Genomic DNA, 72,089 nt, shown 5'->3' on the forward strand with positions numbered 1-72,089 from the left:
AACTCAGTTAGTCTTTGGCCTTTGGCCAATTCTGTTACAAGGTACTATTGAGTAAACTTGTGTATGTCTAAGATAGTGACCTTGCCATGGTGGACAGGCTTGTGTGCCTCAATGATCCTTACAGCGAGGTTGTCTGGAAATACCTGACAGGATTGCCAATGATAAATTTGTCTAAGAGGAGATGTCAGGCAAATAAATAAATGGAAAAAGTTCTCATGAAAGGTAAAAACAGATCTGCATAAACAAGGATTTGGGACCCTCTCTACGACTTGGCCTGAGGGTGGTGTTTGTGAGCTTCTGATACCTGGGTAACCCATATAGCCCACTTGGGCTGAGGATGAAAATGCTACAGGTGCTGAGCAAATTTGTTGGCCTCATGCAAGGTGAAGGGTAAAGGATGGATGTAATGACACGCAAGAAAGAAACAAATCCACACATTCTAGACCTTGGCAATAGAAACAGCTTCTTGGGACATAGAACATACTTCAGTGTCTAGATATAATTGATCAAATCTCTGTGCAGAGCATTGGAACAGATTTCACAGTCATGGATTGTCTCTTTCCTAATCAGGGGAATGGGGGATGCTCAGAAGTCTCCAACTTGCTGCTGTACATTTGAACTTTATACCTGTGGAAAAGAAGATTGCCTCAATATCATTTCCATTTCCAGAGAAGAATACTTTGGAATGCAGTTGGATTCAGTGTTCAAAAAGTGCCATCTATTGACTCAATAATCTTAGTTCTGCTAGTGACTTGAATGCTCACATGGAGAATGATGACAGCATCAGGAGTGGCATGAATGGGAGGAATGGTTTGTATGATCTGAATACTCAATGAACAGAGAACTGTTATTGGATTTCTGTGCTAGCCATGGATAGCCCTTCACAAACAAAATGTTCCAATACAATATTCAGCATCGATTCTTTAAAAATGGAGAAACCTTCTTTTTTCAATTGAGTTAACCTTGTCCTACCAAACAGGGGCCGCTCAAATTCTGGGGCAACAAGTCTTCTGACCAAGTAAGATGATATGTTCTATAAATGATGGGGAAGAATACAGGTCACCAGAATTTGTGGCAAATTCAATTCTGATTGTTGATCACTTCTTTCTAACTGTGGATATTTTATGGCCTCTGAAACCAGTGATTTTAAATGTATGTTATTTCAAATAAACCTAAGTATTCATTACTTTCTAAAATGTCACTAAAATCCAATTGTTTTTAAAAATAAATTTTGTTCCTGATATTTTCCTTTGTCATCCATACTGTACATTTAATTCACAAAAAATGCTGGATTTATTGTCTTTCCGCTTGAAAAATGTACAAGCATTCTTAAACATTTTATATAAATGTTTTCTTTTTTTATTCTCTTAAACTTAGTAGCTGAAATGTTCTGGAAACTTCACAGCACTCCTGACTGCACAGAAGCTCATTCGTGGGTGTTTTGCAAAAGGCTTGTTTACCTATTCTCCAGACAAAAAGCCCACTGACCTCCTCGCACTCTTGGCATGCAAGCTTCTGGTCTGAGTCAACTCCCAGGCTGGTTTCCACCCTGCAGGCTCCCAGCCTTGGGTCGCAGGCCACTGTGCTGTGGCAGCTTTGTAGCATAGATAAGAAGCCAAATATATGAAAGCAGCTCTATCTGTAAGATTGTTGGAGACCTTCCAGGTTTTGCTTTTTTATTCACTGTGTGTGTTTGCGTGTGTGCGTATGTGTGTGTGTGTGCGTGCAATATTTTATCTTTGTCTGTATGTATGGTATTATTTTTCAGTTATTTTTTCTTTTATAAACCTGCCAGCTTCAGCAATAAATATTTTTCAGGAGACAAAGAATATGCTGAAGCAATGGAGTTTAATTATCTTAAAATATTACAGCCATCTATTGTGAACTCCAACTAAAGGTATCTGTATGCATATATAAATGTTACAGAATTTCATACTATTTTAGTGAAAATTATAACCAATGCATTCATGTCAAAATTTACAGAGCTTATGGGCTAAAAATGTTTCCAGTTATATGAAGGAGACAAACAATTGTTATGCTCTATAACAGCAAACTGAAAGATGAATAATTTACATAAAATACTTTTAAATACTTTATAACTTTTTCAAATGCAATGTACTTAAATTTCCCAAAGGTTATGAAGCAGGTGTTTGCCCTGCAACGGAATGATGTTGAATGCTCTTGAGATAAAGAGCACAAAATGAATTAATGTGTGGACATATAATGGCGTGTGCTTCATTGCTCTGATTTCACAATAAGCTGCAAACAATTTTGTATCTCACAGTTTACAGGATTTTGACATTCATCTGTTGCCTTACAAAAGATAGAAAAAGCTGCTTACTGGAAGACACTTCGATTATTTTTAATAACCTGCATCTTGATACGAAGGTTTTAGAGAGTTGTTATTGATATCAAAACCTATGTGTGCTCCTGTTACTATACAGAGGTAAAGACTAAAATCTAATTTCATTATAATGAATCACATGATGAACTCAAAAGAGCTAAGAGATGTGGCAAAGGCGCTGCATAGGCGTTGACCCGACATAGACTGACAGCAGAGGCACACATAAAAATAAACAAAAACGTTTTTATTTTTTCTTCAGCCATGGGGCACGTCTTCCCTGTGTCCCACAGGCCCTACACAGTCCCAAAAACACCCCAAAAGAAAGTCACCACAGCACACTCTTCTTCCTCCTCTACTCCCAGGCAGCTTCGTCCTCCTCCTCCTCCAGACTCTGCCGTGCCGAGTAGTGGCTGCAGGCTCCTTTTGTAGCCCTCCCAGAAGTGCTCCAGGTGGTAATTGGCTTAATTAGGCTGCACTTCCGGGTGTGACTGCATCCCAGCCCACACAGGCTCGTTAAGCCGTGCAGCTCCTCCGGGTGGTGGCCATGGAGTCCAACAGGTCTGAACACTGAAGTCCCACACCTGTGGCTCTGATGTAACCCAGGAGGGCTGCCACCACATGTCCTGGGGGATGTAGTGTGCATCCCATGGCTGCTCCCCCAGTCCCAGTGTCAATGGGGCATCCCAGCCAGGCATAGGTCCTGGCATCCACCACAGAGAGTTAAATCTAATAAAACAAATCTAAGAATCAAAAGGTTCCAAATTAGTATTGAGCTTAATTTATATCCTAAATCCTAATCTTTTAAATTTAATTTGTTCACTGGATTACACTTGACAGAATTCATGCCTAAAGGAGAACATATTGGACAATAAACCAACCACACATATCTCTATATATATAAAATCCAACGTCTATTCACGCTAATCCGAGACAGAGCCTGTGGGCCGATGGGAGGGGAAAGCGTGACTTCAGGAGTAGGGAGTCGGGCAGGGCACTCCTCACTGTCCTGTTTCACTCTTACACAGGCAGAGCCGCGTGGGAAGGCTAGTGTATATATATATATATAATGCCAAAAACAGGAAATCGGCAGCAGAGACACAAAAAACGCAGTTTATATCATTCCATCCAGCAGTATACATAGGACAAATGTTAAAAAGAATCGCAACACGTATACAGGAGCATCAAAACGCTGTCAGGAGGAAGGACTCACGATCATTGATTTATACACACACAAATTCAACCGGGCACACATTTATCTGGGACAATGTACAAGTAAGATTTAAGGCCAGTACTAAAAGTGCCAGAGAGCTGGCTGAATCTTGGCTATCAAACGAAAACGCCATTAACAGACATTTGGACATGAATCCAGTATATGCAAACTTAAGAAGAAGAACATCCTCATAATAAATAAAACTTTATGACCAACACCTTCCTAACCCCACCTCATTGCCCCCATCCCCCCACACACACTCACCTACCCCCCCTACCTAATTTTGCTATATATTGCCTTTGATTCTTGTAAGTCTAAGCATTATCCTCTGATGACGGCTCCTGGCAGGAGCTGAAAGCTCAGGAATAAAAACTACTTTATGATACGTGATTCATTCTCTCCCTTTGTGGATCTCCAACTACAAATATATATATATATATACAGTATATATATATATATATATATATATATATATATATATATATATATATATATATATATATATATATATATATATATATATACAGTATATATATATATATATATATATATATATATGGGGAAAAAGGTCAATTATATTGTTGCACTGAAAAGAAAAGAAGGTAAGAGACATTTACCTTATTTTCTTTTCAGCATGGGGATAACCATTCTCCTTCTCTCCTTTGCTGATGCACATCAATGCAGCTCTTCACTAACTACATATATATAAAATACAAAGTTAACTCACTCACTCGCTCATTTCAGTTAAAAAACTGAAATTTGGCACAATGGTATTTCAGGGTAGATACCCCATAACACCATAGAAAAGCTAAATACAACAAAATCTCAACATTTTTGAATGATGAATGGTGTATCAGGCTGTTTTTAGAAGGAAATTTAATTTTGGAGAAAAGCAGGTATGTTTGTATTATACTTTACTTTTATTATATAAATATTTGTATATCAGGGACTTATTGTATTTACTTTATTAAAAACAGTGGCACAAATTTTATAAGTGTGCTGTAGCTTTATTGTAACAAATAAAAAAGAAAGATTAAACACTACATTTTTTATTTTTCATCAAATCCAGCATTTAACAATGTCATGTTAATTTTTTAGGTGGTTCCCTGCAAAATAATGGTTATATTGTGCTTTGTGTAAAGAGAATACATGATATGCACCTGTACTGTAAATCAAAATTAATAATCACAATTATAACATCAAAGGTGATATTATTACTTTTGTCATCAAATGTAACACATAAATGTGCAGCCTGTAAACGTCAATGCTGTATGCAATAAGTTGAATTAAACCACGGTTCAGTGTATATTGCTTTTGATCCAAATCCGCCAAAACTTTGTAATCATGCAAGATTACAGATCAAAGAGTTACATTCAAATCTAACTAAAGCTACCATTTTTACAGGATGTACTAAAGGGTGAATTCATACAGTATTTATGCCCCAAATTTCCAGTATTCCTACTAATTGCTTGTTTCAATTGAAACGATCAGAGTTTCCTGTAAAAATGATGATCAACAAAAGCCAAAGTCAGTAGCTAGGAAAAACAAGAAATGATTTGCAGCAGAAATGTCATCTAGCATATTTCGGACTAAGGAGCTCCAGTAAATTAATAATATTAGCTCCTGGTAATAAATAAATAACAAACATTTTATACAAAGAAGTACACAATTAGTTACATAGTACATCTGATACATCAGATTAATTGACAGCACTATGAGTCCCAATGTCCTGAAATTTCCCATAACACAGCTAGTAAAATAGCAACAACAACAGCAACATTTATTTATATAGTGCATTTTCAAACAAACAATGTAGCTCAAAGTGCTTTACAAGATGGCAAAATAAGGGTATTGTACCATGTTAGCCATAATGAATATAGTGAGAAGTCAAGCAAAATGACACTTTTATTGGCTAACTAAAAAGATTACAATATGCAAGCTTTCAAGGCAACTCAGGCCCCTTCTTCACTTCTTACTAAATAGATCAGATAAGAATTGAGTTGACAAACACAAAACCATCAGTATGCTAAGTTAAAAGTATATAGTATTTTCCAAATATAAGAATAAAAACTGAAAACTTCCATATCTTAAACACAATCATTTGAATATAATAGTGCAAATTTTCTAGAATGTACAAAGTTCAATCACTGAAGTAGATCCACCATGTACAAGTCATGTACATTATAATATAGGGGCAAAACTAATTATCATCGATTAGTTAAGCTGTGGGGGCGGCACGGTGGCGCAGTGGGTAGCGCTGCTGCCTTGCAGTTGGGAGATCTGGGGACCTGGGTTCGATTCCCGGGTCCTCCCTGCATGGAGTTTGCATGTTCTCCCCGTATCTGCGTGGGTTTCCTCCGGGCGCTCCGGTTTCCTCCCACATTCCAAAGACAGGCAGGTTAGGTGGATTGGCGATTCTAAATTGGCCCTAGTGTGTGCTTGGTGTGTGGGTGTGTTTGTGTGTGTGTCCTGCGGTGGGTTGGCACCCTGCCCAGGATTGTTTCCTGCCTTGTGCCCTGTGTTGGCTGGGATTGGCTCCAGCAGACCCCCGTGACCCTGTGTTCGGATTCAGCGGGTTGGAAATTACAATTACAATTTGTAATAGTTAAGCTGTGTGTGAAGTATACTATTTCTAGCTTACTAATGTAGTGGTTCAGAGGTTAAGTATTTTCAGGTTATTACATAAAGTCACATGCTACTGTCTTTATCATGAAAATCACCATAAAATAAACATTGATTCCATCTTGGCTAAATAAAACCAGTCCCTATACTATTCATCACTTCTGTCTCCTCTAGTGCTAATTATGTAAATATTAGCAGGCAGCTACTAGTTTGTGTTATTCGATCTTAAAGTGGCTGTATAATAGTTACAATACTGGATGCATCTATAAGGGCCGGATGTGTTTATGTAATAAAGAGCTTGCTTTAGTCACCAATGCACTAAAATATTTTCTCCTTTGTAAGGTGTTCTTCTATAAATGTATAATTACACAAAATTGATATGTTTGTTTATTTATTTGTGCACAGACACACATGCTAATAAACTTGTAATTGGCTTTGGGATTGACCAGAGAGGTGCCTGTCTTTTATCTGATACTGCCGGGATAGGCTACAGCCCACTACCCTGAATTGGGTTCATTGCATGCAAGAATATTATGTTATAGTTGTAAATGTACATTGTACCAACATAATAGAAATAGTAAAATAAGTTCAATAGGACAGTTGAAGGAAAAAAAACAAAGATTTAATGTAATAATGATAATATTAGTCTTATCTCCTCAAATTTGGGAATGGAGTGTCAGATTCATAATTCCAGACAGCTGACGCCTTGTTTGCATCAATTCCAGCTTTCAAAACATCAGAATTAGCTGTAAGGGTGTGAGATTTGAAGTAGCACCTTCTTTCTGAGTAATTAGTAGAAGGCCATTGACAAATAATATGTAATAATAAAGCATGCAATTTAACCAGTACAAAACCTCTTAATATTTTCATTGCTTTCATTATGCAATTACTTTTAATACATGACACAAACAGAATTGAGACACTACAAAATGTTTTAGCCAATTATGCTATATAAACATTATTTTAAAAGAATGTTCAAATGGAAACAGTATATCCTAAGCAGGTGAGCTTCACCTTATATTTAATAATAAAAAAACAAGATACAAAATCAATGTACTTGACAACAGTTTTTAAATCTTATTTCTGTTAAGTTGCTTTACACAACATGACAATCTGGTAATAATATATGCAAAAATTAGTTACATATTAAGAACTGACTATCTAGCTTCAATTGCAGAGTCAGATTCTTTAAGACCTCACTATCTCTGTCTTTCCCATGTACTTTATCCCTGCAATTCACTTTGTAATTGCATTATTGCCATGTGGAGGTCCTTGTTGGACAGCCATCAATAAAGATAGAGAACCCGAGAAGAAGGCTGGGCCTGAGCAGAATGGCAGTAGATTAATTTCATAGCTGCAATTAAAACAGCAGCTGCAGGCATTGCATTCCAGTGAACTAAAGAAATGCGGACCTCCACACTGATTACCTAACCACAATATAGGATAGTCCAGATCTAACTATGCAACTTTTAATGCAATGCAATGCAATAATTGCATAATTAGATCTGGACCACCCTGTATTGGATGTAGCCCTTGCAGTTATCATCAAAGATTTAGTGTCTTCATTTTTGAAGAAAGTGACACTAAGAAGCCACTCTTTCTGGCTGCCATTCTGTAATCTAAACACCATTATTATAAGTCACATAGAACAAAAAGTCATCAAGCATGCTGGAGCTTTCAGGCACAGTACTTATCTCATATAAAAATTGTAAATTAAATTTCATATCAAAACAACTTTAGATCATGAATTAAGATAACACAATATACAGCACACAGTGTTTCACATTGTTGTCCAATAAGGTAAGATGGACTACTCAAATATTTTCATAAAGTGTAGGCATCAACCAAGTGATTATTAATTGTTTTAAAGAATCATCCTTACAAGTCCCTCCTGTACATTATAACATGAAATGTTATAGCAAAAGCAAAAGATGGTGACAGATCATTTCTTGGAATTTATTGGATGTTTGAAGTATAATTTTTAACAGTCATGAAAATCAATAATGACAACTTCAGAAGAATTCAAACTAAAATAATAAAAAGGAAAAGTGGGGATGCAGTGAGAGTAACAAAGGAAAAGAGAAAAAATAAAGATTGCGTCTAATAAGGGAACAGTGTTGAAGAGAATCCCACAAAAAAAATGATGTAAAAGATAAATTGGAATGGTGGATCTGATAATGAATAAGGAGGACAGACAAACAAAGTCAAAGAAAGGGGCAAAAATGAAAGTAACAGAAAATCGATTATGAACAGGAAAAAAGAGGTAGCCTAAACAATGCAGACACTAGAAGAAGACATAAAGCATCTGACCATTTCACGCTCATTAGTTTGCACCCTGGATATCTCAGATTGGGGCTTTTTTAAATCAATCGCCTTAGTTTGCATTTGAGATTTGAAGAAGCTTTGCATGTTGATACAGCTGAAAAAGATACCTAAATGAAATGCATGCCACATTAAATGTGTTTCTCAAATCAGACATGGAAAGTGCAGTTTAATCAAAAGAAAACTTGAAAATGAGAATAATAAATCATGATTCTTACTACATACAGAAGATGGCAATGCCATGTTTTGCAAGGGTCAAAGTCTGGAGTACAATGAGTAAAGCATTAAAAGTAAATGATTTTCATACATTATTACGGAAACAAGTTTTGATATTCAAATTAATTCAGACAAAATTTATTTAGAAGCTTTTGGTGGCAACATACTTCAATATGATCACCTAAAAATAGAAATAATACACCTCAGGCTGTAGTTTGGTAAAAATAAATAGAACAGCTCTATATTTTCTCAAAATTGACAACTGTTTGTAAAATAATACGATTCATTAGAGATGGACCTGATGTCACTTTTCAGTTAGCAATCAAGAACGGCTAGCTTTTTGTTTTGTTTTCATTAACTTTTTTTTCAGGGTTTTTGGAACCTAATGTGAAATTTCTTGTGCCTCTTGATTCCTATGTGAGACATGAGGTGATATGGTAGTCATTGAATTATCATTGAATATGTTGCACCATGTGGTAACAAGCCTGTTTGTGAAAATTTATTTCCCCATGCACTACTTTTAAACACTCACTTTAATTGTTTGAATTCGTTTTCTTTTGTGCAAAATAGAGGGATACTGTACTGAATCACAGCTTTTCACTTATGACTGTGTCCCTGTTCACAAATAAATTTGATCATTAAATGTGACACCACTGTGGTAAGGAAAATTTCAAACAACAATAAAATCTGTTACAGAGAAAAGGTTCATCAGCTAGTGGTATGGAACACAAACAACAATCTAGTTCTAAACATCTCAAAGACTAAGATACTGATCATGGACTTTAGGAAGTCCAAAATATGTACACACTTTTAGATCACAAATGATCTAACCTGGATAACTAACACTTCCTGCTTGGTAAGGAAGGCTCAGCAACATCTTCATTTCTTTAAGGGGTTAAAAAGGCCCATATGTCATGTAAATTGCTTGTCAATTTTTACCGATGCACAGTACACAGCATCTATGTGTAAATGCAAGTTAAGTATATTTACACAAATAAATATATATCAAAAATAGAATATATCAGCACAAATTAAAGTCAGTAATTTATAACTGATATTACAATAGCATGACACAAGGTGACACTTTTTCACTGTTCCATTTCACTGTAGTGACTGAAAAATTGAACTTTTGCAACCATTCTGAAATGTTTGAAAGCCCACAAATCTACACTAATATCCTAATCAATCACATCTACCATGCATTTTCAAATTGCTAATTGAAGCATGGCTATCACTTTCACAACTTATGTCACTGCAGTAGCACTGGGTGAAAATTTTGTAGTCTATACGAACTAACAAACACATAAGGAAGGGATACGAATAAAACTTCACAGAAAAAAAAAACTGTGACAAGCCACTGCAGAGAAATTGGAGAGGCAGCCTTGGTATGAAAAAAGGGCAGGAACTGAAAAAGCCTCAACCAAGGCTAAAAGAGTGGGTGTGCAAGTCTCAGTAAAGATAATAAAAATAAGCTTTAATGACAAATCTAAGTAGAAGTCTTAGAAATGATTAAGGAAGAGAGAGTTAGTGATTCAGTGGCTAGTCAAACTAATCAGTTGTAAGATGCAGGTTAGTATAATGTCATTCTTAAATTATTTGCTCATATAAACTTTATTTAAATGATATCTTCCCTTGGTAATCACTACCATAAACTGCTCAATGAAACGATCTAGTTCAATTAAGTAATTTAACAAAACTAGTTCTCCATAATTATACTCAAAAGGAAATTATTAGCTAATGTCCATACAGATACTGTATATTAAAAAATCAAGGATATGCTGCAGAGGAAATTTAGTTCCATAGACTGAATATACAGTTGGCACTAAGTGACAATTTTCAAATGCAGCATAGAAGGTGCAGTCATCAGCATGGAATTGAATGAGAGGACCAAAATAATTATACATATTTTTAGCAACTGGATGCCATAAAGCCAAATGAAACTGTTTACGATTTTCACATAAATAATATTCTTTGAGAGATTAAATTAGGCTGACAAAAACGGTGCAAACGCTCAAAATACACTAAAGGTGATATGCAGTGACAGACGGCTGTAATAATTAATTAATAATAAAAAAGAAACAAGAAAATTAAGTATTGTGCACCAGTTAAATGATTTTCATTCATACCTCATTCTCCATTTTCTTGTCAAAGAAGGGCTACATTGGAAAAAGGCTTAAGCAGAAAAGAACAGATTTTCCTATCCCCAACAACTGTCTCCAGCTCTTTGTGGGGAATTTCCAAGTGATTCTAGCTCATTATTTAGCTTGTTCTAGGTCTGCACATGGTCTTCTTCCACTGGGCTGTGACTAATGCAACTTTTCTAGCGGGCATCTGAATAACCCCTCTCAGTCCTGAGCAGCAACAAATATACTCCAAGGTTCTCTTAAATTGTCACACTCTGTACCCTGTTATGCACAGTGATCACTGAAATCCTGCAGAGGAAGTTCATTTTCATTCCATAATCCCATTTTATCTGTTGCTGCTTACACCTTATGCCTTACTACTAGGATAGAAAAGTAAATACTGAGTTTTGTGCAAGGATTTAGTTTTCATTTTAAAACCAAAATCCACCTTAAAGCTTCACAACTCTACCAATCCTTTGATCAGTTTCTTCAACAACACCATTCTCATTCATAAACAGGGATAGGTAAACTCCACCACTTCATTCATCTGACTACATCACCATCATTTGAAAATAGTGACTTCAGATTCCTAGGTGCTGATTCTCAGGTCAATGCTTCATACAGTAGTAAATCACTCCAGGTGAGGCTGAAGAGCACACTTAGTAGCACCCCAGAGGCAAGAATTATTTACACACTACAAAGACTACACCTACAGGTTTTCAAAACTACATGTCAAGCTTCAACTGTACCTTGATACCCAGAACATGAAAATCCTGAACAGGAGAAAAGATGAGATGTATTCCTTATGGAGACCTATTCCCAAGTGAAATACATTCAAATTAATACTAAGTGTGCTAACACAAACATGGCCTCTCAAGCAGAGGAATACATACTATCACAGTGCTTCCAACAAGATACCTTAAAGCAGGGGTCTCCAACTCCAGTCCTGGAGAGCTACTGTGGCTGCAGGTTTTCATTCTAACCCTTTGGTTAATTAGTGATCAGATTTTGCTGCTAATTAACTATTTGCCTTAATTTTAATTGATGCACAACTTAAGACTCAGGCCCCTTAATTATTTCTTTATTCCTTAATTAGCAACCAAACAATATTAAGACACAACATATACCAACACATAAACAACAACCTGCGTCCGTCACACAATAACTGAAAATAAAGAAAGTTGAAGGCCTCAGTAATGTTGATCAGCTCAGGTCCACAAAACATTTTGACAGCACTCTTAAAAATGAAGATCAACAATTATGGAAATGTCTGCCATGGCAGAATAAGTGCCATAGAATTAAATAATGGGCTTAATTAGCAACAAGAATTGGCTTCAAATTAAGAAACTGAATGAAGTGAAGTTGGTTGAATTTTGAGGCCCCAACTTCGTTGGTCATCTGTTGGATCATTTCATATCAAATTTATGTTTAGGAATCATTTAAGGGAAAAAGAAACAATTCAGCAGTCAGAGTCTAAAGAAAAGTCAATTAAAATAAAGGGAAATAGTTAATTAGCAGCAAAAATTGGTCACTAATTAAGAAAAGAGTTATAAAACTTGCAGCCACAGTAGCTCTCCAGGACTGGAGTTGGAGACCCCTGCCTTAAGGTGTCTAAAGTACATGCAGAGAGAATTAGCAAACTCACATGAGCACTCAAATATCTGTGCAAAAACATTGTTGGTTCACTGTTCCCTAGCATTAATAGAGTTGAAATGAATTGAAACTCAACAAAGACCTCACCACTATTAAAATTTTTCAAGGTACATACCATGATATAGAAATATTTATAGTATAATAAATCAGAAATTAAAATAAAAAATACATTTCAATATGGGGTACATAATGAAAAAACAAAATTAACCTGACTTCATGACATATTCTTAGATACAGCCTCTGTATAAATGCTTATATAGATATAAATGGGAAAATAAATTATGGATCAATGAAGCTTTATCATTAGCAAATCATTAGTACAAATACATTTCTTACTTAATATGGAAAAATAGCTAATCAGACAGTTGTCTAAAGAAAGGGAACACCTTAAACAAAAAGATGGTATATAACTAGTTATACTCTTTAGAAATCAATTTTCACTCTTTATTAAGCAAAAAGCACTGCGAATGATAAATGTTACTTTTTTTTGGATTATACATTCATTGAAAAAATATGAAATTATTATAAAATCTGATTGTAGCTTATTCATTGTTTTTTATACTTTATTATAAAATCTGATTGTAGCTCATTAATTTTTTTTTGTAATATTACACAAACTTATAGTTGCTTGTAGTCAATAAGCTGCTGTACACATTCCACAACAAACACAAACAAACGTTAAAGACGCATACAGCGCCACCCCGCTGCTTGCGCTTGGGAAAGCAGATCATAACCTGGTTCTGCTTCAGCCTCACTACAGACCAAGAGTGAGGGAGCTACCTGCAACCACACACTCATTCAGGAAGTGGTCCCTGCAGGGTGGACTGCTTTGGAACTACGGACTGGGATATCCTGCAGGGATCACATAATGAGAACATTGAGGAGGTTGTTGACTGCACTACTGACTACATCAACTTCTGTATGGACATTGTAGTTTCAGTAAGAACAGTACGCTGCTATGCTAACAACAAGCCATGGATTACAAGATGACATCAAGGGCCTTTTGAACCAGAAGAAAAGGGCTTTTAAAGGCGGTGATCAGCATCAGCTCAGGCGTGTGCAGAAGGAACTCAGAGTCCAGCTCAGGGCGGCGAAGGAGCAGTACAGGAGAAAGCTGGAGCAGAAGTTGCAGAATAACAGCATGAAGGAAGTGTGGGATGGGATGAAGATCATCACTGGCTGCAGCTCGAAGCAGGGTACCACCATCGAGAGAGATTTGAAAAGAGCAAACCAAATGAACAACTTCTTTAACAGGTTTGACCACCCTAACCCACTCTCACCTCAGAGTACCACACCCTCCTCCCATCCTTCTGCTGATACCAGCATAGGAGAGACATCCCCACCCACAATTACAGCAGCGCAGGTGAGCAAAGAGCTGAGGAGACTTCGTGCCAGCAAAGCAGCGGGTCCAGATGGAGTATATCCACAACTGCTGAAGGTCTGTGCGCTGGAGCTGGGGAGTCCTCTACAGCGCATCTTCAACCTGAGCCTGGAACAGGGGAGAGTCCCGAGGCTTTGGAAACATCTTGTATCACCCCAGTCCCAAAGGTATCACGTCCTAGTGAGCTGAACGACTTCCGGCCTGTCGCTCTGACGTCACATGTGATGAAGACCATGGAGCGGATGCTGCTTCACCACCTGAGGCCACAGGTACACCACGCCCTCGACCCTCTGCAGTTCGCATACCAGGAGAAGGTGGGAGCGGAGGATGCCATCATCTATATGCTACACCGATCACTCTTCCCCTTGGACAGAGGCAGTGGTGCTGTAAGAATTATGTTTCTAGACTTCTCTAGTGCCTTCAACACCATCCAACCTCTGCTCCTTAGGGACAAGCTGACAGACATGGGAGTAGATTCATACCTAGTGGCATGGATCGTGGACTATCTTACAGACAGACCTCAGTATGTGTGTCTCGGGAACTGCAGGTCTGACATTGTGGTCAGCAACACAGGAGCGCCGCAGGGGACTGTACTTTCTCCGGTCCTGTTCAGCCTATATACATCGGACTTCCAATATAACTCGGAGTCCTGCCACGTGCAAAAGTTCGCTGACGACACTGCTATCGTGGGCTGCATCAGGAGTGGGCAGGAGGAGGAGTATAGGAACCTCATCAAGGACTTTGTTAAATGGTGTGACTCAAACCACCTACACCTGAACACCAGTAAAACCAAGGGGCTGGTGGTGGATTTTAGGAGGCCCAGGCACTTCCTGGACCCCGTGATCATCAGCGGTGACTGTGTGCAGAGGGTACAGACCTATAAATACCTGGGAGTGCAGCTGGATGATAAATTGAACTGGACTGTCAATACTGATTCTCTGTGCAAGAGAGGACAGAGCCAGTTATACTTCCTTAGAAGGCTGGTGTCCTTCAACATCTGCAATAAGATGCTGCAGATGCTCTATCAGACGGCTGTGGCGAGTGCCCTCTTCTACGCGATGGTGTGCTGGGGAGGTAGCATTAAGAAGAAAGACGCCTCACGCCTGGACAAACTGGTGAGGAAGGCAGGCTCTATTGTTGGCATGGAGCTGGACAGTTTGACATCTGTGGCAGCGCGACGGGCGCTCAGCAGGCTCCTATCAATTATGGAGAATCCACTGCATCCACTAAACAGTGTCATCTCCAGAGAGAAGAGCAGCTTCAGGAACAGACTGCTGTCCCTGTCCTGCTCCACTGACAGACTGAGAAGATCGTTCCTCCCCCAAACTATGCGACTCTTCAATTCCACCCACGAGGGTAAACGTTAACATTATATAAAGTTATTGTCTGTTTTTACCTACATTTTTATTACTCTTTTAATTTAATATTGTTTTTTGTATCAGTAAGGTGCTGCTGGAGTATGTGAATTTCCCCTTGGGATTAATAAAGTATCTATCTATCTATCTATCTATCTATCTATCTATCTATCTATCTATCTATCTATCTATCTATCTATCTATCTATCTATCTATCTATCTATCTGTCTGTCTGTCTGTCTGTCTGTCTGTCTGTCTGTCTGTCTGTCTGTCTGTCTGTCTGTCTGTCTATCTATCTATCTATCTATCTATCTATCTATCTATCTTCATTTTTCCCAGCTTACATATGAAATCTCATTAATACATTTTTAACTAAGAGCAGAAAACAAAAAGAGAGTTTTTCCTGGATGCCAAGTTGGTCAACTGAAGAGGTTCTTTGCTGACAGAAAACAGACTGTTGACAATATTTATGCTTTCTTGTGCATGTGATTAGCTGATTAATTTTTCCATGTACTTTAGTTTTCTCCTATACATGTGCCGTATAAGATGATGAGTGACCTTGAATTGACTCAGTATGAGTGAAAGCACAAAAAAAAGAAAGAATATGGGAATTAATGAGTGAACAAACAAAAACAAAAAACAGATCTGTTAAATAAATATTGGTCTCTGGATGTTACTGATTGGAAATGAGTACACAATAGTTATGCTTGCTTTCACTACTCCAGCATTTGAACAAGCTAGCAAAATTGTCAATTTTCTGCAGGTAATGAGATGTTGTATGTTCTATACACATTCTCTGAGACTGTTTTAGAGGTTTAGTGGAGAGGACATTCATAACATTCTCACTCAGATTCACTGTAGGTAGGAAGGGTAAAGAGTATTTCTTCAAAGGGAAAAAAAACATTTGCACACCTACCATGCTATTTGGGAAGTCTTTTAGCTGGCAAGCACAGACCCTGTCTGTTGGCAGCCTATGTGCGCATGACTGTGAGAAAGTTACTCAGATGGAAAAAGAAGTCTTTGATATCTCAGACTAAGGATTCTTTGTATTTATTTATTTTACACTTTAAACCTGCTGCTTGCTGTCTGAAAACAGAAAAGGGTTGCAGTTGTTTTAAATTTGTAAGGGGGATGTCACCCCAAAAGGTATACAAATGAATGTCATCTTCTCATTAACCACTCTCCTGTTCTTACTTTATAAAAGAAATATTATTTCAATTTTATTCAAACTCATTTAATTTTACATAATATTCTTTACAATAGGTTAGCTCAGAAAACTGGACAGATTAGCAATATGCAAAATAATAAATAATTTAGCAAAATACAAACAAATGTTCTTGAAGTCAGACATCAGTGAAATTGAGGACAACAAGACCACTAGACTGACATATATTCTAATAATATGGGTCAAGATCAATGAGAATGTAAACATTTAGATGTTCAATGCCACCTGCAATTCAAACTCTTTTTTTTCAGAATATAATATGGCCAAGGAAGTGTCAAAATCCTGCTGATATATACATGTATGAAGGTAATTGTGTGTCAGTCTTACCTTAGCGTCAAATACATTTCTACCTACAAATGACTAAACTCATACAACTGGCTCATTGCATTGCCAGCATAAAAATAAAAAAGAGAAGTGACATTGAATGTATGTATTACTACTAGTATTGCTTAAAAGCATTTTGTTTGAATATGTAAGGTTCACAGAATAATCTGAAATTATTGTGTTATTTAGATGAATTTCTGAAAACTGCTATTTTAAAGGGATCCTACATGACATCAGTGTTCAGGCAAGACTTCTTCTGCTCTGAAAATAACAATGGAAATTACTGTTACAAAAGGTACAACCCTCTTGTACGTCTCTCTTGTGTTCCACTAAATCTGTTCCTGTAAGGCATTTGCCAATCCCATATGCAGGCCCCTCATTTCAAGGGGAGTGAGCATTGCTTGACCACAAAGTCATGGCTACAAGAACGAGCATTTATGTTATAAGTCTCTTTATAAGTGGATACACCCAGTGTAGTAGTGTATGATTAATAAAATCTGAAAACTCCTTCCTCATTAGATGGTACTTGAAATGAGACACAGACACTTTATGGATAGGGTTTGTCTCACCAATGAGGCATATCTCCTTTCCCAATCCAAAAGTTTCTGAGATACTTGATGCCATTGACAATCTGACTTAGCATGGCACCAAGGCTGATTTCAGATAAATCACTCTAAAGGATAAAAGGTAAAACAATTTGGGATGGATCAACAAACACTCAGTGATAACCTTCTTTAGGTTATGATATAAACAGTCAGAGTTTGAGTTCCATACCGCCAGGTTGGGGGCCAACTTTGTTATGAGGTCTGTTAAAAGCACAGCTCTCTCTGAGAAACTGAGTACAAATCTATAATAATACCCTACTAGTCCCAGGAAAGCTTGCATTTGCCTTTTAGTTTTCTCATTGTTGGCAGCCTTGGATGATGACAAATTTGGATATCTGTTACTTTACTTTACCAGCCCTACAACATAACCAACATATTTGGCTTTGGCAAGGCCAAAAAAAGCACTTCTTTGGATAAAAATGTAGACCAGCTTCTTTCAAGGCTTGGAATACTTCCAGCAGATGGTGTAGGTGTTTCCCAGGTAACACAGAACTGTATATCACCAAGTTAACTGGCACTATAGTTATTATGGGACTTTTGTTGTCTACCCATCAGTGCCAGTGTTACCCGCCAGTGTTGCCCAAAGGGAAGAACACAGTACTACCAATGTCCACTAGGGATGCTAAACACAATTTTTTTCCTGTACCTCTGGGGTCAAAGTAATCTGCTAGTAGCCCTTAGTCATATCTAAAGTGTTTTATTTGAGTTGGCAGGAATTTTTTTAGAACTGGCATGAATCATCAATCTAGGTACCAGCACAAGAGGACTAGACAAGATGACTCCAAGGTCGAACATTGTTTACATTTGCAACTTGACTTTAGGCCATTTCTCGTCAGGGAAATAATAAGGATGTTCATGTAATATAACCCCAGGGTTGGTGACAATATCATGAAAGATTAGGTTTGGTATCCACGATATCAGCCAGTGTTTTATTGCTTTTTGCACTTGAACTTTTTACTTTGGGAAGACAGCATTCCAGAAATTAAGACCATGAATTTCAATATCCCCTCCTCCCCACACCTTGTAGACTCACCTTAGTCCTTACAGGGCTTTAGTAGAAACATAATTTCTGGTGGATGCCATCTAATTATTTCACAAAGTAATCTACTAGACCTTTCCTCTCTTTTACTTGATAAGGACTTTGTAAATTTTGTAGGAGTTTAAAGAGAGATCTGGGAACAAAAACCATATCCTGCTCCCCCAGGTGGAACTCACAGAAGGTTGTAGTGCAGTCATAGACAGGCCTGCATATGATGGGATTTCTCAAAGTGCTCTTATTCCAGCCAATGCAATTTCTCCAAGCAGTATGTAAATTTTGACACAAATTACAAACTTTGGTCTGAAATACTAATTACAAATTCCTGATTAGGTCAAGATACCCTCTAGGTTGACTCCCATACAGTAACTCAAAGGGAGAGAATCCTATGGATGCTTGTAGCACCTCTCAGTATGCAAATAAAGTGAAAGGGAGATCCTGAACTTAAACATGGCTATCTGCTTGCAAACAACATTTTAGCATCTGCTTTAAACTTTGGTTGAACCTTTCCATCAAAGTTTCAATTTGTGAATGATATACAGATGTTTAAGGTTTTTATGTACAACAGCTTACCAAGTTGTTTAAATGTATCTGATGTAAACAATATACCTTGGTTGGTAAGGACATCCTTTAAATTCTGACCCTTGCAAAAACTGCCACTAGTTCATAAACTATTATTTTAGAATTAGCTGCCTGCATTGGAATGGCTTTGGGATACTTAGTAGCAAGTACCAATACTAGAATCTACTTATGCTCTCTAGCAGACGTTTCCAGTGGACCAACTATATCCACTACAATCTGCTCAAATGGGACATCAATAATAGGCAAGGGCATTTGCACTACCTTCTTTTATTGAGGGATTTAATGCAACTGGCACTCTGGACATGGGGCACAGTAGTGCCTGAATTCTTCATCTATCCCTGGCCAACAGAACCACAACTAAATACATGAAATGGTTTTATCCACACTGAGGTGTGTTCCTAATAGGTGGGCAAAAGCCAAGCTACATGCTGTATCTCAAAAAGTACAGGTGGGGAAAAGAAGCAGCTGGTATAACTTGGCCTAGTGAAATAAGACTCAGTACAAATGATCGTTTTGCAACACAAAGTAATGCCCTTATAAAAATTACATTAAGACAGTGCACACTAAAAGTTTATTGGCAGTACAGAAAAAAGAACAAATTCCACCAAGACATGAGTTCTTGGGAAAATAAATTTATGTTGTTCTGCAGTTTTTGCATGACTATGATATTCAGCATATACAAGATAGCTTGCTGCCCAGCTCTCCTTAAACCATACACTATTACAATGAAACTGTAGCATATAATATGACACAACATGCCATACTATCAAGACATATTACAATGGTGCAGTTTTACCTATTAGGAAAAGATATATGAGCAATAGTTTAAAACTGAAAGTGACTTTTACTTATCCACTTCACAGAGCATTTTGCAGTTGCAACAGCCTCTCTAAGTTGGATTACTTTCTTTGTAAAGACAGCTAAACCAAAATATGTTTTGGGAAACACTTTGTTGTACTTCTTGCTATTAGGTGTTTCTATATGTGGAATATTTACATTTTTCTTATAGTCATTTAGCTTTATTCTTTTTTTCTAATAAGTTGTTTCTGTACTTTCTGTAGCATTTGGTCAAAAGGGAATTATATTTTTCACGTTTGGATCTATGTGTGTGTGTTTTCATTATCTATAGAAATTCTAGATACCATGGGGTTTCTATACCATATGTTTGTCCTAAAAGATACACTGTCATATTTTTTCCAGTTACATCTATCTATCTATCTATCTATCTATCTATCTATCTATCTATCTATCTATCTATCTATCTATCTATCTATCTATCTATCTATCTATCTATCTATCTATCTATCTATCTATCTATCTATCACTATAAATTGTCAAAAAGTAAAATTAAAATGAAAAAACGTAAAAACAGCATAATTAAATGTACACAATTTTGAGACACTAAGAACATTATGCTTAAACAGCAGCCATATTTGTGTCTGGATAAAACTGTTCTAATAAAGACCACCTAGTTCTGGGAATATTTTTCAAATGCTTATTATGTAGAACTGTTCACACTCAATCTGATGATGAAGGGACTGCTGATAGACTGAGTTCCTCCAATCATTTCATTGATATTCTACAATATTTAGGTCAGGCCACAACAAAGTCAGGCAAGGATCTTTAGCCACTTGTTTTTATTTCACTTTGAGTTTGGTATTGTTGTAAGCTCCTTCCAAACTTCTTCTTCTTTGCACATGGCAACAGATTCTTAAGGAGTCGGTCTGTAGTTTGCATCACCCAATTTTCCTTTAAATGCCCCTGTTCCTGTTGCAGCAAACATTCCCCATATCAGAATGCAGCAGTCATTTTACTTTACAATAAAATGGCAGTTTTGGTCAATATTCTGCTGAATTATCACCAAATGTTAACATTCAAAGTTTGTCAGAAAATGTCCTTCTTATTTGCAAAACCATTTACCTTTTACGGCTACAAAGTCTCCATATTGTTTTTGCATGCTTCAGATGTGACTCATATAATCCAGAATGACAGAGAACATGGGATGGTGTGATGTGATAAGAGTTATTCTCCAGTCTTACAAATAAAATCTTACTCTCAGCCTATTTTCCCTCAATGCTGTCAACATAGTTTTGACAGACTCCTGTATTACTCTTCTTCTACCCATTCATCACTTTGAAGGGACACCCTGGTCTATGAAAGCTATTACTAAAGACAAAGGTCATTCATTTCTTAATGAAGGACTGTATGGAGATAACCTACAAAACAGGTGAAAAAAAATCTGAAATAATTAGTCAATGCAAAAGAAGACAAGCAGAGGCTAATTAGTCTGCTGTGTATATTGGAATGCAACTGGCAAAAGAAAAGTACAGTGGAACCTCGGTTCACGACCATGAATCGTTCCAAAACTCTGGTCGTAACCTGATTTGGTCGTGAACCGAAGCAATTTCCCCCATAGGATTGTATGTAAATACAATTAATCCGTTCCAGACGGTACGAACTGTATGTAAATATATATTTTTTTAAGTTTTTAAGCACAAATATAGTTAATTATACCATAGAACGCACAGTGTAATAGTAAACTAAATGCAAAAACACTGAATAACACTGAGAAAACCTTGAACAACAGAGAAAACTAACACTGCAAGAGTTCGCGCTATAGCGCTACGAACCGCTCGCTAAAAACACTTTCTTAATTAGTTTTAAGCACAGGGAAAAAAATGAACATTTGAAAAATCCGTAATTTAATAAACCACCAAGAAAAGTAACATTGCAACAATGCATGCTACAAACCGATCGCTATAAACAGAAGTGAAAACAAAAACAAGCCCCGTGCATTCTTTAACTGCCTTCTCTGCCTTTTGCGTCCAGCCCCCTCTCTCGCTCGCTCGCTCTCTCTCTCACGTGCCTGTGTGTGTGTGTGTCTCTCTTGCGCGCCTGTGTGTGTCTCTCTCGCGCGTCTGTGTATGTATGTGTCTCTCGCATGCCTGTGTATGTGTGTGTGTCTCTCTCGCGTGCCTGTGTGTGTGTGTCTCTCTCAAGTCTGTGTGTGTGTGTGTCTCTCTCACGCGCCTGTGTGTATGTGTGTGTGTGTCTCTCTCGCACGCCTGTGTGTGTGTGTGTCACGCTCTCTCTCGCTCGCTCTCTCTCTCTCTAGCTGCACAGGGAATACACAGGGAGAGACTGAAGATGTGTGGAAATCATCGGCGTGCACAAACCGAAAAAGGAAACTGGCTTGTTCGAATACCGAGTGTGTGGTCGTGAACAGATGCAAAAGTTTGGCGAACTTTTTGGTCGTAAACCGATTTGTACATGTTCAGAGACGTTCGTGAACTGAGGTTCCACTGTACTTTATAATTGCATTTATTAAGAGATATACAAATGTATCCAACCCATCTTTCTAGTTTTTCTCTTTGATTTTCAGCATTAATTTTTCATTTTGTGGCTATGTGTTAATACATATTGGTAATAAGGTCACTTGTGACATTTTTTTTTTTTGGCACACTGTTATTGAATTCTCTTTTGCCTTGCTGTTTTTGGTTTCCTGATGGTTGCTGGAATCAAAAGTGAAATTACAAAATTTCATCCATTCCTGTTTACTATGGAAAACTTGTCCCTACTTGGGCACACATCCAACAATGGTCTACTCATATCACAGCCACTGTCGGGTTTAGTCTGCATTACCAACTGTGATTAATAATGAGAAATTATATGAATATCAAAGAAGTCTGAAGAAATGCAAATTGCCTATAGTATAACGATATCCTGAAGAAAATACAATTTGCACCATTCCTAGACATATTAAATGCAGGTAACTAAGCAAAAATGCACTGCATACAGTATATATTATGTAATCAATGTAGAATTAATTATTCACTTTGTATTTGGGCTTGTAAAGGAAATATACTAGCACCAGGTTTTCAGTCTAGCTGTGCATCCTGGTGTTTGCAGAAAGGTGCCATTGGTTTTACTGTGCATTGTTTTAAAAATGATGCATAGATTTTCTCTGAAATTAAAAACTAAATTGATTTCTAGATGATACAGTGGTAGCATTGTCTCCTCACAGCAAAAAGACCACAGTTTGATTATTGTCTGGGCCACAGTTGCCTTGTACCCTTATAAATTTCTTCCCAACAACATGCTGTTATGTGAAATTGTGACACTAAAATGACCAGTTCAAGTATATGTCTAAAGATAATTTGTAATGGACTGCTTTTCCATCAAGGTCATGGGGTCCAGCAGGTTGTGGGACATCTGTTGGCGAAGAAAGATTCACTGATTTTGACGTTGCCGACGATGCTGTGATCTTTGCAGGGTCAATGGAGGCTCTGATCGGGACACTCGAGAGACTCAGCGAGGAGTCTGAGTGTCTGGGTTTGCGAGTGTCCTGGATAAAAAACAAGATCCAGGCCTTTAATGACCTCTTAGGCACAGCCATCAGCAGTGTGTCTGTCTGCAGAGTGTTGACCTTTTCAAGAGGTTTACTTACTTTGGCATTGATTTTCATGTCTCTGGTCACTCTTCCTATGAAGTCCATAGATGGATTGGGAGAGCATTTCATGAGGTCGCTGGAAAGGGGTGTGTGGCGCTCCCAATATCTCTGCCTCTAGAGTCCTGGTGCTTCCTGTCTTGCTATATGGTTGCAAGACATGGACACTATCCAGTGACCTGAGACGAAGACTGGACTGCTTTGGTACTGTGTCTCTTCGGAGAATCCTTGAGTGCTGCTGGTTTGACTTTGTGTCAAATGAGCAGTTTCTCATTGAGTCCCGAATGAGGCACATTACCTGCTGTGAGGAAGCGTCAGTTATGGCACTACGGCCATGTGGTGTGTTTCCCCAAGGGTGACCAGGCCAAGGGGACACCCACATAACACCTGGCTGCAGAAGATACTGTAGAGGGTCATTTCGGAGGGTGGGACTGCATCGTGTGTCTGCTTTTTGCCAATCAGGACCCTGTGCTGTTTCGTTGTGTGGTGGGTGTGTCAACAAGCTGTACCAGTGCATGCTCTCCAACCTGACCTGACATGTCCTGCTTTTCCATCTAGCACAGCCTCTGCCTCCCTACAACCATGCACTAATTCAGATTTAAAAATGACGTATGGGTGGATGGATGGACGGATGGAGTTTAAAGATAAAAGCTTTATTTTGTTACTCATGGTGTTCCCTTATATCATCTTTTTATTAATTGATGCTTGAAAATGGTTAAAATCGTTTCTACTTGCCTGAGGTAAAATGTTTTGTATAACATTGTTTAAGATTAAAAATTAAGAAGGAAAATTATTGATGCAAAAAATTATGACGGTAATTGTCATTTTTACCTCGCGCGAGCATTAAATTGCTCTAAAGTTTCGAACATTAGAGCGTATAAAACTGTTCTATCCCCCCTGACTAATGAACGCCTCATCCTCGCGGCGCTTTCGGTGCAGACTGCCTGCCCGGCGTGGCGTTACGCTGGGCGCGTGGCGTCGTGCAGCTCTACCCACCTCAGACCTGGAGTGCACATCCTTAGCATGGCTCTCGGGCGCCACCCCGCAGCGCCTGCCAGCGGCTCCGACCTACCTCCGTCTCGCTTGCCGGTGGGAGTGGTTTTCCCAGGCTCTAACACAGCAGCTGCTCTCTCTCACTACCTTCCTCTGCTAATGTAAACCACCACCGCCCCGCGGCAACGCGGCCAAACCTCAACCGCAGCGCTAATAAAACATCCTGGCACGTGCTCTGCCACACTCGCAGCGGCGCGCGCCCGCGCGCGAGACGCCTCCCCCGCCCCGCGGCTGACTGGCGCGGCGACTGCGTGTGAGCGCTTGTGGCGATTTAAAGCGACCGCCGGTATAGTGCCTTTGCACGAGACTGGGCGGACACATTAGATGTCTTTTCGGCGTGAAGTTCTCTTGTTGCTTTGACTTTTTCTGAGCATCACGATCTTTTTATTCTGAGAAGAATTTTCTTATTTGTACATTGCACATTTTGGGTCATGGCAGTGTATATGCCGGCTGACGTGTATCTAAACCAAGGACACTGCGCTGAACGTGTCAAGTCACTTGTTTTATAACTTTAGGCAAAGGACCCCCTTGGTATGATACACTAGGAACAAAGAGATCGTAAGAAATTAGTATTCGGTTACCATAAAACTGTAGCCAATTGGTCATCCCGCTTTACATTTAACCCATTTATTTAAATTGTGAACAATATAAAAATAGTAATGAAAGTAGAATTTGGTCATACTGTGCATACAGTACGACATGATCACAAACGTTACCTGGAAATCTGCTATATATGTAGACCACTGAAAACACCCATATTATTAGTCTGTAAATGATTAACTAAATCGGGGGAATTAATAAAACGAAAGAAAGAAAGAAAGAAAGAAAGAAAGAAAGAAAGAAAGAAAGAAAGAAAGAAATTGCAATTCCAAATGTATTTTCTCGGCCCTGGCTAATAAAGAAGAAAATAAAAAGATAAATTTAATTCGTGTATATATACAGTAAGTAATGGTGACTTTGTGGCATTTCAGTCTGAGGTTTATTCCGATTTATTTTACTACACCAGACAAGAATAAGACCTGTTGCATTCAGTTTTTAAACCGTGTGAAAGATCAACCTCATAGAGTAAATCTTTTACCCTCGCCGACTGTAAATAGATAGATAGATAGATAGATAGATAGATAGATAGATAGATAGATAGATAGATAGATAGATAGATAGATAGATAGATAGATCACTAAATCTCTGGAATTTACTATGTAATAGATGGCCCGTTTATATTAAAACGTGTGCAAATTAGCTTCCTGTTAATACGTTGTTTTTAAGAAACGAGTTATAGCCTTTCATTAATGAACCGAATACATTTAAAATACATCTTTTTCAAAACTGTTTAATCAAAGTACAGTATTGATAATTCAAGAATTAATTATGGTTACATCGATTTTAAAAAATTGTAATAATAATACCTGACCTGACCTGAATACGGGCATAGATAGATAGATAGATAGATAGATAGATAGATAGATAGATAGATAGATAGATAGATCTAACGTCTCCGTCCCACGCTTAGCAGCTAAAGCGTTAACTGGCAAAGTGTTTGATTGACAGAGGAGCCCTGTCTGTGCCCTCAGCCCGGCCTCACGTCATTGGACGCTTAGTCTGGCGCCTGGCAGCCAATGGAAGGCCGTCGTCCACGAGCCGTCCTCCCCTCGAGCCGCGTGTCTGTGGCGCTGATTGGTGGGAAGTTACTGTGGGAAAGAAAGTTTGGGAAGTTTCACACGAGCCGTTCGCGTGCAGTGTCAGATATAAATAGAGCTGCGCGCGGTCGGGCAGCTCACTACCAAACTGAGGCGGCTGCTAGGAGGGCTTCGCGCATGATAAGGAAGCCCCAAGTGACAGCACGCATCCCGGCACTTTTACCAGGATACTCTTGCGATAAAGTGGAATTGATTTGCATACGTCTCAGAGAAAAGCACGAATCCTTTTTATGTGAAGAAAGTGTTCTGTATCTTAACTACAAGTGACAAGACAAGAAGTTCGTAGGATCAATAACAGCCCTTGTTTAACCTTAAATATTCAATAACGTACTGTGGGATACTTTTCAGAGGATCATGCCGGCAGATATGATGGAGAAAACGTCCTCATCACCGGTGGCGGCAACTCCAGCCAGTATGAATTCCACGCCAGATAAGCCGAAGACTGCTTCCGAGCACAGAAAGGTAATTAGGTCTCCCATCGCGCGTAGTCGTTGCCAGTCTTACGTTGATTTCGCGGCGGCATTTGCACTCTGTCACTTTAAGTAATTTGTTGTTCTATATTTTTTTCAGTCGTCGAAACCTATTATGGAGAAAAGACGACGAGCAAGAATCAACGAGAGCCTAGGTCAGTTGAAAACGCTAATCTTGGACGCACTGAAAAAAGATGTAAGTGACTTTAGAGTGGTGTTGCGCCCCCTGTACAGCTGTGCCAGGGGCATTTATTACTGTCAGTGCGGATGGGCCAGACAGTGACGAACCATACTGCTGATTCACGGTCTCATCGCTGTTTCCCTTTCCTTGATTGCCTTGTAGAGTTCTAGACATTCCAAGCTCGAAAAAGCGGACATTCTTGAAATGACAGTGAAGCACCTCCGAAATCTTCAGCGAGCTCAGATGACAGGTGAGTTTGATTTATTAAGCTCCTGATTAACCGCCCGCCTGTCTAGCATCGCCGGATTTTCCTTCCAGACTTCCGTCTATGGTGTAGCTGCTGCTGTTCGGCAGCCGCTCCGCTGATTTGGCGCACACCGCCTTTCCCACGGTCTGTATTATTTATAGACGCAATTTGCGGTTTTTCCGGGAGAGGGAGAAAAGACTCAGAGGGCGTCATGCCTCGGTTTCTCAGTTATCTGGCACTGGGAATTTCACCTACTCTCACTAAAGACTCTCTATACCCAATCTCTATTTTTACACTGTTATGTATTGCCCTTTTTTAAGAAAAATATTGCAAATTTTAAGAGTTGAAGCATTATTTTATAAAGGACATAGGTATCATGTCTTTATTTCTGGGGCAATTGGTTGTAATTGATGTCTATTTGATATCCTTTACTTTCAGAAATTCAATTTCAGCTCTCCATCCCTTCAAATTCATGATTGTTTTTTTTTTTTCTTTTACAGCTGCTTTAAACTCCGATCCTACCGTCCTTGGGAAATACCGAGCTGGCTTCAGCGAATGCATGAACGAGGTGACCCGGTTCTTGTCAACTTGTGAAGGTGTCAATACAGAGGTCCGGACACGACTCCTTGGACACTTGGCAAACTGTATGTCGCAGATCAACGCTATGAACTACCCAACGCAAGCTCAACTGCCTCCTGGCCCCACACATGCTGCTTTTGGACAGCCTTTGGTACAAATCCCTGGGGCCCCACCTCTGGGAGGAGTACCCTGCAAAGCGAGTCCAGCGGCCCTCTCCCCTGCCGAAGCCACAAAGGTATACAGCGGCTTCCAGATCGTCCCAGCATCAGACGGCCAGTTCGCTTTCATCATCCCTAATGCAGCATTTGCACCTAACGGACCCGTTATCCCAGTATATGCCAATAACTCTAGTACACCCGTTCCTGCTTCAGTGTCCCCGGGGGCACCGTCAGTGACTGCAGACTCTGTCTGGAGACCCTGGTGAAAAAAAAACTGATTCTGAAATGTTGGACTTGAAACCAGGGCACAGACACTTGTGTTTTGGTTAAATTTTAATACGTTTTTTTTCTATAGAACTGTATTAAAACATGAGAATATGCACTATATTTGTATATATTTGAAAGAAATCTTATCGTATACATTTTGTATTGTAAATTCAGTTTTATTGAACTGCATTTTTATATCCGGGGTATCTTTTTTTTATTATGTGATGCCAAAGATAAGCGGAATGCTCTTAAACAGATCCTTCCTTTTCGGAAGGCTTAAATAAAACAAAATTGCCAATGATGCGTTGTATAGTTTTATTTATTATGGGGTGTAGAAGTAGAAATATTTCCGGTGCAGTTATTCGAACAAGCATGTGGCAATATCCTCATATCTTCGATTATCCCTTGCTCCACCTTTATCTGTCTGGAATAGCAAACCGAAGTCCACGCAATCAGACAAAGGCCACTGCCGATCTATTGCATATGTAACGTGTATGAACTATGGTGAAAGTCCAGGTTATCGAGGAGTATAGAGACTTCGTTTATGCGATTTGTAATAGTTTGAAGAGATTTGCCTTGCAACAGACAAGCTCACAGACCTAAGCGTGGATTTGCTGTTTGTGTATGAGTTCATTGGTACACACTTCGTGGTTTTCATGTCATCTGAGGACTCGCGCCTTTTGCAATTAATTTAGTTTCTACTTTGCCCTATTTGACTAGACTGCATGTTTTTACAAGTGCGGAGCTCTGTTTTTCGGGCGCGTCGAAATCACCAGGCATATATAAATGTATTCGGAATTAATTCTGAACGTTGGCGTCCCTTAAGATGGTCAATTTCGTATATAGCAATAGACCTTTTTGTTTTTAAGATTGAATAAGTAATTTTTCGAAACAGTGGAGCAGTCGACTGGTTTCTCAAATGTTTACAATAAACGAGAAAATTGTGATACAGTTGCCTATCAAAATTTCAAGATATTGATAATGAGATTTCCCATCACTTTACTAATTTAGGGCTCTTATAGCCACGTCGAGTATTTTATTGTTCGGTATTCCTTTATTTAAGAAAGAGAAAAGGGTGTAATATTTATGCAATTCTTACACTCGCCTATATAGCCGAATAACTGGCTCGATTAAATGGGCACATTTTTTTTTTAAACTGGCGCCCCTAAGCCCTCCACAGAGCTAGATGGGTGATCTGATAAAAGTGCTGTGTGTGTGTGTGTGCGTGTGTGTATGTGTGTGCACGTGCGTGCTACTATCGGATTTCAGCCATGCACTACATGTCACAACGCAAAGTGGGACGGATTTAAACAGCTCCATATCTCGGCTGGAAAATTTCCACCAAATCCCTGCACTAAAACTTGTTTAATGTTGTCCTGGATTGTCCAGGTGTTTGACCAAATCCAGGTGCATCACAGACACAAAACCACAAAAGGGGGGTGTGGGTGGGGTTGGTTCGAGTATTGGAAATATCCAGACAGGCTTAAAGTGGAAAGATATCTAGAGAACAGTAATGTTGAGTTGATGCGACGTTTTAGTTTTAATGCATATACACCAGGATTAAGACCACTGGTTGCCAAGATATAATTACACTTAACTAGCTTTTAATTGATACACGTCAAAAAGTAATCATGGATTCAAATTTCCTTGTGTATAACGGGCACCGTTATTTTCACCCATATTCTTTTTTTTAACGTGTTCGTCGACATGAAAGTCTCAGTTGGTTTACCTGCCAGTTATACATTTATGAACTGTACGACATCCGCCACTTTTTCATAAGAGCCGTTTAAAAATCATATTGAACATGACAATTTATAAAGCCTTGCTTTAGAGACTATAGTCCCGTGACAATACATACATTCAGTACGACATATAGAGCCATTCTGTTATCTTTAACCGTTTTTTAACTGATACGTAGATACATAGAAACCAACAGGAAAATAAACCGTTGTAGCTGAGGCTGTGCTTGGCTTTGTAGCCGCTTCACTGTCACCATGCCAACGAAAATGCAGTGACTCTGCATTGAAGTGTGTGTGTGTGTGTGTGGTGTGTTGTAGTCAGGAAGGATGAAGCTGACGTTGCAGTTTATGCAACGTATCATCTTATAAGTACTAGCTAGTTTGCCATTAATGATTATGATGGGGAACAGTGCATCGTAATTTCAGATGAGTGTCTGTATGAAGTTGACGGGTTTTCTACATGGCTGAATGGGTACTCTGGTTTTCCTCCCACAATCTAAAGGCGTTCATATTGGGATAACTTAAAGCTCGAACTTGCCCCGTATGTTTGACCGTGTCCTCCAGTTAACCGGTACCACGTCCAATTCCCAAATTGTACACACGATGCTACCAGAATGGCCCCTGTGACCCTGAACAGGATTAGGATAATCTGATCAAGGATGGGTGGGGAGAAAAATGATGGTTGTTGATGTAACTGGGTTATGTCTTTGGTATTGAGGTACAACCTGTTCTTTGTCAGTCCTGTACAAACACGCTTTTTATATAGTAAGCATTACCATAGGTGATTTTTCAGAAACAATATTGATGGTAGTATTTATTTATTTATTTACTGTCTAGGCTTAGACAGCTTTACACAGAGAGATAAAAACGAGGAATGAAATGTCGAGTTGGACAACAGTGGGGTTTAAAGTGCAGTGCTTCAGTCAACGCGTCACATTGACGGGGTTTAGAAAATATAGGCAACAGCACTAATTGGTTGCTTTACTGATAGCAGCATTTGGAAGCTCCGAACATTTAGCTTGGTCTCTGGCGCCCTCCCTGGGAAGAGACTCTTGCGCTATAGTAAATACGTGAGAATTATATGAGAAGTCCAAATAGATGGCGCAGGATAGCCGCTTTAATGAGCGTTAATTGATTTAGCCGATAAGAGGAAGTGTTCTGTGTGCGGTGTGTGTTTGTGAGTATGTTCGCAGAGGAATGAAGAAGGTTTGGGAACAGAGGCGAACTCCTTCTGCCTTAGGCATGAAAGGAACGCCCACCTTCAGAAGCAAGACCCAGTGCCTCCCATCTGCAGGTTGAAAGGTGATGCACTGATGACAGTAATTGCTTTAGCCTGTCTCGTTTGCCGTACCTTGTGTATCAGTTTTCGGTGCACACTGTAATTAATATTTGTGAGGTGGGTAGACATGAATTAATATGTATTATTATTTAGAACAATGGACTTGTCTAATAAAATCACTTTGATTTAACCTTATTTAATTTCTTGAAAAAAATCGACAGTGTTCAATTAATTCTTGCAGTGCCAAGGTAGCACTTAAAAAGCGAAAATGTTAATTTAGCACTGGCGAGTTGCGGTGTATAAATGACATACACACCAACATCGTGCAGCACGCGCCTCAAGTCACATTCTTCCGCGAACATTTACTGAACATTTAGTATCTATTAAGGATGTTCCACTGATTAAAGACCAAATTGATACTATTAATATTATTTTTGGATTCTTTAGTGGTGGGGCGTAACCTCAGTGAGATATATTCCGAATCCATATTCTTAAAATATGGCTCGAGTCTCTCACAATTTATAAGATAATAGTGAAACACATGGAGGGCGTCATCTTTGCATATCTTCGAGTTTCCTGTCACGCCCGCCCGATAAGAAGGCAAAGCAAATAAAACACAGCCAGGAGCGGGTCTTTAGTGTCGAAAGGTCACGCTCCGGTTGACTTTGAAATCCCTAGAATCATCAAGGGGTTGCTGTAGGGTGGTGGTGTTAGAATTGTACGTGTTTTCGTTTATTTTCTGACCTGTTGATCCATTTTCTAACCTGCATATTCATTTCAGGGTAGCGGGTTTTTTGTGGAGGGGTTGGGTTGACAGGTGTCTGTCTATTCAGGCACTGAAAGCACAAACCCTGGACGGCGCACCAAACCCTAGCAGCGCACACTTATGCAGACGCTTATACTTAACTTCAGTCCACATCAGGTTTGAGGAATTGCGGATCCTGACCTGGCGGCATCGAACCCAGGTCAGAACCAGCTCTGGTCGCTAATCCTCTGCACACATATCCACTTTTAAACTGCACTAACCTAGTACTTAACATGGGTGGAAAACTGGAGTACTGAAAAAAAATAATACTAAAGTGCAGACACTGATTATGCACCCTCTGGATTACTGAAGAAGTTCCAATCCAGAATTCCTGGACTATCTGAATAGCTATTTGGAGCCACCAGACAAACGCGATGTGTAAAAAAAAAAAAAACTACATTCCGTTGTTCTCTTGTGTCTTTTTACATGGCCTGTCGCATTTTCGTGTTTATTATGTGAAAATACTCTGCCTCGTTCCCATTACGCACACTTTTTTTTCCACAATAATGCCTTAAAATGAGACATTTTTTATCCATATTGCTAACCTGCGTATTTCTTTATAGATCATGGTCTGTTTTAATTACCTCCATAAAACAGCTTAATGCCAAAGCGGATTTACCAGCTTAAGCGTTGTAAAATAAAGTTTGTCTAAATGTATTCCTCATTACTCTTCAGTGTTCTAAGTAAGTTTAACTGAACATGTATGAACGTTTCCGCCTTTCCTGAATGTATCAGTTCACTTCTGAAATCAGACTGGGCGCACCAAAGTACTGCTGTGTATCCATCAATGGAAGCCGTGGTTTCCTGCAGGATCGAGGATCGCAATCCAGCCAGGTCTAATGAGGATGTGAGGGAGTTTGACAGTTTTAATATATCGGTAATGTTGCTGCTCATCTCTTATATACTGGGCTGGGAGCAATCATACACTCTTAAAAATAAAGGTGCCAAAGTGGCTCTTCATAGGGGGATAATTTTTGGAACCAACCACAGAAAAGTTCCAGAAAGAACCTTTTATTTGGATCCATAAATCCATAATTGTGAATTTCCCATCGGGATTAATAAAGTATCTATCTATCTATCTATCTATCTATCTATCTATCTATCTATCTATCTATCTATCTATAACAGGTAAAATAAATAGCCGTGAATTGATGATAACAGATTTGTGAAGTACCAAAGAATACTTTTTTTAATGACTCTCACTGCATAAAAAAACACACGCTGATTTCAGGATGATGCGTTGTATCCTGCTTTGTAGTGTACTATGCATCAAATATTCATGTTTTTTACACATATTACAACCAGTTTTATATGCATAGATCCCTTTCCAGATTTAAATGGTTCTTTGTGAAACAATGGTTCTGTGAGGAACCACACAGTCCAGTAAAATGCTATTGAAGAACCATAATTTTTAGAGTGTATGTTGGAGCTTTGTGTAATTGTTCAGGTGTCTTGTCATATTTAAGCAAAAGTTGCAGACTTAGAGTTTGTTTGGAGAGTGTGCACAATATTGTGCAACCACAACATTGCAAAGGTTATTGTTTTCATTTGGATATTGTGCTAGTAAAGATGAAAAAAGTTTTGACATTATTTGTCCTGATTTTGGCTTTTACTTCAATAGGTGTTAACATCTCAAAGAACTGTGTAAATCTATGATATAGACAGTGTCTATTTATGTATCTCTGTGTATGGCCATGGATGAGTGCAATGTCAAATGTCTTTCAGGGATCTGGAGGTGTGAAAATAGAGAGATTGTTCTGGATAGAGATAGGTAAGATATGTTATTTTATGTAATTTGGCCATGAGCACTGTGGCCATTAGTTTGTATATAGTATATACTGTAGATTAGCAGCAAATTGTAAAAATGCATCATATATTGTCCTTATGGAGTATACATGTTCTTCCCTTGTATGCATGTACAGTACGTTCCACTAAGTCCTCCAGTTTTCCAGCAACATCCCCAAAGACGTGCATGTCAGCTTAAATTTTCCAGGGCAGATGTGCACATGAGTGGGCCCTGAGATTGACTTGCACCCAGGGCAGCTGAGATAGGCCATGACCTGAACTGGATTAAGCAAGTCTAATAATCTTCTGTTTATGCTAGGCTAGAAGAAAATTGATTAGACGTATTATGCATCTGCAGGGTTTTAAAGATCAATCTAGAAGTATCTGATGAAGATGGTATAGCACACTTGTTGGCAGAGAAACACTGATAGTGTTCAACCCCTTATTCATGGAGCATAAATGTGGAACGGCTTTTCAGAGTAAGTGATATACTGTCAACCTTCACAATGTTTTCAGAAGAAAAATGACACTACTTAACAATAATATTAGCCCTAACTCTACTAATTAAAAACATTTCAGTCCAAATCTCTTTCATTTTATTTATTTGTTTTCAGCACTGATATTAGACATGGAACGCATATTGTTCTGGGTTCTCATATGTTCCACCACTCTTTCTACAGTATATTATACCACAATTTTGCAGCATCCTTTTCAATTCAAACATGTTTTATTCACAACAGTTTGCAAAACATTTCCATGTTTTTTCTGTCTTTTGAAACTTATTCTAGTTTTATTCAAGGTGGTTGTTTCAACCTAGCCCACAGTCCTACCTTTTTATCTGAATGAAGCTATCAGTTTCTCTCTCTCTTTCTATTTCTCACACACCTTTTTCCATGTATGTAGTACTGACACACCAGTGCTGGTGATGTTTCCTTCTTAGACTTGTATGGTTTCTGCATCTCATATAACAATATTTGTTTCTCTTATATTTTCTTGAAAAAATCTTCACCTTTCCTTTGCAATGTCTCACATTTTACACCTCCTCTGTTGACCTACACTCCTATAGCACACAAGTGGCAGACTATGGTTTGTCCCATATTTTCCTTGTTTCAAATGGTGAATTAAACTTTGCTTACATGACAGATACTGTATTTCTTCATCTACAAAACCCTGAAATGTTTTATACTTTTTCCATACATGTTTATTTTGATTATCCAACATGTATATTTTAAAATTTCCACTTGTAACAGTTTAGTGTCTTGAAGGACACTAGGTAGTTCATATTTTTTGCTACTCTTAAAGTTTACTCTTTACTGCCATCAAGGCAAGCATTAGTGGATGTTGAAAGAAATTTTCAAAACTTGAGACAAAGTTTTTGGAGCTGAGTTCGGAAATCCCAGACGATGTTTACATTCAGCTGTAGGAATTTAGTTGACTCCTCATGATGTCACCAAGAGCTTATCTATTCCTGATACAGATTCAGGAGTGATCTTCCTATATGAGTGGAAGAGTATCTGGTACTGATGATTGAGATAAACAAATGACTGTAAGGGACCAAGCACGAAATATTGAGCAAAATCACTAGAGCGTGGTTACAGAGAGTTTGATAGATTAGCAACACAAGGGGCTGAATTTTTCTACAAATATAGACACACATTTTGAAGTTGCATGTTTTGGTATATTTAGTATTGTTACTCAGATACCTTAGGAGAGTGTTATGGTCTACACAGGGCCGGAGCAACCATTAAGGCAAATTAGGCATTTGCCTAGGGTACAGATCATAAGGTGGGGGGGGGGGGGGGGGGGGGGGTGAGACCGAGCCGCATGGGTTAGCTACTAAACAGTCGGGTGGCACACTAATAAGCTTGGCCTAGGGCGCAAAATAACCTAGCATCAGCAATGGGTCTACAGTATCAGAGACAGTGGAGAGGTCAAGTAGTGGTAGAGATGCAGGAGGCCTAGCATCTGCAGTACAGAGATAGCTACACAGAATGTAACAGCCACAAGAAATCCAGCTGGTATTGAACACTTATTACTTTCAGAATTCATTGGTATAATATTTATTGTTGTTCCCTCATTACGATATTGTTCTATTTGGTTATATTTGTGATTTCTTCCTGAATGTTGGGAGAAGCATATATGACTAGGTTTTTTTTCTAGTAGCTGTTCATTGCTTGTTTGTTAATAGTCTGCTAACAGACTAGAACATCTAGTATAATAATCTAGAATGTATGTTGTGCAGTGGCACCCAAGGTACTGAAGATATCAAACTCAGTACAGAGGGTTTGCCAGGAGTCAAACTATAATTTTAAACAAGTACACTAATCCTACTACATAATAAAACTGCTTCCAGCCACAGCCATTAATAACAATAAAAATACATTACACAGTGTGAGCAGTGGGGGTACTCTCGAGTCAACCCTTCACTTAAAAGTGCCCCGTCACAAGGGTTTGTATTTGTAGAATGAAGGGTACCATGTAGGTACAGGACACAGGTTACATAATGATAAAACATTAAACACTTGTCACTTCAGAGCCTATCTGTACAATTCAAGATATTTTGTCACTGGCCTACTTTCTCCTCTACTCCTGTCCCCCAAATATATTAGCATTTTTTTCTCTCTTTTCTCCGCTTTTCTTGACAGGCAGGCTGTTGCATCCATTTCACTCCTGACTCTGAACTTACCAGGCTGAGGAAAGGAGGCTTCTCTTAAAATGGTCTCAACCAATTGGCTGATTATGGACCATGTCTGTCTGTTTAAAGGGCCAGGGGTACCTATATTTTCTGGCAGCTTAGGATTAGCTTGCTACTGCTCGTTCGTGGCTGCAAGGAATAATAGGTGGTCTGTGGTCCTCCTTTGGCCACCTTCACTTCTCCATCCAGGATGAGCTCTCCAATCCCCAGATCTCCCCTTTGTGTTACATCCAGCCAATAGTCCTGATCAGCTCCTGGATGACATCTTGGCTTCCTGTCTGGGTAGTGGTCCCAACCAGCTCCCGGGTGGCATCTTGGTTTCCCTTTCAGGCAGTGGTCCCAACCAGCTCCCAGAAGGCACATGAAAACCACTGCAGTGCACCTCTGCACCCTGCTGACCTTCACAACTTTCACATAATATCTTCAATAGAACATCCCACCAGTCCTGTGCCCAATTTGGTCATGACAGTGAGGAAGAAGGCAAGAAGTTAGAATCCCTAAGATGCTCCACCTGATATTCAGCTCAACAGTAACAGCTTCCCCTTCTTATCCTGCATTTATGTAGTTTAACGAAGAGTCTATTTAAAAATCTGATTGTTTTTACCATTAGTCACTGCTGCTAATCCCATGCCCAATTACAGCTGCCTGCTTTGAATTTGCATGTTCTCCCTATGTCTCTGTGTGGGTTTGTCTGTGGATACTTGGATTTTATTCTCACATCCTAAAGAAGTAGATGTCAAGTTGCCACTATATTGGTTTGTGCATGAATGGGCCCTGTAATGAACTGGTGATCCATCCAGGAACCTTTCTAAACTCTAGCCCCAGCATCTGTGAATTACTGTAACAACACTATAAGGTATCCAATAGATAATTTAAGGTAAGACACCAGGAATAAAACTAGAGGTCAAGGAAGGGTGTCTTACAAAGAGAGAGACATACAGCAATTAAAAGCTGAGGTCCATGTGAAGTGGACATGACACAAAGAAGCATACAATTAGGGAATAAAAGAAAAGGACGAGTCTCACAAGAAGTAATCAGAACTAAATTTCAGGCAACACAACACCAGCCCTGCCCTGCCCACAGAGTCGGTACCTTGTTATAAACAGGGCACCATTAGAGCTCTGAATATGCAGCTATAATGCAATAGAATTAGACAATCAAAAAAATAAATAGAAAGTTGCCAGGTAATGCACTGATATTCCTCGGAAGAAGTAGAGAATGGATTGCTATTCTTTCTTTCTTTCTTTCTTTCTTTCTTTCTTTCTTTCTTTCTTTCTTTCTTTCTTTCTTTCTTTCTTTCTTTCTTTCTTTCTTTCTTTTTCTTTTCAGAGAAGTAGCTACATAGCAGGAAGTGCTTCATAACCCGCTGCTGTTCTGGCATTCTCTGAAAATGATTGGCATTCCCTCCAGAGGCAGCCAGGTCGGGAATGCCTGCAGCTCCACGCTGTTTCTTGGCTACACTGTAACAAGCGGAACTGATCTGCTAATCAGACTAATTCCAGGGAATGCCAGTGCCTTCAGCTACTTCCACCAGCAACAGCTGGAGCATTGGATTGAAGAGTAGACGATGGGAAATGCCCGGGTGTCTACTTAATGTTCTGAATGGTCGATCAGCTGGTCCTGTCATCTCAGACAAGGTTTCTAACTAGATGCACAGAAGCAAATCTGATTAGAAGTGTGACATGAGTAGGCTGACTCATGGGCATTGCCAGCAGGCATTTAACCAGGTCGTTAATAGGAATGGTTGATATACAGTATGCATGTTCAGAATGTAAGAGCTTTTTAAATTAGCTGATGCAAGAAAATGTTCACTTTTCTGTACAATGCTTACTACAGAAAATTAATTACTGTCTATGTTGAACTAGGGTTAACAGCTGAACAATAACAATATGATGCAATTATGTAAGCTATTTAGATATTGCATACTATTGTCCAGTAAAAAAGGTTTAGAAAATGTTGACCTGACTGAATGGTGTGTAATGAATGTTAAAACGTGGCTAACAGAGCATTAGTTGTAATTTAGCTGATAAAACCGATAATTAAATGTTGTGACCTGAAGCGGGTACCTCAAACTTCTAGACCTCAGACACAATTACACTGACACAAATCCTGGATTCAAAAGACTGGTTTTGTTTTCCTTTTATAATTCACAATTATTTTGCTTTTCATCCTCCACTCATCTGAGGTGAGATTTATCGTTCCTCCACACATGACATTGACTCATCTGGCTGAGGTGGAGTGCTCCTTTTAACCAGGATCCAGGAGCACTTCCAGTGTGTTAGTACTGTAGTGAGGAAGCACTTCCAGGTCAGACAGAACCATCCAACAGGGGATCCTCTTTCAAAACAGCACCTCCTAGTGGCCCCTACTAGAGCTGCCCTCCAGAACTCCATCTCTCATGCAGCCCAGCAGGTGCGCACACAGGAGGTTCACCAGAGGAATGCTGCCACCCTGTGCACTGGGAGAACACATAGCTCCAGGAGGCAGTCATCTTGTGTCCTCCCATTATATCGTCCCGATTGGTAAAGGGAACGCCACAATCCTGTCTGGGACAAGCATCCATAGATGTTCTCTGTCCATTATGAGAGCCTCTTGGCCAGGTAAGTAATCTTCCACCTCAGCCAGGGTGCATGCCATTCCCAGCATTCAGTCACAATATTAATTGTTAAAACAATTATGTGATTTTAACTCATCATTTACTGAGGCAACTGACATCATTTTTCTTGCAAGTGTGAGATGACAGTTCAAACTACAAGTTCTATTACCACACATTCCAACTCAGGTTCATTCAGATATATGAAATATTCATTTTTTTATGTCAGTAAACAATGACTGTTGTTAACAGTCATCTAAAAATGTATTATTAGCTATTCTATGCAAAGGTCTCAAGAATGTGTTATGGTAACAAAAAGGGAAGGAGGCAATGAACTAAGTGATACAATAGATATACGGGAGTCTGAGCAGAGGAAGTACATTCATCATTTTGCTTTGTTTATTTCAGACAATGGAAGGAACCAAGATGAGATTAAATTCAGAACTGCAGCAGCTACAGATACATTTAATAAGAAAAGAGCATTGGTAACTTAGGTGGATGAAGAGAGTTTAAGAGGAGAACTATTAAAATAGCTGTGACAAGAATATCACTGTAGGTCCAGAGACACAGATTCTAAGAGAAGATGGGAGAATTAAATTAGTGCAATTTCAAAAGCTCATGTGGTTGAACGCAAATTGAATCACCACACAAATTTTGTGTTGCAGATGATAGACATAAGTGGTATGAGGAAGAGTGCAGCTGGAAAGAGGATGCAATGAGTGATGAGGCACAGGAAAAGGGGATTCCCCCTTTTGAGCCCTGCATTGACAAAATGAAAGATTCTTACATAGCAGTATTGGAGGACAGAAGTCACTGAGGGCGCTAGAGCCTATCATGTGTGGTACCCCTAAAGCATAATAGGCATGGAAACCAATGCAGGAAGGAGAGAGTGAGAGAGCTGTGACCACAGAAAGTAGCATAAAACTTGGTCTTGGCACACTATGGTTGACAAGTAGGCATATGCTTAATCCTGAACTTAAAGGGCAAGGGGAGCCAAAGAGGCCTGGAATTGAATATCAGACTTCCTAGCTACTAGTTAGCTTTGAGATATTCCTCCTTGGAATAGAGAAGAATCAGGTTACTTTTTTTAGAGAAGAGACAAGGTCAATGGGATCTAGCAAAAGAACAAAAAAGTTTGAGGCCAATAGAAGGCATGCTGTCAAAGTGGAAGTAGGCAAGACCATGCTTACTAATTATAAGAATAACCTGCATGATGACTGCCTCAACTGACTCATGGTTTTAGTAACAACAGTTGCTGTTACAGGGAGCTGTCTTTGAATCCAATGTGGATTCAGTCTTAACACTGAAACTGATTCCAGGACATAGCTTGAAGTGACTACAGCATGGTGCTTAATGCCTTCAAATGGAGATAGTGGATTTCAATCTGAAGTCTCGAGGTGAACTTAGGCAAAGTCTCATCTGGTGGGTGGAGGAAGCCAGGGTTTAGAGACAGTGGGGAGAGACACAAGGTGATAAGGTATTGCTTTGGTGGCTCCTTAAAGTGGGCTAATTAGTGAACAACCTGAAATTAGTATACAGTGGTTTAAAGTGTGGCAGTAGGGCTTTTAATTTTCAATCATTTCACTTGGTACTACCTTTCCCTTATTTGTTTTTTCAATAAACACCATTTATGGAGTTGTTTGTTCTTTTTGATGTTATTCCTAGTGTCAAGAACAGTCACAAGTTTCCCATCTTATCACTATATATATCTACTTATACATTTTTCTGTCTGCTTGATATTTTGCATAGCAACGTTTGCATTTTTTCAATAAACAAGAGTGTCTTCATTTTTATTTTATACAGCATATTCTTATTGCACCTTGGCTGCATATTATTCTAAACCAGACACCAATAACATAATTCCAATAGAAGCATTACAAGACTCAAATATATTAATATTTACATGGTTGTGTCTGAGTCTGTATATATGTTGTAAACATATGTACTGTATGTGTGTATGTATGTATGTATGTATGTACTTTGTGAAAGTAGCGCTGTATATACAGACTGACACAGAGGCACGTGTAAAAACACAAGAAGACTTTATTTTTCTTCAGCTGGAGGGAACGTCTTCCCCGTGAACCCCCCAGCCACAACACAGTCCCAAAGCACTTTCAGCAAACCACAATAACACTCCCGTTTCCAACCACCACTCATCCCTGGCAACCTCGTCCTCTTCCTCCCGATTCTGGCCACTGAGTGGTGGTGGCTGGCCCTTTTAATAGCTCACCCGGAAGTGTTCCAGGTGCTTGACCACCTGGTTCCAATTGCACTTCTGGGTGGGGCTGAAGATTTGTCCAGCTGGGCTGTGGAATCCATACAGCACCCCCTGGCGGCCACGCCAGCTCCCGTCTGGACTGTGGAGGACTCCATCTCCCATGGAGCCCTGCGGGAAACTGAGGCACCATCGTCAGCCAGGGAGGCTGCCGCCAAGCATCCCAGGAGAGGTACTGAGACACCCATGGTTGCTCCCCCAGAACATGTTTAGAAGAGGCGTCCTGGCTGGGCATGGGACCCGTCCGCCTGCCACAACGTATATACAGTGCATCCGGAAAGTATTCACAGCGCATCACTTTTTTCACATTTTGTTATGTTACAGCCTTATTCCAAAATGGATTAAATTAATTTTTTTCCTCAGAATTCTACACACAACACCCCATAATGACAACATGAAAAAAGTTTACTTGAGATTTTTGCAAATTTATTAAAAATAAAAAAAATTGAGAAAGCACATGTACATAAGTATTCACAGCCTTTGCCGTGAAGCTCGAAATTGAGCTCAGGTGCATCCTGTTTCCCCTGATCATCCTTGAGATGTTTCTGCAGCTTAATTGGAGTCCACCTGTAGTAAATTCAGTTGATTGGACATGATTTGGAAAGGCACACACCTGTCTATATAAGGTCCCACAGTTGACAGTTCATGTCAGAGCACAAACCAAGCATGAAGTCAAAGGAATTGTCTGTAGACCTCCGAGACAGGATTGTCTCGAGGCACATATCTGGGGAAGGTTACAGAAAAATTTCTGTTGCTGCTTTGAAGGTCCCAATGAGCACAGTGGCCTCCATCATCCATAAGTGAAAGAAGTTCGAAACCACCAGGACTCTTCCTAGAGCTGGCCGGCCATCTAAACTGAGCGATCAGGGGAGAAGGGCCTTAGTCAGGGAGGTGAACAAGAACCCAATGGTCACTCTGTCAGAGCTCCAGAGGTCCTCTGTGGAGAGAGGAGAACCTTCCAGAAGGACAACCATCTCTGCAGCAATCCACCAATCAGGCCTGTATGGTAGAGTGGCCAGACGGAAGCCACTCCTTAGTAAAAGGCACATGGCAGCCCACCTGGAGTTTGCCAAAAGGCACCTGAAGGACTCTCAGACCATGAGAAAGAAAATTCTCTGGTCTGATGAGACAAAGATTGAACTCTTTGGTGTGAATGCCAGGCGTCATGTTTGGAGGAAACCTGGCACCAGGCCAATACCATCCCTACAGTGAAGCGTGGTGGTGGCAGCATCATGCTGTGGGGATGTTTTTCATCAGCAGGAACTGGGAGACTAGTCAGGATAAAGGGAAAGATGACTGCAGCAATGTACAGAAACATCCTGGATGAAAACCTGCTCTAGAGCGCTCTTGACCTCAGACTGGGGCAACGGTTCATCTTTCAGCAGGACAACGACCCTAAGCGCACAGCCAAGATATCAAAGGAGTGGCTTCAGGACAACTCTGTGAATGTCCTTGAGTGGCCCAGCCAGAGCCCAGACTTGAATCCGATTGAACATCTCTGGAGAGATCTTAAAATGGCTGAACACCGACGCTTCCCATCCAACCTGATGGAGCTTGAGAGGTGCTGCAAAGAGGAATGGGCGAAACTGGCCAAGGATAGGTGTGCCAAGCTTGTGGCATCATATTCAACAAGACTTGAGGCTGTAATTGCTGCCAAAGGTGCATCGACAAAGTATTGAGCAAAGGCTGTGAATACTTATGTACATGTGATTTCTCAGTTTTTTTTATTTTTAATAAATTTGCAAAAACCTCAAGTAAACTTTTTTCACGTTGTCATTATGGGGTGTTGTGTGCAGAATTCTGAGGAAAAAAATGAATTTAATCCATTTTGGAATAAGGCTGTAACATAACAAAAGGTGGAAAAAGTGATGCGCTGTGAATTCTTTCTGGATGCACTGTATGTATGTATACAGTGCCAAGACAAAGTATCTGCTGCAATTTCTGATTTCCTGCATCAATGTATATTTTCCACAGTCAAAGATAGCTTCAGCCGAAGCTAATCTAACCATAACCATAATCATAACCACTACCCCACACTGCCTACCAATTATATTAGCCCTAAATAGAACAAAAAAATAGAAATACTGTATACAGAAAAATACTTCGTTAGTTACATAGAACTTCTGATGACCTTTGTCTTATGAAACTTCCTGGGCAAAGCTGGGTAATATTGCTAGTGTTATAGAACAGGGAGTCCAACTGAACAAATAACAGCTATTAATACCGGATTTCATTTATTAATTTTACAAATGATGAAATTTCATTTATTAAAGAAAATTATTAAATTCAATATCAGCTATGAAAATGTAACTGGTTATGCAACTATTATTGACAATTACTATTGTCACACGCATGTGCATGAGAGACAGTTTAAGGGCTCAAATAATTGGGTTTCTCTGCCGGACCATGGGTTGGCACTGTATTCTAACACTCTCTCTTCTATTCCTCTGCAGACCAACTGAAGAACCTACCTCCTAGAACACATCATTTTTGCTTATGGTCTCCATGAATCCACCTACGAAAGACATCATTTCTGCCTCCAGTCCCATTGAACCATTCTCTTCCTGCCTACCACCTATATAACGGCCATCTTAACTTCAGTTTCTTAGTTCTGTTTTGGACTCCAGTCTGTAAATACATTTTGTTATTTATTCTGCATCAATTTACCAGATATCTTCAAGTTGATACCCCAAACCTTTTTCTGTCAGTCAGTCATTGTCCAACCCGCTATATCCACACACAGGGTCATGGGGGTCTGCTGGAGCCAATCCCAGGCAACACAGGGCGCAAGGCAGGAAGAAATCCCGGGCAGGGCGCCAGCCCATCACAGACCTTTTTCTGTGTTTCTCTGTTTTGTTTTACACTATAATCAGATGTTTCCCATTTTTATTGATTGATATGTCATTGCACTGTAGGAATGTAGGTACATTTATCCATATAGAACTGCATTGTTTCATTTTATTTGAGTTTTAACCTTGGACTTTGACTGGACCATCCACAAACTTTATTTTGGTCTAGACTTGCTTGTGTGTTCTAGAGTACTGTTGTGCTGTATGACCCATCTGTGCTTCAAGTTTCATCTTATGGATGAACAGTTTAAAAGTCTATTGGAGAATCCTCTGATGAAGAGAAAAATAATGGTTCCTTTAATGGTAACGAGTCACTAAACTCCTGATACAGCAAAGTACTGCATCTCCAAAATGACATCACCAGCACCATGACTGATGATGATGTTTGATAACAGTTTGTCCATCCTGCAATTTCTTTAATGTGCTTTTTCAAAACAGAGTTGCATACAAGGCAGTAACCAAACATGCGTGGGACACTAGCCACATCCAAATTGTACTCACATATTTACATGCATTTATTTCATACCTGGATGATTTAGGGATGCCAAGTAATCTAACATGCACTATCTTTTTAAATTGCAGCTTATAAAGCTTCTTAAAGTAGTTAGTGTAGGGTTTGCAGTGATTAAAATATATTACAAAGAAAATGAAAATAATGTTTTTATGATATTTCAAGTAGTTTCATCATAACCTCTTAAGTTCATTCACAGCTGTTTACCAGTCTCTTGAAGCTGCTTTAGTTAACTTCACAGAGTTACCTTTGACTAGACATACCATCTCTAAAAATGGAATAAATTCCACCAAATTCACATTCCTTTTTTTAAACCAAGTGCAATAGGAGCTTAGTCATGTCAGACAAGTCAACTATAGCAAAACCTTTAAGATACTAGGGGGCCCATGGAGAATAGGGGGTCATAGGATGAACGTGTTAGCTACCGAGTTCACTTTGAACAGACCTTCCGGCCTGGGTGGTAAAGCAGAGAGTGTGAGGATACCTGCTGCTGTGGGACTCACTGCCTGCATAAGTAACAGCAGCCTCCAGCTGCTTGGTTTTTTAACCGCTGGCCTAAGAAGCTCTTTACGGTGGCCTCGCATTACTCCAGGAATTGTATGGACGTGGTTAACGAGTGCATTTTTAATAACCCTTCCAGGGGTTAGCTGTCATTCATGTCAATTAAGTTTTCCCACACTCCTTGCAACAAGCCTTCGCTCGCTTCCTCCTTGGCTCTTAAGTGCTACCATATGGTGCAATTTCTGCCTCTTTTTTTTTCCTTGGATTCCCTTTGATTGTAACTCAGACAAGCAAAAGCTTTATGATTTAAGCCGAGAGCTGGCTGTACCAAGCCCTGGGCTTGCTCTGTGGCCAAGGTGGATTTTTTTTCTACAGTTGCAAGGGAAGGCTGTTTTCTGGCAGGAAATGAATAGCTCCCAGATGAGATCAGGAACCTGAGAGGTCGTGAGAAAGAAGCGAACCCCTCCGCAGCCGGCATGCTGCCAGCCACCCGGGGAATGTGGGAGAGCGGCTTTCTGACACACGAATCAACTCCTGCTGCCTGCCTGGAAATGCTGACAGATCAGACGGCCCAAGGCAGGGCAGCTCAGGGTCCTAGAGCGAGGCCTAAGTTATCTGTGATCAACTTTAGTAATACCACTGAGTATCAACAGTTGCTGGATGCTAAATCCAGACTTAAGTCAACCATATCAAGATTAAAATACAGCACCTAAGGACCAGGTGTTAAAGCAGGACCTCCCTCCCTCACATTGTTTTTCTCTCATGTCTTAGGATTTCAATATATGATAAGAGATATAGCTTGAGTTAACCTATCTAACGTTTAAGCAGTCACTGTTAAAGCCAAGTTTAATCTCACCACTCCAAATATGAACAGAACTACAGCCACAAGAAGACATTCATCCCATCACATACTTTTAATGAGCATCTAAAAATCAATAGACACAAAATTATAATCTTAAGTCGAATGTATCAATAATAAGCTTTCAACAATTCACTTGAAGCTCAGGAGAAACAAGGTGTTGAAACCAATTTTAATGTGTCCTTGTTGAGCCTTAAAAGGCTTTCTGGAACTCATGAGTTCAAAGGGGACAAAATTCAGACATAATCCATCCTTACTGATGTATTACTGCTACTGACTGATTTGTTAGTGTCTTGGGTGGAAATACGTCCTTCTTAATACATCTGCTCTGAGTTTTAAATGGAAACCAGAAGTGCATATGTTAAACCAGATTTAAACTTACCCTAGATCATAAGTAATCCAGTGAGTCTATTCAACTGTTAAACCCAAGTCAAAACGGTTCAATCTGTGATTTAAATGGCCCACTGAGGAGCAAGAGTCAACATGTTCTAGTGCCTGACATAACCCATCTGCTCTTAATTTTAAGTGGAACCATGAGGAGAAGGAACTAAATGGGAAAACCAGTTTAAAGATATTCACAACAGTTTTAGATAGTCTAAAACCAGACTTAACCAATTTAAACTAAGATTTAAGTGGACATCTCAGAGTCATGCAACATTTCAAGTTTAAACTCAATTTGTTGTCATGTATGCATTGAAATTCTTATAACATGCCACATATTGTCACCAGTGCCATGGTGAACAGGTCTTACTAGTAAATGTGGTTTTTGCCTGGAAACCTCCTGATGGCAAAAAAAAAAAACTGTCAAAGGTTAACACAGTTCAATTGCAAAAAGTCAATATATATGCACTATATAACGGCAATAAATTGTTTTATATTTTACAGTGGGGTAGCCAGAATGACAAAGAAACAGGATATCTAGTATTAACTTGGATATATGCTGAGTCGAGACTTGGTCTTAATCTCAACTTTACCTCATGTATGCTGAACTTTTACATCTCTATTGTGGTGGACGGCCAGGGCCCTTGCCCAGCCGGGATGCCTCCACGCTGGGAAAACCAGGGGAGCAAGTGTGGCCAGAACGTTACCTCCCCTGGAACGCAAGGTGGCAGCCCCCCTGGGTTGCAGCAGTGCCTCAGACTCCTGCAGGGTTTCATGGGAGTTGGAATTCAGTGCAGCCCTGTTGAGATCTATGGGTGCCACCAAGGAGTGCTACAACTGCTGCTGAGCCCTGGAGAGCAGCTCTTCCGCCACACCAGGAAGTGCTGCCAGAATTACATCATCAGACACCTGGAGCACTTCCAGGTGCCTTATATAAGGGGTCAGCAAACACCACTCTGAAGCCAGAGTCGGAAGGAGGGGGACAAAGCTTCCTGAGGAGGAGTGGAGGAGAAAGAGAGAAAAGGACTAAGAGATAAAGGAAGAGAGAGAGAAAAGAAATGGAAATTAAAGAAAGTGTGTTTGTGCTTGTTGGGACATTGTAAATTTGTAAATAAACCACGTATGCTTTGGGATTTCAGTGTTTCTTGGTGTCTGCCTGTTATCCAGGCTGGAACCTTCACACTATATTCCTCCACCTCTGACTTAATTAACACCTTGTTACACACGTGCGCATGGGAGGCAGCTAAAGGGCTTGAAAGTGAGTAATTCCATGCCAGACCAGGGGGTGACAGAATGCACTGACCATTTCTCTCTTTCTTCTGCAGACCAACTATGGGAAATTCAGCCTGGGCCCGAGGACGACACTTCCAGTTCTGATCCCAATGACATTACTTCCAGTTCTGGACTCGATGATATAACTTCCGGTAACAGTCCTGATGCCGTCACTTCCGTTTCCAGTCCAATTGACATTATTTCCTTTAACCAGCTTTAAAAATGTCATTTTGTGTTTTCAAATCAGTTCAGTTGTGGACCCAACTCTGTAAAAAGATATTGTTGTTTTTTTCTCTTTCATCTACCAAATCTGCAAGTATACGAGGTGGTTACCTTGTTGTGGTGTCCTTTGCATCATTTGACAGTGGCGTAGTCGGCAGGATGATTGGCTCCAAGATGACGCAGGAAAAGGACCTGAGAGACACTTTAAAGTCCTTCCCATCTGAGCTGCAGCTCTTAAGGATCCAGGTGGGAGATTACCGTACTCAAGTGGCCGAATATGAGACATGTTGCGTTTCGGGAGGACCAGACATGAGCTCTGTCCCAGGTATCGGTACGAAATTCAACCCATTGTAAGTGTGCGGAATTGGCTAACAGAATAGGGCCGTACTCGAAAGGGGAAACACAAGGGGCTTATTATGGTCTCTTGCAGGAGAAGGCCACCTACCAGAACCCCACAAAGGCAAAGACCTTTGCAAAAGGTGGGGGAGCCCCAGGTCAGCAGGCAAGGTGATTACGAAAGCAGAAATTTGACCCAGAGCGGCCAACCCACTCACAGACATTCAACCTATGGGGTAAAGCCAGGTGCTGGCTAAGGCCAAATATAAATAATGCCCAACAAGTGTTTGAACAAATTGCCTGTTTTTTTCTATTAAATGCACTGCCCGAATATCTCACCCAGCCAGTTGGTGACAACCTTTTAAAAATATGATCAGTCTCATAGAGTCCATAGAGAGTCGTCGGGCGGCTTCACACTCCGGGAGAACAGAACAGTCCCTATGTCGAACCTGGACAGTATATGTCCCTACTCCCAGGCCTAGCCGTTACCACCTGGAGCAACCATCGAAGGCCATGGATATGCAATGGCATCCTCTGCTCGACGACAAGGGAGGCTGCAGGGGGACAGGAAAGGAGAGGTGTTGTGCACTGGCTAATTCCTTATCATTCCTTTATACAGGAGTGGTTATTATAAATGGGCATATGGTATCTGCTCTAATGTATTTCATTAGCATCATCCCCATCGTTGCTCACCAAGTCTTGTTGCCATAACAGTGGCTAAAAGTTAAGATCAGTCTGACCTGTGTTCACGGAGACACATGCTGGTACAGGTCTGCCTTATGCTTCATCAGTTAAGGGATCGCTAAGAAAATTAACAGTAGCAGTCCTCCAGAACTCTCCATTTCCAGTGATACTGGGACGAGATTGGTCTGATAGTGAAGATGGTTTAACACCACCCACTCCTAAACAACTTTTGGCCTAGTGATGGACGGAGAAAGTACGTCCCAAGCTGCTTCCACACTGCGTATTCAGTCGGCTGAGAGAGGAGACATGTTCACATAGTGTGACGTGGCGATTCCTGGGATGTCACAAGATGAAACGTCATCCGCAGGCACTGCGGCAGCCCAGGATGAAGCCAAGCCCATTGAGGTCCGTGCAGACCATCTCTCACAACTGCATTTCCAATTTAAGCAGACACTGGCTTCTTTTAAAAGAGAACAATGGAATGACGATTTCCTTAAATTTGCAAAAAATGCAGTAGTTCTGGTTGATGGCCATCGTATTCAACATCCTATGCCACAGGGCCCTCACTTTGTCTTAAATAATGACCTTCTTTATTGGATAGCAGAGCACAAGGTGGAGGTATGGTTGCTGTTGTTAGTCCCAAGGTCCTTTCAGCAGCAGATCTGTGAAATAGTACACACCCACCTCCCAGGAGCACATTGAGGCACTGAAAACACCCTTGAGCATATTGAGCTGTGATTTTATTGGCCGCGAATTAATGAGGAGGTTTGTTGCTTTTGCATGTCCTACCCGGAATGTCAATTGCGTCAAATTTCTAGGAGGGACTGTGCTCCTCTAGTTCTCATTCCCCTTATTGATGGTCCTTTGGAACATATAGGGGTCAACCTAGTGGGACCCCTACAACCCCCGGCTAGAGAAAACAAATATATATTGGTCCCAGTTGATTATGCTACCCGATATCCTGAAGCTGTTCCTCTGCACACAGCTACTTTTAAAGCCATCACACAGGAATTAATAGAGGTCTTTACGCAAGTCGGAATCCCTAAGGAAATCCTAACGGACCAAGATATGCCCTTTACTTTGGAGACATTCAGGAAAACGGCCAAGTTACTTAAGATGAAACATTTAAAGACCTCAGTATATTATTCTCAACCGATGGTCTAGTGGAGCGGTTTAACCAGACCCTCAAACAGATGCTACTCAAGGTGATCAGCGAGGATGAGAGGAATTGGGATCAGCTCCATCCTCTCATTCTTTTTTGCTTATTGGGAAGTCCCACAAGCCTCTATGGGCTCTCACCATTTGAATTGTTATATGGGCGGCAGCCCCGGGGCATATTAGATATTCTAAAGGAAGGGTGGGAGGAATAGGCCCTCCTCTACACAAATATACTAGAATATATAGCTCAGTCACGTGGTAGATTAGAAAAAAATGGTCCCACTCTAAAAGACACACGGAAAAGGCTCAAGCAGCACAGTTCCAGTATTATGACCAAGGCACGTCTCTGCAGGAGTTCCTCCTGGGAGACTGTGTCATCATCCTTGTTCCTCCCTCCCACTCCAAAATACTGGCTCATTAGCCTTATGAAGTTAAAGAGAGGAAAATGTTATTTGGTTAAACAACCCAATCATCGATGAAGTGAATGGGTGTATCATGTCAACCTGCTGAAATCATGGAAGGATAGGGAATCTGACCCCTCCTCCGTCCAGCTCCATTCACTCTTTGCTCACAAAACAGAACTTTACTACGGTCCCAATTTGACCACCAAACACCAAAGGGAGCTAGAAGCTGTTATCTTGTCTGTCACAGAGGTAATGAGTGAAAAGCCCGGATGGACCCCTCTAATTGATCCTGATATCAGACAGAAGCTGGGGTGATCGTTCGAGAATGCCCACAATGACTTCCTGAGGCAAAAATAGCTGAAGTGGAATTAGAGATCAATCTTATGCTGGAACTAGATGTTATAGAGGACAGTCATAATCCTTGGTCCAGCCTTATTGTCTTGGTTCATAAGCGTGATGGGAATTGGAGGGTTTGCAATGACTTCCATCTGCTTAATTAAGTCTACCAGTTCAACGCCTATCCGATGCCATGAGTGGAAAACCTCCTCAAGCGGTTAGGACAGGCCGAATTCTTGACCACACTCGACATGACAAAAGGGTACTGGCAGATTCCTTTAACAGAATCTGTGAAGGTTAAGACTGTGTTTAGCACCCCTAGTGATCACTGGCAGTATCGTGTTCTTCAATTTGGATTACATGGAGCACCCGTAACCTTCCAGCATGTGGTGGATAAAATGCTCTGAGCTCATAACTCCTATAGTGTTGCCTACCTGGATGATGTGGTCATCTATTCCAGCACATGGAAGGAACACCTACAGCATGTCCATGCATTATTACGGGCATTAGGTGGAGCTGGTCTTCAGATTTATCCAAAGAAATGCTTCTTTGGGTTAAACAAAGCCAAATATTTAGACTACCTGGTGGGCCGGGGTACCGTGAGGCTACAGTGTTCCAAAGTAGATGCCATATTGAAGTGGCCCCGTCCGAAGACCAACAGGCAAATCCAGCCTTTCTCAGCTTAGCGGGCTACTACCACCAGTTTGTACCCCGATTTTCAGAGAGAGCAGTACCCTTGACTGACCTAACAAAGAAGAGGGCCCAAACAATGTGGTGTGGAATGTTAACTAAGAAATTGCATTTAGTGACTTGAAGCAGGCCCTTACGTTAGCACCGGCCTTGGAAGCTCCTAACTTCACTTCGGGCAGACATTTCGGACACAGGTCTTGGTGCCATGTTGAACAAAAGCGTTGACAGTGTTGAACACCCCGTTGTGTTCCTGAGCCAGAGACAGTTGAACGGGGAAACTAGGTATGCGGCAGTGGAATGTGAAGCTTTGGCGATCAAACAGGCGATTACACAGCTGGGGTACTATCTCTTGGGCCTTGAGTTCACCTTGGCTATGGATCATGCACCTTTACAGTGGATAGCCTTGCTCAAGGAGTCGAACCCATGTGTCACAAAATGGTTTCTTGACCTGCAGCCATACAAGTTTTCGCTTGTTCATCGACATGGCTCTCTCCATACCAAACCCGATGCTCTTTCTCCTGTTCACATCTGGTTCCAGTCCCAACAACGTAACTTCTGGTTCCATTTCTCCAATGATGTCACTTCTGGTTCCAGTCTCGTTGATGTCACTTCCTCTAACTGGCTTTAAAAATGGCATTTTGTGTTTTCAAATCAGTTCAGTTATGGACTCAACTCTGTAAAGATATATTGTTGGGTTTTTTCTCTTTTATCTACCAAATCTGCAAGTATATGGGGTGGTTACCCTAAACCTTTTTGTGGTGTCCTTTGTATCATTTGACAACCTTTAAAAGTAAACTGAATTTTTTTAAAGTGAGTTTTTTGTTAACAGATGTACAGTAAATCATTCTCACTATATATAATGTAAAGGATCTTGCAAAGGATACTGTGAAGAAGTACTGTAGCTCCCTAAAACTGCAAGACATTTTGACAGAGCATTGGAGTGCCATGCAGTACTACAGACATTACCTGCAGGAGGGAGAAGAAAAAAGACACGGCGGCAAACAATTCAAACAGGTCTACAAAAAACAACATCACATGAGGTGAAGTATCAACTAGTGCAGCTGACAAAAACCATTGAAGAACCATCCATTTATTGATATATCCTGTCAATTTGTCTTTACTTAATAAAAAGCTGATCACAAAACAAAAAGAAAATGTGCCCACTGTCAGATCTAAGTAACTAAGTTAAGAGAATGAGATGAAATTTATATTTTAAAGCCAGGCTTAACACAGACCATACTTGCCTTTATATCTAAGTACTCTAAGCCATGTAAGAGAACAGACAGACTGTAAAAAAGACTTGGGGCACCACCCTGGTGACCCTGTATAACTGGAGCTAGAAAAACAAAGAAAAACACACAATAATTGCATAGTCATCTTTCTAGACATAAGTTCTTAATTTAACCGAGTCAAGATGGCGGATCTTCGGGTCTTAGGTCCTTCCAGTGGGAGTTCCAGGTGGGCAGACAGCGAAAGTGATGTCAGTGGTGTTATAGCCATTAATCATCCAGTCTGCAGAAGAAGGAAGACAATCATCAGAGCTCTTAACTGTCCCCTATGCACACGCATTTAACAGCCAATAAGCACAAAACATAGTTTTAATCAATCTGCATGAGTGATGTTGCTAAATAAAGTCAGACTTCACCTACCTTTATGAAGCTTTATTTGGAGGCCTGTACTGGACTGTATGCACACAAAGTGTGGTTTAAAGGGACTTCTAAAGACACTGTGAGCAAAAAGGTTATGCCTCCCAGATTATTAAAGTAAATATTATTGACCATCTAGTCTCCTACTCACTACCATTATCTATAGTTCTCTCTCTTTCTGTCTCTTTCTTTTAATCACTCTTACCTCTTGGAGCAAATTTCCTGAAAGACGGCCTACCAGAATACAGTCTGAATAAGTAATAGAAAACAAAGCTAACCCAAATGATGTTATACATTAATATTAATAGTATGAGACCAAACCAGTTGACTTCACAGCAGACGTGGAATCATTAATGAATGGGCCTCCAAGGGCATGCTCTTCATGTGTAAGCATATGAATAGGAACTTGGACTAATTACTGATGATGGCTGCCCTGCTAGAGGTTTATCCCAGTATGGCGTACGGGCCTGCTGGGTGCTGAACTCAGTAGATCTGTGACTAATTGTTGCTCCTGGTCTGTAATTAGCACTGTGAGTCACTGTCTGTGCTCCAGAGAGCACTTGCCACGCTAATGGGCATACGCTGCATCCTGCAGACTGAGAGTTTTTGGCACCCCAGACAGTTGTGTCTCAGGATGGGTTGCTCTTCCGCAAACACTTAGCTTGTCTATTTAAGACAGCGGTGCTTGGCTCTGAATTGGTGCTCTTCAGGCACACACATTCTGCATCATAGCTAGCAGATGCCCATCCACCAACCTCAATTTATTATGAGCACGTTGTTAGAAACATTTCTCTTATTAGCAAACAAGTCCCTGAGGAAACAGGAGCCATGGGGTTTTCCATAGTCATTTGAGCATATATATTTGCTCGGCCCTTTTTAAGTTGACTTTCACAGACAGAACGTGTGGCGTGCTCGCATGGCTGGTGGCTGGCATCCTAACAGCCCTTTAACTAACGGACCCTTGTGGACTCTTCTTTTTTTTTTTTTTAGATATTTCTTTGCTGTTGATTGGTTCTGTCTTTTGTCATACTTGAAGCCAGAGTACAACATGTTGATTTTTATTTTTATTTTTTAAGAACAGATAAAAAAGCTACACTGTCTAAAAAGAGTAAGAGACAAGTCATTTGAAGTGAGCATTGGGGGGCTGGCTGTACCAGATATCATATGCTTATTTATTTTTTCTCAGAGCATCCTAACTACTATTAGTGTATCCTAACAATAGTGTGTTGCTTCTTTCACAGACACAAATATAAATTTTTTTGTCTAAAAATTAAGGATTAACACATCATAATCAGATACTGCTGTAATAAAGGAAAATGATACCGAGGTATGTGCTAAACCTCCAGGGAGCCCTGGGCTGGGTGACACACTCCACATCTGAGGAGCTGCCAGTGCCAACTGAATTCTCCCTTAAGAACATGGATAGACGTGTCTCTTTATCTCATGGAGGTACATCTCTGGTTAAAACCTGCTTGTCTCTTCAGGACATGGGTAGACTTGCCTTTTCATTATTTGCACTCATGGTCTTTTAAGAATACCAGCTGAGTTACCCTGTGTTTACCAGGTCCGAAAGTCTAAATGTGGGAATCTGACTTAGAGTTAATACTTTTGTACCTGTGTGCCTGTGACTTGAAAAACAAAGCTGTAAATAAAGGACAAACAAACACAGAAGCAGAGATTGTGTTTTTTAGATAAAACTAGAGACAAAATATATTATTCTGAAAGCAGCTTAATCCAATCTAGGGTCACAGGGAGGTTATAGACTATCTGCACTGAAAAACAGTTTTTATTCTAATGTGGTTTTAGTTTTTGTGTCAGCACAAACATACAAATTCTCCACTATTGAACATGAAATATAAAGCTGATAACTGAAAAAGCAAGATGTCTCTTAATCCAAGCAATCTTAGAAGACTCTCCTTCAGCTCAAATTAGGTCTTCCTCTGTTAATGGAGTCTCAGCTGCTCAGAAAGCTGGCATTCTTTGCACAGCTCAAGTATTTTTGCTCAGACAGGCTCTTCACCTTGGTGGCATTTTGCAGTATCTAGATGCAATGGTTTTTTCAACAGAAAGTATTCGTTGACCTCCTTCTGGTTGAGGGATTGTCCCTGAATGGTTTTGCAGCATTTATTTATACTGTGTCCGAATGCATAAAGAGCAGAGACAGTTTGGGCTTTATAAAAATATAATTGGGTAGGACTGACTCAGTAAATGATAAAACGACTTTCCCATTTAGTGTATGATTTGCTTTTGGCTTTTCAGACATACACCGTATGAAATGGATTCTTTTTTTGGGGTATGGATTGGTTCTGCTGTTCATAGATGGTTCTGGATGTTTCTTAATGTTGCATGCCTCTCAATAGCCTGGAATTGTTTCTGATTTTTCTTTCTAGTCTCAAGAACCTGACCTGGCTTGCATCTTTGGAGTGCAAGTTGTTCTTCTTATTTTCTGCATAAGACATGCATTGGTCTGCACCATATTAACTCAAGCCCCTGCAGACATTGTGGTCAAATGGCTACGGAGTGAGACTCGAAACTATACCATCATGGGTTTAAATGCCACAACTGGCACACTGTGTAGCTCTAAGCAAGTTACTTAATCTTCTGAAGCTTACATTTAATAATATGTAAGTTGTGTTTTACAGCACACATTTGTTACTTGGGACACTGTTCACCATAAAATACACTATATAAAAATAAAGTGTGATTAACATACTACTGTGTGTCTATAGCTCATTATCTGGTTTGCAGTCCTTGAGAAATCTGTCTAATAATTTTAGCGATTTTTATTCCTTATGACAAAAAAATGGCCTGGTTTTTAAAAATATTCATTAACTTGTCTCTTACACAAAATGATCTAACTTTGTTCTATAAACTGTTGCATTCAATTTAAAGCAAGGAATACCCTGGGTAAAACTCCACTGACTGTTTTTAAGACACTGAGTAACAAATCTCATGTTCCCATTATTATTCTGTCTCTTAATCTATTTCACTACCCTACACACTTCTGTTTTAAGCTCTGAACAGGCTTCTCTGGCATACACATGGAAAGGTGTGTCAGTTTGAAGAAGGGAACACGTGTGTTGTTGAATACATTGACCTTAAGTGCAGTTTCATAATCAACTTGCTTTGCAGTTTAGGTTAAGAACAAACTTGACTTTATATGGGTAGTGTCTCTAGTTTCTTGTTTAAGACAAGGACTAGCATTCAGTGCAACACCCATTTTTTTACATAATTAGCTGTTCTTGTTGTCTAAGAGGACAGCAAACTTGTTCATGTCAATAGTCCAATGACTCATTTTGCAGTTCAATATGGAACTGGCTGATCTTTGTGATATGGTTTGTGGGGTGTCACAACACCATTAACTCATTTGAAATTTAAGGTATGGCCTGTTCTATCATTTAAGAGTGACCCTGGCCTCGCACTTAGTTTATTCACTATTAAAATCTTGAAAGGACTTGTCTCAATGACAGACTACCTATTTCCTTGGAATATTTGTTGTTTTGCAGTTTGAGTCATACATGCATTTGTACCAGTGTGTTCTGTTCCAACAGACCTTTAAATGATTTTATAGTTTTAAGTAATAGGACAGGTTGTCTCTTAAACCCTGAACTAGGTCTGTTTAAACCACTGGAGTAGAAATGTAAGACATTTGCTAATACATGCTGTTCTCCTCAAATCACACCACACACGTATGTGTTCCATCCCTAAAAAGCTTTTATAAGTTGGGGCAGTGCATGGTTCAAATGTACTGTGAAGACGGCATTATGCAGGTGTCACAGTTCTCTAGCCGTTGTATACAAGACCACAGATCCCACGTGGGATAACTGAAAAGAGCAGATGAAAGGCAGATTGCTGTAGATATCCATATGTGCAAACATGTCTGCACACCTCTTACTTGCTCCTTGGCCCCCTGATACAAATCTTCAGCTTGTGGGGCCGCCTGCTTTGGTGAAAACAGAGGGGCCCTTCCTCTTTATCTGTTGTAGATGTATGCTAGGCTGTGGGCGACACTCAACCTACCTGTAAGCTGCAAGTGTGAAGAAAAGTATCAGAGCAACTGAAGCTTCTACGTGAGTGGTCCACTGGGACCCTGTGGTTAAGGTCACCCTTTCTGTATTTGGCTTCAGTTGGTCTGTCATCCAGGGTATCAGGTGCTAAATAGCCTATTGAGACATATTTATTTTTAAGTATCAGAATCCACCCTGGGGTCTTACCTTTAAGATTTTATCCTTATAGTTACAATGGGTGTCCCTGAGAAGTGTTGTTTACTCAGTAGCTCTAGCGACAAAACTTTGTCCAATGCACTGTCCACTTGGTAGCTGTAGTGATGGAACTTTTTTTTTTTCTGTTTAATTAGTAGCTGTAGAGTGTCACTTAATTTGCTGCCTTGTACAATCTTCAGTTGCAATTGAGAGGACTATGTAATTATAATTTTCTGTCCACTCAGCCAAGCTGTGTTGCATGTTTTTTTAGATACATTCTTGAGAGGAGTGTGTCCCTTCAGTAATGTAAGGGTGGATTGGCAAAAAAAAATCTGGCTGCAAAAACGATAGGTTCTTAGTTATTTTCAAAGGGATAAACTCTTCTTTCTCCCAGAGGCATTGCCTTCCATCTGGCTGCCCACAGTTTCCTCTTGGGCCAGAGCTAAAAATTCCTTTGAACCAGTCCTTCATCTTTCTCTAAACCTCCACAGCCCTTCAAAGGGAGCCGCAAGCTCAGTGTGTTGCATGAGGATCTGCAGAGGAAGAGGCTTCTGTAGACGGTATGCCAGAGTTCACGAGCTCGGCTTTGAGCCCAAATGTATGTTAACAGTAGCAGATGTCATGACAGGAACGTACCAGAAGAGGGCCTCGTTACACACATGTCCTTCAGGCATCGGACCTGCAGCAAGCAATCGAGTGCTTCAGGCCAAGTGACGCCATCATTTCTGCACAAACCAACTCCATGCAGGAGTCCCAAAAAACCTTAAAAAGGAGTGGCGTTAATGCGAAACAGGAGAGAATTTCCACAAGGTACTTCACCATCTTTTCCACTTGTGTCAGTTTGTCTGCCTGCTTTTTCTCGGGACTCCACGTCACAACTTAAAGAATCTACGCTTACAGAAATACAGCGGGAGTATTAGATGATGATGTCGGTCTGATTGATTACGTCTGCACGCGCCAGTAATGAGCAATTCACTCGCTTGCTGGAGTGCTGCCACAGAATGGGGGCCATTTCCGGCGGAGCACTGTGATCGGCCTACTGCAAAGTACCAACCGAGAAAAAAGGTGATTCACCCGGAGGTGGTTTAAAGGACAAAAGGGCATATAATACGAGATTCCGTCACTCGGCACATGTCGGTCGGAAAGACAGTAGGTGTGCCGGTATGTGCTTCCTCCGCCTCTAGAAATATGAAATCAGTGTGACAAAGCTCCCAGAGGAGACATTCATAACCTAGCCCGGTTACTTTCTTTGGGCAGTTTACTTGATCTCCCCGTGTAGCAATGCGTCAGTCCTGCGATGGAATGCCATCCCGTCCGGGGTTAGTTCCTTTCATGAGCTCGACAGTAAATTGTGTGAGACCGCATGTCAATGTGCTTGAGTCGCCATGCAAAACTGCCTGATTGTGAGTTTCTTCAGCATCAGACCATTTTTTCTCAATGTGCATCGCTCTGGATTAGTTTATCAATTTAGCTCTGCGTGTCTGCATTTGCGTTGATGTTTTTACCCAGTTTCTTGAAAATAGTGTGAGTTCGTTTGGTGCACTTGAATGGCAACGGTGCTCACCGGTGTGATCTCCAAATGTTGCTTTGTTTGGTCACTCAGCTTGTGTCTGTTTTACACTTATAATGTGTCTGTGTCACACATGTATGACTATAGGGTCGACATGTGACGTGTGCATAGTACCTTGAATTCCTGAATGCTGAGATTTTTCAAGTAAGGCAAACAGATGTTTTAAGGTAATCATGGCACTAGAGAATGTCAATCTACATGTTTTTGTATACATCTTTGAGATTCTGAGTTATACACACATTAACCAGTGATAAGTCTATGCACCTGACATACAGTAGCATGCAAAAGTATTCAGTCCCCTTTGGAGTCGTCATAATTTTCTGCATGAGAAAAGATTTGTACATATATTTATCCATTCAGGATTTTAATGTGAACGCTTATGTTGTAACAATACATTTCCAAAGTCAAAATAAACTACTTTCTGTAAATATTTAACTGAAGAGAAAAACTCAAACGTTAGTGTTTGTACAAGTATTCAATCCCTACATATTAATACTTTATTGAGAACCCTTTTTCTGCAATAACAGCCTTAATTCTTCAGGGGTAAGTATGTACCAGTTTTGCAATTTTTCTGGAGTGACTCTTCCCGTTCTTCTTGGGAGAATTTAAAGAACTCCTCTACGTTGGTGGGATGGTGCCATCTGGTCTGCAGTTTTCAAATAGTGCCACAGATTCTCATTAGGGTTAAGATGAGGTCTTTGACATGGCCAATCCAAAACATTCACCTTTCTGTTTATTTCCAGTGTTGCTTTGGCCTTATGTGTATGTTCTTTATCATGTTGAAAGATCAATCCTCTCCCGAGCTGTACATTCATATCAGACTGGAACAGGTCCTCTTGCAATATTGTGAAGTATTTGTGTCCATCCACTGTCCCTTTAGCTCTCCCAGTCCCAGCACATGAAAAGCTATTTCATAGCACGATGTTGCCACCACCATATTTCACCATAGGTATGGTGTTTTTTGAGGCATGAGCAGTGTTTGTTTTAAGACACACATACCTCTTTGAAGTCTGGCCAAAAAGTTCTATTTTGCTCTCATCTGACTATAAAACTTTCTCCCATATCTTAACTGGGTCTTTCTCATGCTATGTTGCAAATGCAATATGTGTTTTTTATGTGGACCTTAATCTTAAGAAATGGCTTCTTTCTTGCTAAAATCCCATAGAGTCCTGTTTTATGTGGAGCACTTGAAATTGTGGACCCATATACACTTTCACTTCAGTTTCAGCCAAGAGCATTGCAGACTTCTGAGAGTGGTGATTGGATCTTTAATAACCTTTCTCATCAGTTGACATCTTGCTCTGAAGTTTAGTTTAGAGGAATGGCATGTTCTAGTAAGAGTCTGAGTGCTGAGATGAACCTTCCACTTTCTGATGATGGATCCAGTAGTGCTTAATGGGACATTCAAACTCTTTGATATTTTTTGTAGCCATTTCAATGACTTTGTTCCTCACATCAGCAGAATGCTCATTTGTCTTAATTTTTGCAGTGATTGTCCAATAAACTCTATGGCCCTTACAAAGTGTGCTTTTTATATCCAGAGAGATATAAAGGACTCGCCAGTAGTACCTAATTATGTTTAATTATGGTCAAATGACTGTCACGTTTGTGTTGTTTATGATTAATTTGTCATTTGTGTAAACCTGACATTTATAAAGCACAAAGGTTTAAATACTTATGCAAAAGCTAACTTTGGAGTTTTTCTTCTTCATTTAAATTTAAATATCTACAGAAAATGGTTAATTTTGACTTTGGAAATGTATTGTTACAACATAAGAGTTCATATTAAAAATGCTGGATAGATAAATACGTGTACAAATCTTTTGTCATGCAGAAAATTATCATGACTTTAAAGGGGATTGAATACCTTTGCACAGCACTGTATTGGAGTGGTTAAGGCAACTGTAATTTTCTTATTTCCTAACTGATTTTTACAAAATATATTTTGCTATAATCGTTACATATGTCAGCATATATATATATATATATATATATATATATATATATATATATATATATAATATATATTGTCACACACGCGTGTTTAGGGGACAACCAAAGGGCCTGAATAAATGTAGTTCCACGCATGACCAAGTTCTCTCTTTCAATTCCTTGCAGACCATTCTCGGGAAATCCCACCCTAGGGCAGCCAACGACGGCTCTTCCGGTTCTGGTCCTGATGACATCACTTCTCCTGCAGGGGTTTAAAAAGCCACCATCTTAAGAGGATAGTCAGTTCTGTTTTGGACTCAATCATGTGAACATGTCTTTGCTTTTGAACAGATTATGCAGCCAGGAAATATTATATGGGTGGCTGCCCCAAACCTTCCCAATGTCTCTTGGTCGTTCTTGTTACTATAATGTGTGTGTGTATGGAAGCAAAGGTCTGTGATACAGTTTGCATATTTTTAGCTAGTAATCCACAAAGGGAGAAAATTAATCACTTATCTTAAAATTGTTTTTTATTCCTAAGCTTTTGACAACCTACCTGGTATCATCATCAGAGGAAAATAATTAGATATACAGGAATGAAAGGCAATATATGGCAAATGAGGGGCTGGGGGTGCAAGGGGGGGGTGGAGTTGGGTCAATAAGGTGAGGTTCAGAGGCTGTTGGTCATGAAGTATCTTTTATTATTTAGGTGCTCTTCTTTTTAAGCCTGCATATGCATACAAGAACATTGCAATGCTGTCAGAAGGAAAGGACCCACAATCTCTGATATATGCATATACAAGCTCAACTGGACACATGTTTAAGTTAGACATGGTGCAAGTAAAATTCTGCACTAATACTAAAAGTGCCAGAGAGCTGGCTGAATCGTGGCTCTCAAATGAAAGTACCATTAACAGACATTTGGACATGAAAACAGCATATGTGGGCTTAAAAAGCACAACACTTAAATAATGAAAGCGACTTTATATCCAACACTCTCTGAACCCCACCTTATTGATCCAACACCCCTTGCACCCCCACACCACCCGCATTTGCTATATATTGTCTTTGATTCCTGTATGTGAAATAATTTTCCTCTGAGGATGACACCTGGTAGGTTGTCAAAAGTTTAGGAATAAAAACTATTTTAAGATATGTGATTAGTTTTCTCCCTTGGTGGATTACTATCTACAAATTATATATATAAGCCAATTTTCAAATTTATGTGATATATTATTTGTAAATAATAGTTTTAAGGAGATGAGCCACAATGAATAAATAATGATTAATATGTTTATTTTTATTGAAAGATAATAATGTGATTCTTCAACACGCATAACAGTAACATCTGGTACATAATCATAATAATAATAATTCACTGTTTTTCAGATGTCCAGTGCAGCTCTGATTTCAAGTAATTTTATTTCATTTATTTATTCCATGAGTATTAGCACTATTATCGTTGTTGTTATTTTCTTTGCCTAATATTAAAAGGAATTTCATTATTCATGCTGTACTGTGATATATGCTAGTTTAATATGTACTTCTGCTTATTTATTTAGGATGCTTAAGTTAGCCTAAAATCTAATACATCTCAAATTCCAAGGAACAATATAAAGTAAGTACACTCTTTAAAATAGTGGTACCTTAATGGCACTTTTACAGGTTCTGTCGTTTTTCACAGAACCATTGCATGACAAAGAATCATTTAATTCTGAGATGGGTTCTTTGCATATGAAAGTGGTTCAATGGGCTTTAAAAGGATCCTAATATTTGTTATTTTTTTATTTGATATGTGGACAAAGCAGAAATCTTTAATGTATAGTAGGTTACCTATCATGATAATAACAGATCAAGAAATTTGAACTTTCTGTTATTGTACGCAGCCTTTTTAAAATAAGGAACATACTGGTATTTCACAAATTTCTTACCATCTGTTCATGACTATTTAAGGAGACTGTTAGGGATTCAAATAAGCAAGATGTACTTTAAGAAACCTTATTTTGCATTGTTCTTTTGGGAGCCAAAAATGGTTCCCCTATGGTAAGCATGTAGGACACAACTTGTACATGCTCTTTATCCAATAAATAAATAAAAAATATGGCACATACCTAAGCATTAAAATATCACAATAAAAGATTTGCATCAAAATTTAATTTTCTTTTATTGGAAACTTGATTATTAGATCAGCATGTTGGTAACACACTTTCAAAAGTGAAGGGTACAAGCTGTTGCTGTACCCTTGGGGATACCAGTGGGTTAACTAGAATATTTTTACTTTTATAGAAGCATACTGCTTTTTGTATTGGTACAACTATTGTATGAATACCAGGGTACAGTTGTCATACATCCCCAAGGGTACAGTCCCACCAACAACTTCTACTAGAGAATGTATAGTGGAAAGTGAAGGGAGAACGGGCTGATCACAGGTCCAAGTATTTCAAAGGGATACATGCAAGTAGAAAGCTTTAACTGTTCAGCTTGTATAGAAGAGGGAAGACAGATGATGCATGGACATTTTTAAATACACTTGGGTGAGTAGAAATACAGCAGACCAGTTGGATTAGCATTGACAGACTTATTCTAATACAGTTAGCATCCAGAATTACTTGTATTTGCAAAACAATGATCAAAATCTCATCAAGTAACTTTGTGCCTGAAATACTTGAAACATGAAAAATATCATAACCAAATTTTGGTGTATTATCTAAATTATTTAGATCCACACTGTAACACCGATTATTGAATGATATAACTGGACAATATGACTGTCGATTCCAAACTTTTGGTTCATGTCCTAAATAAAACCCCACCCCCATCTCAAATGCAAATTCTTGGGGAGCCACCCAGAATTCCTGCATACAACATGTCCAAACCATCTCAGCCGGCTCTTCTCAATCAGGAGGAACAGCAAGTTTACTCTGAGGCACTCCTTTATCACAGAGCTTCTCACAGTGTCACAGAGCATGAGCCCAGCCACCCTGAGAAAAAACTCATTTCTACCACTTGTAAATGTGATTTCATTTTTTCTGTTATTGGGTACAGATCATGACTAAGGACAGGGATGTAGATCAACTAGTAAACCAAACGCTTTGTCTGTAGACTCAACTCCCGCTTCACAACCACAGACCGATACAGCACCTGCAGAACAGCTGCCATTGCTCCAATCTGCTTATTGATTTCACATACCATTCATACCATTTTTCTGTCACTTGTGTACAAGATCCCAAGATACTTGAACTCCTCCACTAAAGGCAGTTTTCCCACTCACCTGTACAGAGCAATCCACTCTTTTCTGAGAGAGAACCATGACATCAGAGTTGGAGGTGCTGATCCTCATCTCTGTCACTTCACATTTAGCACCAAATCACTGAGTGCATGCTGAAGGTCACAGTCAGATGAGGCAAAGAGTACAAAATCATCTGCATAAACCTTCAATGCTACCCCTAGCCTCCACAACTGGACAGCTCCATATCCTCTGCTGAACCTTGATATCCTGTCCATAAAAACTACAAACAGGAGCAGTGACAAGACGCAGCCTTGATGAGTATAACCCCCACAGTGAACACATTTGACTTATCACCAAGTATTCAGACATGTCATAAAGCAAAAAAATAGCATGTAAGAGTGGCCCTGTTACCCCATATTCCTGCAGCACTTCCAACAACACATGCCATAGGACACGGTCATATGCTTTTTCCAGATCTACAAAACGTGTATACTGACATCACACACCCATGCATCCTCCAGAAACTGCAGCAGGGAGAAGAGCTGGTTTACTGTTCCATGGCCAGGATGGAATCCACATTGTTCCTCCTGTATCTTTCACTCAACTACCACACAAATTCTTTCTTCCATTATCCTTGCATATGCCTTACCTTCTGGTTCCCTTTCTTAAATACAAGTAAGCCCGCGATTCGCTAGCGAATCGGAAAACCAAGAATGGCAATCAGTTTCTGTTCCGTCCAATATTTGGATGGATGACATATCATGGAGGGTGGGTGCGTCTGGGGAAATGTCATTTAATTCAATAAGCATATCTGTACTAAAGCGGTTTCGTTTTGTGGAGACGTAATTCTGTTGCCTTTGCTGACACCGACTGCTGGCAGAGTGTAGTGAACAGGTTGTGTTGTTTGGGCGCCACCTACTGACTCTGGAAAGCTGCTGCATTTGACTCTGGGGCGTGCGCCTCGGTGGGAAGCCGCTGCGTGATGAAATATCATGGAGGGTATATGCGATGGTGTGGGCGGTCGCGTCCAGGCGGCTGTACAACCTGGCGTGCACGCTTTACCTCAGGTGTAGTTCACAGGTCGTAGGCATGGTAAAGTTTCCATTTAATTCAATAACCCTATTTGAACTAAAGCGGTTTCTTTGTGTGGGTGCCTTTGTTCATTGTTTGTATCCATGACTGTACAGGTCGTGTTGTTTGGGCGCCACCTACTGATTCTGGGAAGCCGCCGCGTTTGATTCTGGGGCGGGCGCCACGGCGCAACACGTTGTGTTATTTGGGCGCCACCTACTGACTCTGGGAAGCCTCTGCGTTTGACTCTCGGGCATTTTGGGAAGCCGCTGCGTTTGACTCTGGACTCTGGGGTGGGCGCCAAGGCCGCAGTGCGCATGTGCCTCGGTGCATCCGCCGTGCATAAATTAACTGTGGTTTAGTAAGATAGATGGGAACCACTAAACCAGTCTATCATTCCAAGGGTGTTTTTACCTGCCTTCCAATCAACATTGAATAAACACTTCAGCCACACTATCCCAACAGCGTCCAGCACTTTCAATATCTCTGGTCAGATTTCATCTAACCCAACAGCCTTTCCACCACAAAATCCTCAGACCTCCATATTAACTTTGGCAGCAGAGCTGGGAACCAAATAACTCTCCCACCAAATAATATATCCAACACTGTCTTCTATTAGAAGGACATGTCCACCAGACTGAGAAGATCCTTAAAGTGTTCTGTCAATTGTTGGGCAGTTTCCCCAGAAGTGGTGAACATCTTTCTATCCCTGCTTAACACAGACACAAACTGGTTAAGGTCATACTTTCTCCTTCTTAGGCATCAAACAGTTTGGCAGAACAATCTCAAGGTCATTTCTCTAGCCTTTTTCCATGAAAGCTCCAAAATCCTTCCATGCTCAAGTGTTTGCTTCCACAACCACTGCATTCCTCTTAGCCTGTCAGTACCTCTCAACCAAATCAGGAGAACCCACAGGGAGCATTTCCCCAAAGGCCACCTTCTTTAGTCTGACAGTCCCTTTCCTCCTTCCCTCTTCCTTCATCATCGAGTCCTGGGGTTGCCTTCATGAGATGCTCTGACTACTTTCAGACCACAGATTATATTAGTGACTTCCACAACTGAGGTCTAGAACAGGGTTCATTTGGACTCAATGTCACCAACCTCATTCTGTACATGGGAGAAGTTCTTTTGAAGGTAAGAGTTGAACACATTATAAATGGCTCATCTAGGCTTCTATGGTCTATCCAGCATATGCCTATCGCTTTGAATCCAACTCACCTCCAAGTAATGATCATCTGATAGCTCTGCTCCACTTCATCCAAGTGTCCTAAAAATATGGCCTCAGGTCAGATGACACAACTACAAACTTTGCATCAAACCTTGGCCCAAGATGCTCTGGTACCAGATACACTTATCAGCCTCCTTGTGTTTGAACATGGTGTTTATTGTGGACAATAGATATCCAGTCCAGGAATCCAATAATAACTCACCATTCTGGCATCTCCGTCATTCCCAACATAAGCATTAAAGTCACCAAGTAAGACTGCCAAGTCAGTGGGTGGCACCCTTTCCAGTACTTCACCACCTTTCTCTATGAAGGATGAATATTCCAAGCAGCTGTTTGGTGCATATGCACTAACAACAACACTTAAGAGTTTTCCTGTCTGCAACTTCCATCCTTATTGAGGCAACCCTTTCATCCACTGGAGAAAACTCCAGTTGCACAGCCCTCAGCCAGAGTATCCCTACACTCTTCCAAGGTCTTTCACACAACTCCAGAGTAGGAGAGAAACCACTCCTGATCAACAACTTTGGTTCCAGAAGGTGACACCAACTATATCTACCTGGTACTTTTCCACCTCCTGCACCAGCTCAGGTTCATTTCCCACCAAAAACACAATGTTTCAAGTTTCCAAAGGCAGTCTCCATTTTCAGAGTCTAGCCTGTCTAAATATTTCCTTTCTTTGCCTGCCGCTAAACTGGCATCACACCCGACCCTTGCCGTTCATCTTACAGGAGGTGAGCCAACAAGACAATTCCACATCATCATTTCGGGATGAGCCTGGCCAGCTTATATGGGCTGAGTGACCACCAGGTTCTCACCAGCGAATGGTACCTCCAGGTCTGGCTCCAAAAGTGGGTTATGATATCCTTATCCCAGGCAGGGTACACTATTTTTTAATTTGTACTTTCATAAGGGTCACTGTGAATCATTCTTTGTTTGACCTTTCAGCCCAAACCCATTGACTAAGGGAGACCCTGCCAGAAGTACAAAGCTCCATACCAATAGCACTGAGCATCACTAAGGTACTTAAACCCACCCCCTCCTCCTCACTATGTTAAGGTGATGGTTCAGGTATAACTGATGCACCCTATATGCCTTTACAAGGACAAAAAGTTGACCGCTGCAAGATAATGGTTCTGCTGACATGCCTGGCTGAATATGTTATATACAGTATGTGTATGCATATTTAGGTGTCTGAATGTGCTTGTGCCACATCTGCACAATGCTCAACTTCTCTGGATGATCAGGGAGCCCAGTGGCTTAGTAGTTAAGTGCTGCTGCCTCACTGTTTCGGACTGAAATCCCAGAGAGCGCACTGCCTGCGTAGGATATGAACATTAATTCTGTGTCCAACTTTTTTCCCTGGTACTCAATTTTCCTTTGCACTTTTTTAAACAAATTAGCATGATAGGTTTAATTGATGGCACTAAGTTGACCCCTGTTTGTGAGTGTGTGTGTGGTTTGTGGTATATTAGCATCCCATCCAAGATAGATTTGCATTTTGTACCCAATACTGCTGGGTGGCTCCAGTAACTCCACATATTCTGCCCAGATGCAAACACAAGATTTGGCCGTCATATTGTGCTTTGGGGAGGTCAATCAATAGCTTAGAGATGAAGTAGGTGTAATCTTCTTTTTTTAGCTCCAGCCACCCCTAGCACCCACACAAGCACCAGTCTATATGCTCCATTTGCTTAGTAACAGCATGCTTATTTGATTCCTGTTCAGAAATGTTTTGATTCCTCATCATAAACATATTTTTATTCATGGTCAATGATTGTGATGCATTCTAGAAGAAAAAAACAGACTGTTAATCTGTAGAACAGATATAGAATTGATCTTATATATGTTATTTTCAGATTATAAATCACTTCACAGCCACTTTTGATTAAAGGGTAGCATCCCACCCTGGACAGGATTCCTAGCCCACCATTGCCTTTAGAAGCAGAGGCCCTTCAGCGCTGCTAATTAATCTGAAATTATGTCTTTGGGAATGAAGGAGTATGGTCACACCTAGAGAAACATAAAACTGCATGTAAGCCGAGGCAGCTTCAGTACTCTGTCACCCATGCCGGTGGCCACTTTCTTATAAATACAGCGACAGCTCCCTGAACTAGTATGATATTCCAGTCAGTGTTGTACAATTAGCTTATCATACTGTGTCATGCTGGAAAATACAAAACTTGCTCATAATAAGGGGATCTAGCTAAACTGACTAGCTAAACACACTTCAATAAAATCAATCTGTTTGTAGTTTGGAGGTCTGCACATCTCCAAGAAATGAACTGTCAATTGGAGTTCAGACATAGACTGCCATTACTAAATGGTTCTAAAGATAATGTCATCTAAAACGTTATACAAATGAAGCAGCTTGTTACATTTAATTCCATGTACCGGTAATAATTTAAATTGTTTTACACTGTTGGCACAATCCAGTGCAGAGTTATGTACGGCATCAAAGAAGCTCCACACTGTCCTTCATCTGAGCCAAAAGGCCTAGATGTCTGCATGGTAGGTTAAATGGCAATTCTAAATTAGCCCAGTTTGAGGAACTATAATAAATTAGCTCTGTGGAGAACTGCCACTCTGTTGAAGGTTTGTTGTCGCCTTGTAGACACTTTTAACAGAATCCCTATAACCCTAAATTAGACAGAACATTAATAGATGAATTGAACAAAGTTTGGTAAACAACCACTATCCATCTGTTTCATTTTTTCTAATGCAGGAACCCTGAGCCTCAAAACTATTGGGTAATAGCCCAGAATAAAATTGAAGGACCCACTCATACATAAATCTTATATTTAGACAATATAATATCACCATTCGACCCAATAAATCCACAACTGAAATCCCTGAATGAAAGCTAGGAATCCCTGAATGAAAGCTAGGAGAACATTAAGCCATTAAAGAAGCACCTTAGTTGGAAATCAAAATAAAATACAAGCACTATGCTTTGACAACATGGGCGAATACATCATCATTCCACTTCCAACACAGAATGTGCCAAAAATAATTCAGAAATCACCTCATCCAAAAAAATTGCATGTCCATAAATCTCAGATAACTCTATTAATCAATCAGTAACACCTCCCTTTTTAACAAAATGAATGTCAAAAACATGTCAGAATTTAATTAAAAAAAATGTATGTATTGATAGACAAATTTATTGTTTCATACTAGACTAGTAACTAGTAACACCCACACCTCTAGTAATCGAAGAAAGGTAGTAAATGCACCTCTCATGAAGCACAGCGCCTCAGATCACTGTGCCGAGGTTATTGTAAGGTCCTTCACTGCCATCAAGTGTCACTTTGGCTCCTTTCTTGGGCAGTCAGGTTGCGTGGCAATACCAGCACTTAGTGTGCAAAGGACGTGAAGTCCAATAACATGGTCAAGGAAGGCTGCATCACTAATTCTTTGGCTATGTATGACTTTCTGTTGTACTTGGAGTGTATGATAGGTGCTTGCGATGAAAAAACTCAGTTGTCATGTGCAATGTGCTTTACTGTCAGCAGAGCTCACTGCAGTTCCTGAGGTGGTTTGTCGTGTGGTGGGTGTGGTAACGTACTGCATCAGTGCATCCTCCCAACACCATGTGCCTATGCCACTTTGCTTTACCCCATTAGCCATGGCGTGCAGCCTTGTTGCTGCTTGCTATGAGTAGAACTCGAAACCCAATCCCATGGCGGAGGTAGCCCACACATCTAATTTATGGGCCTCGTAACATATGTCACATCCTAAGCTCTCGATTGAGACCAAGATTAAGGTCCAAGGGATCACAAGATCACGAGAAATAGACAACCCATAACATTTTAGATAGATAGATAGATAGATAGATAGATAGATAGATAGATAGATAGATAGATAGATAGATAGATAGATAGATAGATAGATAGATAGATAGATAGATAGATAGATAGAGATAGGAAGGACACCTTCTTTGTCACTCATTTAAGTCCATCCAGTGTGCTTCCTGCCTTCTGCCATTTACTACCAGAATCCATGACAGACCCTCAACACCTAAAATGGATTAAAAAAATAAGATAATGAATGTATAAAAAATGATGGCAGTTAATATAACATACCATTCTCAAACCTGCTGATTGCATTTCAGGCTTAAATGTGCAATAAACCAATATATTATAAAAAGCAAAGTTTCCAACAAACAGCTTGAAAATCATGAAAATATAACACCTGTAAGAAGTCCTTTTCTTCAAATCTGATTAGCTTATTTAATCACTAGGGGGTTCGCCCCCTGCTCGCTTTGCTCGCCAACCCCCCTGGCCTGTGCTACACACCTGCCACTTCGCGACTTTGCCGCTTGCGTTACGAAAAGGGAGGCTGAACACACCCCAAGGAGACGCAGTCGCTCCTCCAAAACCCCATCTTAAATGGTGATACAATGAGAAACAAACAGGTTTTTTTTTACCTCCTCTTTGCTTGATCAGCTGCTGGCTTGCTGCTGCTGCCATACCGCATGATCTGCATCTCGTATGGCACTTTGAACATTTAAAAGCCTATACAGCAGCTGTCCTACTCTTTGTCTTTTATTTCCGACCCCAGCGTGATTAAATCTCTTGGCACAATGTCTCATCTCACGGGACATGAGTTCTTGATATTGTTTAGTTTATAATTTAAAAATGGAATAAGAATCTGAAAATCTAACAACATCACATTAAAGTTCGATAAATTCTGAAAAAAATGATACCAAACATATATATGTAGGTTTTAAAATAAGCCCGATTTAAAGCATGACAAAAAAGTCACATAAAATCGTTGCACAAAACTGTTGCACTATTAGGCTTAGGATTATTTATATATATATATATATATATATATATATATATATATATATATATATATACAGTATATATGGTTGAAATAGTTTATATATATATATATATATATATAGAGAGAGAGAGAGTAGATTTAGTATCCTTCCCACATCCCATTTCCCTTTGTTTTACATTAATGGATGGTCCTGTGTGTGTGTGCCTTGTGATGGACTAGTACCAAATCCAGATTTAATTCCTGCCTTGCACATTATGCTGCCAGGACAGTTTCCAGGTCCCTGCATTCCTGACCTGGATTCACTGCGTTTGAAAATGTTACTTGAAAAAGTAAACTGAAATTTAACTTTTTAATCTTTGACATTCCCTCTATTGGTTTTGTTATTTCCTTTATTGACTGTATAGGCTATTATGTTTTATCATTGACAATAATGTGAGTCTTTAAAGTATTTCTGGTCATCTTGAACACAAAACAGAAATAAATAAAGATTGTTAAAATTGCTTAAAATAAGCCATTGACCCAAAATTACAGCTTTAATTTGACAAGATCCTCCATGTAAAACCTTTAATAATATTAATATTTTATAGTAATGCTTAATAAATATGTAAAATATTCAATTACCAGATGTTATAAAAGCCTTTTTCCAATAAAAAGTATACAAGTCACATTTTAGGACAGCAACATGATAACATAATTAATGATATAATGAATGAAGTATTGCTGTATATACGTAATACAGACTTACATGTACTGTAGGCTCTTTGAGACTAAACAGAGACAGTGAATTAAAAGTTTGTCCTGTCTCACTTACCGTTCACTGCTAATAAGGTGTTGCCATGGCAGTACCACTTCCTGCAGTCAGGCGCCACAAAATGCCACCAGGTGACACAGGCAGCAAGCTTGTGGTTAAATAAACAGTCATGCCATGCAGTGCTAAGAGCATTACATTCAC

At 40.0% G+C, this 72,089-nt stretch overlaps 1 protein-coding gene across 1 annotated transcript; it reads left to right on the forward strand.

The window, feature by feature from the left end:
• Positions 1 to 26,269: 26,269 nt before the first annotated feature.
• her6 (hairy-related 6) lies at positions 26,270 to 28,398 on the forward strand. Its single transcript, XM_028795034.2, has 4 exons — positions 26,270 to 26,657; positions 26,766 to 26,861; positions 27,009 to 27,096; positions 27,594 to 28,398. The coding sequence occupies exons 1-4, from the start codon at positions 26,550 to 26,552 to the stop codon at positions 28,094 to 28,096; spliced, it is 795 nt and encodes a 264-aa protein (XP_028650867.1). The 5' UTR covers positions 26,270 to 26,549; the 3' UTR covers positions 28,097 to 28,398.
• The last annotated feature ends 43,691 nt before the right edge of the window (positions 28,399 to 72,089 follow it).

The sequence above is a fragment of the Erpetoichthys calabaricus genome, chromosome 2 (assembly GCF_900747795.2).
Source record: "Erpetoichthys calabaricus chromosome 2, fErpCal1.3, whole genome shotgun sequence".
Classification (NCBI taxonomy): Eukaryota; Metazoa; Chordata; class Cladistia; order Polypteriformes; family Polypteridae; genus Erpetoichthys; species Erpetoichthys calabaricus.

Excerpts from the sequence above, each read along its gene's own strand:
- her6 (XM_028795034.2), top strand. The coding sequence starts at position 26,550 with ATGCCGGCAGATATGATGGAGAAAACGTCCTCATCACCGGTGGCGGCA. Across the intron at positions 26,862-27,008 it reads TGGACGCACTGAAAAAAGAT|AGTTCTAGACATTCCAAGCT; the intron begins GTAAGTGACTTT and ends ATTGCCTTGTAG. Across the intron at positions 27,097-27,593 it reads TCAGCGAGCTCAGATGACAG|CTGCTTTAAACTCCGATCCT; the intron begins GTGAGTTTGATT and ends TTTCTTTTACAG.